The 56911-nt window shown below is 51.5% G+C and overlaps 4 protein-coding genes across 4 annotated transcripts in view; 2 read left to right on the forward strand and 2 right to left on the reverse strand.

The window, feature by feature from the left end:
* Positions 1-6531: 6531 nt before the first annotated feature.
* On the reverse strand, positions 6532-27454 carry LOC119111182 (tRNA pseudouridine(38/39) synthase-like; the record flags this gene model as incomplete). The annotated part of the gene is given in 10 exon segments (XM_037235006.1): positions 6532-6661; positions 15955-16098; positions 16458-16547; positions 16814-17016; positions 22130-22251; positions 22683-22720; positions 22722-22816; positions 24793-24973; positions 26051-26175; positions 27318-27454. Coding segments are annotated over 10 exon segments (1209 nt in total), but the record flags the coding sequence as incomplete, so codon positions are not given.
* A 1076-nt stretch (positions 27455-28530) lies between these two features.
* LOC119113160 (ribosome biogenesis protein BRX1 homolog) lies at positions 28531-36565 on the forward strand. Its single transcript, XM_037237513.1, has 6 exons — positions 28531-28879; positions 32035-32193; positions 32654-32771; positions 33081-33202; positions 34951-35181; positions 36252-36565. The coding sequence occupies exons 1-6, from the start codon at positions 28733-28735 to the stop codon at positions 36507-36509; spliced, it is 1035 nt and encodes a 344-aa protein (XP_037093408.1). The 5' UTR covers positions 28531-28732; the 3' UTR covers positions 36510-36565.
* Positions 36566-42054: 5489 nt separating this feature from the next.
* On the forward strand, positions 42055-45392 carry LOC119112467 (testis-specific serine/threonine-protein kinase 1). Its single transcript, XM_037236668.1, has 5 exons — positions 42055-42216; positions 42602-42991; positions 43315-43522; positions 43791-43981; positions 44553-45392. Exons 1-5 carry the CDS (start codon positions 42164-42166, stop codon positions 44692-44694), a joined length of 984 nt encoding a protein of 327 aa, XP_037092563.1. The 5' UTR covers positions 42055-42163; the 3' UTR covers positions 44695-45392.
* Positions 45393-53432: 8040 nt separating this feature from the next.
* The window catches only part of LOC119111184 (lysine-specific demethylase 7B), a 12974-nt gene continuing 9495 nt past the window's right edge, over positions 53433-56911 (reverse strand). The window contains exons 9-16 of the mRNA XM_037235007.1: positions 56315-56460; positions 55847-56048; positions 55149-55379; positions 54875-54962; positions 54557-54621; positions 54343-54406; positions 53814-53925; positions 53433-53439 (exon numbers count right to left, since the gene is read on the reverse strand). Of these exons, the coding sequence (XP_037090902.1) occupies positions 53433-53439; positions 53814-53925; positions 54343-54406; positions 54557-54621; positions 54875-54962; positions 55149-55379; positions 55847-56048; positions 56315-56460 (915 nt within the window). The remainder of the gene's footprint in view (positions 53440-53813; positions 53926-54342; positions 54407-54556; positions 54622-54874; positions 54963-55148; positions 55380-55846; positions 56049-56314; positions 56461-56911) is intronic.

The following is a 56911-nucleotide window of genomic DNA, read 5'->3' on the forward strand; positions in this document are numbered from 1 at the left end:
CTGTCGTGGAAATACATCCTGACGGTCAGTCAGTGCTTCCTCGTTGCGGATCGACTCGAACCTTTGCGGAATAGCACACACAAATAAAGAACGGGTCTGAAGAAACGCGCTTGGCGAGCTCCCTTCTGACTGATCGTCATCACCCGAAAAGCATCACAAGTCAAGATTGGAGAAATGTGCCGCTATAATTTCCAGCTACTCCTCGACTTCTTGAGGATTGCGTCACTCGCTTCGGGATCCAATGAGTTGCCAGCTGATAAAGGCGTAGGAGCCGTGTGCAATATGACCCATATGGCTTCCCGGGGCGGTACGGGCAGCACCTTTGCGGCATGCCATGGCGCACATCGGTCAAGCGAACGCCGTGAATGCAGATACTCGGTTCACAGCACCTTGCATAAGCCGATTGGCTAAGGGCGGAGAACCCTGATACATCTCCGTCCGGTGTAGATCCGGGAGAATCCCTAACTGCCAGGTCAAGTTTGGCTACCAACTGCATCACGCTTCTCTCGAAGGGCACATGCGCCGTGCGGGTTTTCGCGGAGGGAGGGAACGTGATGTCTCGCGGCTGTACTGGCTACCGTTGACAATTTCATTCGTCGTTGTAAAGCAACTCAACTGCTTCTTTACACCACCGTTACACCAATTATCAGCACTGCAACTTTGTTGCATTGCTGATACATTGTCGCATTTCTCCACAGCAGAGGAGTGAAAGTTTAACATGACTACCCATCACGAATGCTACTGGATGGTACTGTACATACGTGCTATCGTGAGGCCGCGCACAGCAGGTAAAACTGCCCCATGTCCGGGTACCTCCCCTGCGACGTTTCTAACATCGAATGAATCGAATGAAAGGCTGCAAACATCGAATGAAAGAGATAATACACAAAAGGGAAGCTATGTAAGGCGCTCGTGGAGTTCTCAGCACGAGCAACCACACTTACTGCTGATGCCTTCGCTGAAAAGTCCCGTGAGGCGACAAGATAGCACCAAACACTCACTACATACAGGCATTTCGATGGCAGCAGTAGGATAAATCCTACGCTCGATTGTCACACCGGATTGGAAGCGGTATATCTATTGTGGTACCAAAAGATCGGCTATTCAACTCTCTGGAGCTTTTCAAAATTTGGGATCGTTAGGCCGCGCCGTTCTTAACTTGATTTGGAAAATCCCTATGGGGATGTTTCGCATGTGAAGATATTTCCGCGTATTGGAATACTTTTAACTTCAAACAACTGCTCCAGATAACACAATTTCACTATACAGTTAAAATATCGCTCAGTGCGTCATCGTTTGATTTCGTCATGAAACATTTGTGCCGCGACAGAGCCGCTGCTAGACTGGTCACATCGGAATTGCCATTGTAAAGGACCGGCAAACTCAAAGCACTCAGCTCATCGCAAGGTGGCTTGTCAATTTATGCGTGAGTTCAAAGTTCAAACGTTCAAGTTCAAACGGCTACTCTAGATCATTTCAACACGTAGTAAATATGTTGCTCAAAATGTAATTTTATAGTTGCAGTTGCATTCTGGGTTACGACGCTATTCTCAAGTAATTTGATCCACATCCTCATGTTCTTCACAACTAGTAGAACTGCCTGAATGTCTGTAATATGCATCACAAACGCTGTTCGTGGTCAAAACTTGCATTTGACGCGTTCATCTGGTTGAAAGTCAACTGGTGGCCGTTGATGCACAAAACTTGTAGTGGTGTGCTTCAGACACAATAAGTCAATGGTCATGTTTTTCTTGACCTTGGACATAATGTGGCTATTGAAGATGCAAAATTCGTTTGACGTTTCTATGACGTCATACATGTCCGGGCGACTTTAAATTAGGCGGCACGAAATAACCTGCAAGAGTTCGCATCCGTCCAGCTCAGAAACGAGAGGATCTGAAATCTTATGGAAGGCACAGCTGTGAACTGCAGGGATTGATCTTAAAAATGGCTATCTCAGATCGAAAACCTATTTAAAAAATGTGGGGCAGTGCCTTTAGGGTCGTTATATTGACCTCCGCCCGAGCACATGCTAAGACACATCTGCACACATTGGCACCACACCTAATACTCTTCTGACTGAAAACACAGTTTTCGAACACCACAAGGTCTTTAGAAGACCTTCAAAATGCGGTACTGTAATATTTCCTGACGTCAGGAAATCGTCGAAAAACACTTCCTGACGTCAGAAAAAACGGTACAGGGAGTATCCCGCTTTCCGCACCTTTCACTTATTGTTACCATGGACTCACCACGATAAAAGAAACACATTTCATCAGCCCTGCTTTTTCAATATGTGCTCTGCAATGTTTGCAAAACGCGAATAAGTAAAAAAGTTAGTCGAATAAATGCTACGAAAGTTTGAATCAATGTTTAGGCAAAAATATGCAAACACGAAGCCATTATCTCGCGAATTCAATGAAACGTTATACGGCATTTATATGACGATACATGGTAGCATGATATCAATATATATATATATATATATATATATATATATATATATATATATATATATATATATATATATATATATCAAATATTATATATAAAATATATATATATATATATATATATATATATATATATATATATATATATAAATATATCAAATATATATATGGCGTTAACCACAGTGGCTACTTTCGCGTCGCACTTCGGCCTCGTGTTTGAGAGTATCACATGATCAATGTGACTCAGTGGTTCAAACTTCAGACAACAAACTCCCCGGCAAGAGAACGTTGCCCGCTGGGCCAATCACGAACGCTCCTTTATTCGCACCAGAAGCGCGCGGTGATTGTCATGACGAAGGTGGTCACGACTGCAGCATTGCCTAGTAGCACTACGCAATGCTGTAACAGAGCGAGAACAGCGTTATTTGGACTCGGAAAACAACACAAAAAAACGCATTTGTATCGTGTGTTGACGATCTGCAGTGGCAATACTCAGTGTCCATTATCAGGGACGTTAACAGTCCTGAGGTTTCACCAGCGGTATGATTTCGATGTACGCCCCCGCGTATGGGACACTCCTTTAAAGAAACCGGTAGGGCTTGAAACGGGCTACTCAGCGAACTATCGTTCCCTAAGTATTCACTTTCCGACTTATGACGTGGTCTAAAACATTTTCTACAAAGCCTTTGTCCATCCGCTAAAATCTCGGCACTTTTGATTATATTTCGTTTACAATAAAAAACTTCTGACAAAGGAAAAATAGGATATTTCCTCGAAAAAATATCATTAGGTCCTATCACGCCACTTTAACATCTCGCCTCTGTTCTACAACAAGCAGACGAATCTGATTTTACCAAGCTGCTTTCAGCCCCAAGAAGCACTTGACCCACGCCGGTGGGGGGGGGGGGGGCCTGACGACCGGGCGCCCGGCCGCGAGACGATAGTTAACTTCTCACCTGGGAATCTCCAACTCCAAGACGCCGCATGAAAACAAAGACATTGTTTCGAAGGTCTAGTGAAATCATAAATAATTCCCCCAAATTTTCATCTCAGATCAAATGTGTGGTAACAGAGACCACGGGAGGTCGATCGACGACGATCGTCGTGATCATGTCAGTTTAAAAAACATGCGTTAACACGTCAAGACGCTTATTGACGACGAAGAAGTAAGCGTCAGGACTGCGGAAAGTACTAGCCGGCCATTTCTGTTCCCCACAAGGATACGGTCAGATCATGTTACCGTTCAAACTGACCTACCAGGAGCCCGCAAGAACTGTGCTTTCTGACTACGTTGTCATTATAAATTGAAGCGGAGGGTTAGAAGCATTTCAAACACAAAAATTCAAGTTCAGGGCGACTTAGTGGTCATCTGAGGTCAGCTTAGGCAAAAATGTATAAACCTTCCAGATGAAAATTTTTGAAGTGCTAACCGGGTGTATGTGGCCAGTGCAACACTTTCTGGGATCAGAAATAGTGTATTGAACCATATAGGCAATCAAGATCGGATAGCTGTTGTCTCCATTATACGTAGTCCCTTCGACGCTTGTCAATGTATTCGTAACAAATCGAAACAGGTACGTTGGTGCACGGACATATGGAACGTCATAGCTTTACAAACACGTCAGGAGGTGATTTCAAGCGTCGCACTCGTTCATCTAGTCTCTCCGCTACTGGCAACATAGGTCATGACCTTGGATGACCTCATATGGTCTTGTATGAGCTCATTGTGAACTCATCAAGCCTTACAATATATCTAAAAAAATTAAGTATGTATCCGAATTCTGTGCCCAAAATCACTGAATTAAAACTGCCTATTTTGAAATCAGTATGTACCTTGCAGAAGGTACCCATGCAAATGGGTCATGACCTGGGCCCGGTCCTGAGCTCTGTGGTTATATGATGGTTATGTGTTGTGTGTAATTGGTTTTTGTACATATAATTTGATTAATATTTCATCACATATAACACCAAAACACCACACAAAAATATGTACAGACTTGCTTATCACTTATATTATTGCAGCTTTGCATCACAAAAGGCAAAAATTTACCGAATTCCGGCCATGACACCGAATTTTCGGAGACCCTGAACAAACAACTTGCCCGTACTATCATGTTCCTTATGACGCAAGTTTAAACAACGGCAAATAACCTACAGAAAAGTTGTGTGGTCCAAGTTTTTTTGGAAGTCGACCTCTTTGACCCGACCTAGGTCACTGATCTTGGTATATCAAATTTTGATACTCGTTCAATGGATGCCAAATTCACGCGATGACAGGCAATGCAATTTCGTGTCGCTGCGAGTGTTTGTTTCTGACCTTTTGCCCGAAAACAAACGTTGGGGGGGGGGGGACTCAGCCTCAACCTCGGCCATGCGCGGGTTAACATATTGTCGCTCATGTGCTCTATTTTTAGCCGTCAAGTCATGGACTAAAGCATGCTACAGTGAAGACACCAACGGGTGGGATTCGCCCCCAACGACGCTGTGTTAAGGTCAAAACCGCATGAAGGCCAAACACTGCATGATTATTACAGCCTGCGGGGAAAACGTTTCCAAACTGGTTGGAACAAATGTCAAAGTGAGACCAAATGGTGCTATATAATAATGAGCTCGCCCCACCGCGGATGACGTCATTACAACAGTGTAAACCCACGGCGTGCCACCTGGGGAGCCGGAGCGCAAGCATGTGGTCAACGCCGTCTCGAAAGGGTGCCACAAAATGATACCTCTGCCGTGCACGTGGAGAGCGTGTGTGACTAGCAGTATGATTGCGTACATCTAACAAGAAATGAAACATATTTATAAAAATACCCAACGTGCAGCACATGCGCATAGCGTAATGACCTGTATTGTAACAACCTGCTCTCACGAGTGCTTTTTTACGCTCGTCGGACGCGCGGCTGTCTACGTCATACTTTTGCTTGATGTGTCAACTTCTCAAGAGGCAGAAAAGCGCAGGTAAATAGAGCTCCAAAGCGGCACCTCTAGCCCGCCACAGCTAGCGTTCTGGATAATACACAGCTCAAATTCTGCAGTAGTGAGATGTTGGGGACTTGAAGAACTACTTTTGAGGTCCTTTGCGAACCTGCGGATTTAAAAGTAATGTCTCTTATCCACACCAGCCGTCCCATACGATATCCGCCACATATTCCGTAGCCCGTCTGCTAAGTGTGAACGGGCTTTGGATAGCGCAAGTTGTCCAGTACATTTGCGAGGAACATTACGCACATAGATGAGACCATAAGCATAGCCTTATTCCTTGGAGAAAGACCAAGAGAAAGAAGATATAGCCGGATCGCAGCCTATACCTTCATTCACCTGTTTTTTCTCCGACGAATAAGGCTATTACTACTGCCTCATCTGTGAGCTTTAGATAACGGCCAACAGGCCATCCTGGATTCTAAGGTGAGCGCTCTCAGGTATATTACACCCAAAACTTTTTCTTGTCATCTGTTTTTGACACGTGTCCGGCCAGTGTAAAACGCGCCCGTGCGAGCAAACAGACCATGAACTTCACACTCTCGGAAGGCGCACACGCCGCTAGGGCCGAAAACTTCCATGGCAACCAATACCAGTCCGTCTGACCGCCATCCAACACGTGACTGATGAGCGGAGGATGGGGGATGGGAGGGGGGGGGGGGGGCGTACCGCAGGCGGGCCGGCGCAGCAGCGGGTGGTGTAGACTCTGGTCGTGTACGGTCGTCAGGCGGGCGCGTCTGGACGTCAGGCCTGCACGAGCGGGGATTTGGTGGGGATGGGAGAAGGGGGGGGGGGAGGGGAAGGCGTACCCGCAGTGTGGGCCCGGCAGCAAGCAGCGGGGTGTGGACTCTGGCTCGTGTACCGGTCGTCAGCGAGCGGGTCTGGGACCGTCAGGCTGCACGAGGCGGGGGATGGTGGGGATGGAGAATGGGGGGGGGGGGGGGGAGCGTACCGCAGGCGGGCCGGCGCAGCAGCGGGGTGTGTAGACTCTGGCACGTGCACCGGTCGTCAGGCGGCGGGTCTGGACGTCAGGCTGCACGAGCGGGGGATGGTGGGGATGGGAGAAGGGGGGGGGGGGGGGGAGGGGGAGCGTACCGCAGGTGGGCCGGCGCAGCAGCGGGGTGTAGACTTTGGCTCGTACGCCGGTCGTCAGGCAGCGCGTCTGGGCGTCCGGCTGCACGCCGTGCTGAGCCGCCAGGTCATCCAGCATCGTCCGCAGCATGGCCGACCTGCCAAACAAAGGCAGGCCATGACATGTCAGGGCCACACCCGACAGAACCACAGCAGGGCGCGCGACATCGGCCCACAGCTGACATATACGATCTGCTGCGGCTCGCTGCGTCAGCGAGCACCCTGCCCACATGTGAAAGAGGCACGTCCCGCTACCATGGCACAGAGACGTCGCACCAGGGCCCACCCAACATCCGAGCACACCTATGCTGTGTGGCAGCAGTGCATGTGTACTGTCACCTCTCTGAGCCAGAGGCCCCGGCGAGAACGCGCGGCGACGGCGCGGCATGCTCCCCGGCTTCCACCTGGACTGAGACGGGACCGGACGCCGGCGGGCCGAGGTGGGCGCGCCGGCCGCGGGGGCGTCGCGGCCTGGGGGCGGCTGGATGCGGCGGAGGCGGCTGCCGGCGCCGGCACCCAGCGCGCGCGTGGGCGCCCGGCCGGTAATCGGGTCTCTGTCCAATCCCGTCGGCACCATGAAGCGCCATCCCCAGTGAGGGGCGGCCGCGGCTCCCGGCCGTGGCCTTTGACACAGACACAGTCCCGTTGACTGGCTGGGCGATCACGTAGCCCGAGGGCGGACACGGACGCTGGACAACCGATTCGGTCACCGAGAAATGCCGGGTCCTGCTGCAGCAGTCAACTCGCCCGTCAGGACAACGCCTGCCAGCTGCCGTCGGCCATCTCACGTGACACGCAACAGCGCGAGGTCGGCAACGCGAACGAACGCCGGGAACCTCGCATGACAGCGGAAGCCACGAGTGCACGCAAATCACCAATGTGGTTGATGCGCTCTTAAACCCCAGTAGCCACAACGACGCCACGAGTGGCGTTTGACAGAGCGCATCCTGACCAGGGCCGCCGCGCGCCGGGGCTTCACACTCACTGCACCCGCACCGGCCGGCTCCGGTCGACCCGCAGGCTCAGGGGCCGAGGTCACCGGCTGACCTCATGGCTCCATCCCCGTGGGCAGACAATGGCAGCAATCGCACGATACGCGGAATGCGATCACACGGTATACTGGATGCGTAATAAGTGTGCCAGACCCATGACCTGCCTATTTCGGCAAAATTTCCGCGTCCTTACCAACCCGAGCTAGGCAGATTTGCGGAGCTACCAACGAAGACCGTCAGCGGAAATATGACCAAATGAGACATGGCCGGTGCACGCCGCAGACTGAAGACATAGCTATTACGGTCATGTACTGAATCGGAGCGATTCAGGCGCATTATACGCCGTACTGTGGGTGTGACTCCCCCCCCCCCCCCCGAGGCTTTCCCAAAGCAGGGCTGGCGCTGCTAGAGCGGGTAGCAGGGCCGGCAGCGTCTGGTGCAAATGCTCAGCAGCACTGACACTGCCAATAGCTCCTGCCATGTCCAACGCAGTGTAATAATAGAGATAGGATCGCAGCTTTTAAACGCCAGGCTATGGTCAACGCTGACCGTGCTGCGAGAGGCCTGTCATGAATGAGAGGATGTCCCAACAACGTAAGGATTTCATGGAGGGTGAGGTAAGATACAAATGAATCTTCGCCGTGACCTTTGTTTTCGATCAGACCTCTGTCATCCCCTCTGCGAACATGGGGCCGCTTATTCTACCGACGGCATCAACTCCTGTCTAATCAGACAGCTCCTGCATACCTCTTGGCGCAGCTCCCAGAGCCAACACTGCGGTCAAACGATGACGTCACGAGCCCACGTGACTTCGGTCGATGAAATGAAAAACGATTGACTACGGCGGTGAAATCGTCGATGGCTGTACTTAGTATGCATGATCTGGGTTTCAATATACTGTTTAGAGGCTAAACCGTGCTATACCGAAAATAGTTATGGATTGCGAACACGCGGCTCCAATTTGCCTCTGCACTTCTGTTTGTGGAACTGAATTGTTTTCGAACTTTCTCTCCACAACGACCACAGCAAGGCCATACACGCAATCGGAGTGTCCATTTGTTGAGAATTGCCCACCGTAGTTGACCCTGCAAAACGCAGCTCATTTTCGTAGCGGCAAAGTCGTTTTCCACGAAACTTTACCGCCGGTCCGAGCCGGCTAATGCTTGGCTTACAACACAGACCAAGTCACCTAGCACACACAAACGACACTTCACCCCGCTACGACTGTACGGTCTATCCATCAGTGGATTTCTTTCGTGCCCTTGTCGCTGGCATGGCAACACCATGATGGTACCGCACCACGCGAGTTAAGCCCACGTCGAAGTTCTTGGCAAAAGTGGCGCTCTGGGAAAAGGTTCAGCTCGACAATCGACACTCGCTGGTAAGCCTTTAAATGATGGTACACCAAGCACGGGCAATGTCCACACACATAGTGAAGCGGACGCTCCTAGTCTGATGAAAGGTACAAGTGGAAGGTAGTTTACGCACTTGCTCTCCAAAGCAAGATTGTATACCAGGCAGAATCGTCCAGTCCGAAAATGTGGCAACATCGAAGCCTATAGTTTAATGAAACGATCAGCTGTTGAATCTTTTTTGATCACACACAATGTGCCGTGAATGAGAGTAGGTTGAGGTGCAAAAAGAAAGCAAGTAAGAAAATGCTGCACAGCTGGAGTTGTAAGGGCAAACACAGCATGAAGCCATCACACCGCTATCATGCTTCATCTATACAAGAAGTACTGCCCCTATTCATAAAGCTACGTATTTCTGTGGCCCCGGGTCGAGCACTTGGTACCAAATCCTCGCCGAACGAGAAGAAAGGATGACATGCCCATGTGGTATTGTTAAGGCCAATACAAAATTATTCGGCGAGACCAAAATGACGCACGCCTGGCAATACATTACTTGCCCATATTTTTGAAGAAATTTGGTCCGCCTTCATGCTCACTGAGCCATGATGCATTTCTTGAACATCTGCACAATCATGTCAGCTGTTCCTGGTTATCGGCAGGACCTTGTGTCCTAAGGCATGAACTCCGCAGTAGATGATCCCTCAACTGTATCATCTTATGCCAAGCACTTGATACTCAGTGAGGTGCCTGAGGTGCTGTCAGAAAGAAAAGCTCACTTCTATGCAATCGAAATGGCAATAGCACAAGCAAAATGAACATAGCCCACGCTATAATCATCGCAACATAATCAAACCGACACAACCTGTCATGATCCTTCGGTCAATTACTTGTTATTTCACAGCATTCGGTACTCAACAGCACAGACGGTTCGAAAATACTTGAAACAGCTAGAAATTAGCCGTGAAACGTCAAAGCTGCAGGCCTGCCGACCGGTATTGACACTCAGAAGCCAAGATTCGCCTGCACGGCGTCAAGCGAGACACTCACTTTTTCCCTTTTTACACTCAAAATATATCAAGTAAGGAAACATACTAACCAGAAATGGTGTGAAAGAAAACCCACCGGCACTTCCCTTCTCCCAGTGACTTATTAAAGTGGTAAAATCCAGGCATACACCAACATACTTCAACCATAAATTTTCAGGCCATGCACTAAACCACACACAACTCGCCACTGGGTGCCAGGAACTGTGCTGTAGCACTATAAGGAAGGAGACGATCTTCCACAGCCCTACCCGGCTTAAATGTGGGACCAAAACTCCATGGGATTGTAGAACATCTCTGGGCAAAGGTGAAGGTGTACAGTAGTAAGCTCTATTTAGCGTTAGCTCTTAACCCCAAGCCACCCGCACGAATCGCTCAAAATTAATGTTCCAACGAAAATAAATGTAACCGCAATGGCTGCTAGCGTGACAGCCCACGTCGCCCGCTGTCAGACTGGTTCGGTGAAGTACGGGGTCCGCAACTAGACGAAATGTTACATGGCTTTCCACCAGTTGCGTGAAGTGCGGTTTCATGAACTGCCCGAAGTATAGCGACATCGCAACACAAAACCAGCTGGTATCCTCTACGGCCAACAGGTAATGAATGAATTGGCCAGCGCTAAACATCACAACACGAGCCAAAGCCATCACAACACGAGAAACTAGACGAAAATGTTACATGGCTTTCCACCAGTTGCGTGAAGTGCGGTTTCATGAACTGCCCGAAGCATAGCGCATCGCAACACAAAACCAGCTGGTATCCTCTACGGCCAACAGGTAATGAATGAATTGGCCAGCGCTAAACATCACAACACGAGCCAAGCCATCACAACACCGAGAACTAGACGAAATGTTACATGGCTTTCCACCAGCTTGCGTGAAGTGCGGTTTCATGAACTGCCCCGAAGCATAGCGACAATCGCAACAACACAAAACCAGCTGGTATCCTCACGGCCAACAGTTAATGAATGAATTGGCCAGCGCTAAACATCACAGACACGAGCCAGAGCCGCTAGATTTTGCACCCAATAGGCATTTACCAAGCATGAGCTAAGTCGGTAGAACTAGCACATCCATCAGAAATTTCCAAGCACGCTTACCGCAGCTTCCCTCAGTTCGTCCACATACAATGCTTACGACAGCTTCCGGTCCATTCGTCCACAACCATCGCTTACCCACAGCTTCTGGACATTTCGTCCATGATACGCCGCTTACCACAGCCCCAGTCAATTTGGCCACAATACGCCGCTTACCGCAGCTTTCGGGTCATTTCGATCCACAACACGGCGCTTACCACAGCTCCGGTCACTTCATCCACAATACGCCGCTTACCAGCTCCCGGTCATCTCGTCCACAATACGCCGCTTACCACAGCTCCGGTCACTTAATCCAAAATACGCCGCTTACCATGGCTTCCGGTTATTTCGTCCACAACACGCCGCTTACCACAGCTCCGGTCATTTCGTCCACAATACGCCGCTTACCATAGCTCCGGTCATTTCGTCCACAACACGCCGCTCACCACAGCTACTGGTCATTTCGTCCACAATACGCCGCTTACCACAGCTCCGGTCATTTCGTTCACAACACGCCGCTTACCACAGCTCCGGTCATTTCGTGCACAAGCGCGTGGCCGGGCTAGCGACCCGCTTTAAAAGCTTGCTTGACCGGTGTGTATTATTACAGGCACGGCATTGTACCTCATCTGGTCGCCAGAAGGCGGGCGGCCGTCCCGAGCAAACGCCGCCTAGTTTGTCCGCGCATCTGATGCAGGCACGACGCCCTCAGGACGTCTGGCCCAAATGGGCCGATTTCCGCCAGCGCCGGCGCCTGCCTATAAATCTATAATGCCCCTGAACAGGATGCGTTTTCACCGTCGAGTCCACGTCCGCTAACTGGCGCGCTTCCGTTCTCATGGGATGGCGTAGGTGGCGGCCCACGGACCAGCCTCAGCTGCCCGCCGTTTTCTGCACACAGTGCTTCCGCCGGCCACGGGACAGGTTTCAGTGCGGCGATACTTTGGGAGTCGCTGGATGATAGCGGTAGCGGTGAAGTATAACTTGCCACGTCTGTGTTATTGTGCACTGGTACAAACGTTCCTTTTTCTGCGTACTACTTGTGCCAGTATCTGGCGACAATATTCGTGAAAACGGATCAGATCGTCAAACACGGGTGTTAAAAGCTGGACTGCCACGACAAACAGACCATAACATATGAGACGCTGACGTTTTGGGTAACCGCGCACGGAGTCTGGGGTGGACCCACGAACACATCTGCTCCATCGCGAGGAGACATTGTCCTGCCACGAACACATCTGCTCCATCGCGAGGAGACATTGTCCTGCCACGAACACATCTGCTCCATCGCGAGGAGACATTGTCCCCCACGAACACATCTGCTCCATCGCGAGGAGACATTGTCCCCCCACGAACACATCTGCTCCATCGCGAGGAGACATTGTCCTGCCACGAACACATCTGCTCCATCGCGAGGAGACATTGTCCTCCCACGAACACATCTGCTCCATCGCGAGGAGACATTGTCCTGCCACGAACACATCCGCTCCATCGCGAGGAGACATTGTCCCCCCGAACACATCTGCTCCATCGCGAGAGACATTGTCCTCCACGAACACATCTGCTCCATCGCGAGGAGACATTGTCCTCCACGAACACATCTGCTCCATCGCGAGGAGACATTGTCCCCGCACGAACACATCTGCTCCATCGCGAGGAGACATTGTCCTCCCACGAACACATCTGCTCCATCGCGAGGAGACATTGTCCTGCCACGAACACATCTGCTCCATCGCGAGGAGACATTGTCCTCCACGAACACATCTGCTCCATCGCGAGGAGACGTCCTGCACGAAACATCTGCTCCATCGCGAGGAGACGTTGTCCTAACACCAAATATCTCCGAGATCCAAACGTAGGAGTCAGTGAGGCCTCATATCTGGTTCCGACATGGACTATGCTTCGAAAAGACATTTTCCGTCGACATTTCAAACATTGGGTAATCTTTTACACGACCAACGGAAACGGCACATTCCCGGAGTTTGACATTCATCCCAGGTTGTTCCGGTGCTTTACATGCCCATCAGGTTTCTGTTGTATGTCAACCGTAAGCGACTCACTTTGCATCGTGTTTGGACACCGTCGTCCCAACACTAAAGCAGAAAACCAGCTTTCACTCCGGTGGCAGATGCCGTGGGCTCAGGGCAGACGACCGTGTGGGCTTGAATCCCAACAAAGACCTCCGCATCTGCCATTGACGAGGAGAACCTTTGGCACGGGCAGCCCGAGTATGACCTTTATATGACCTTGGGCCCTAAAGATCCCGCAAAGCGGCCGGCCCGCAAGGGCGCGACAGCATTTCCGTTTTCATGTGGGGAAAACACCAGAATACGAGGTCACCGACGAGGGAACACCGGGATTCCCAAAGTTCGGAATCTGACCGCAAAGCCCGTCATCGCCCACCGCTGAACACATCAGGACCTCCTCACATTTTTCGGCTGAAATGCACGTCCGTAATAACTGTACCAAAATATGACCTGATGTGATAGGCGTTTCGCAGCGCCAAATATCTCACAAGTATGTGTTCTCCCGTTCCGTTTGTAGTACACGCTCTGGAATTTAGTTGACGAATCTCAAACATATTTGCCACAATGAAGATGTTCGCACAGAACAAAAGATAACAGCTGTCAATCGACTATTGGTCGAGATCCATCGTCGCAGCGTAAACGCATCCGAAGCTCGCTTAAAAACCTGCTACGACGCCCCTCGACCAACACAATTTTGCGCTACGTGAGAAGCTTTAAGAAGACGGGTAAAATAAAGAGCAAATGGCTAAAGCGTGACGGCCCACCCTCTGCACGTCAAAGACGGTCCTGACACGGCTGGAAGACCACTTCGGAGCACGCATCATCAGAACGAAAGACTGACGGCATATGGACGGCCCACTCGCCGGATCCGACTCCTCTAGATGTTTATCTATGATGGTTCCTGAAATTCCGTGTCCACAAGAAGTCTCAGAGCCTCGGCGACCTGAAGAGGCTTTCAGCCAGGAGATGCCCAAGGCCACCCCTGGTATGTGCAGCAAGGTTATCGATGAAGTGGCAAGGCGCACAGCACTCTGGCTCTGCCTCTTAACTCAGAACTCCCCACAACTCTGCCTCTTACGAAAGGGACTCAACTGGAGCACGTGTTTTAAACGATTGAGGGTGATGTAGTGCTTGCGATGCAAGATATAAATCTTTATGGTTGGGCGAATCTTTTGCATGAATACATTTGCACTACAGCTGGTGATTTGTACGCTATCGGTACGGGAAATCAAGGCATGTTTGTCTTTCCACCCTCAACAAACGCTGGCACGCTTACTTCGCTGCACGCTGGTGCCATATGGGCAGAACGCATGACCAGTGACATTGTTCTCTTGTTGCTCCACCCACACCACGAACCCTCAGTAATCTCGTCACGGCCATGGTTGTTTCCGAAGTGGAATTTTCAACCGTCGTTAGAGATTACAATTAATCCATCTGGCGACCAAAGCATCCACATGGGCCGCCAGCCACGTGGAAAATACTATTCAACGCGTTATACAACATGCTGTATGCGCTGTATCGGTATCAGGCACGTACATGTGCTGTGTGTCGTACAACAGTTCTCTCAGCCTCCCATTCTCGTTATGTTGATAACTGGCTGTACATGAATTTTAAAATACAGGGTCCGTCAGCTGTACCCAAAGTCAACAAACACAAAAGCAAAACAAGAACAACTACCACATTGTCGAACGTCGTCAACGCAGTTGGACCTGAGCTCCTCCTAGTGAGACGGGCTGTTTAACCCTCAGTTATTTCCATGAAGCCTTATAAGGCCTGCCGTTTTCGGATCTGGGGTGTAACTGATGACTCTGACCACATCCACACAGCAACCGTTACTGTGCTCCTCTTTAGGGGACCGGCGGTGAGACAGATTCACGTATGCCCACCTTCCCAAATTGCACCACCACTGCTGGCTTCCTTTAATAGTTGTGCGATGCGGTGTCCAGCCATCCCTTTTTGCGGCACGACACAATGTCATCTGTTCGCCGCATCTCCCAGGATATCTGTATTTACCTACTACCATTACACACACTGATATTTTCCAAGACTTAAGACCTTTCGGGTACGCACATGCGCCTCGAAGATTGCGGCAAGCTCGCTCCGCATAGCAATGTATCACCAGGGAAACCACTCCTGTGTCTCCCCCCCCCCCCCCCCACGCACGATCCTCACATAATTGCCACTGTCACTATCAGCACTGCTCCGATGTTTCTACGCCACGGCACGCCGCACTCACACAAAACGTTATATATATATATATATATATATATATATATATATACATATATAAGATTGCATGCTGTCGCTCAAGACTTCACGGGCTGGACGACCTAATGGGTATCAATTTCCATTGGGTAGCACGCTGCGTTGGGCACAGACTTGGGAGAAATCATGGTGATTTCATCCGATGCAATCCTGTCCTCTGCCTTCTGAACCACCAGACGCTATCCTGTGCGCCCTCCTCTCTGTCCCTGGCGTGATGCTGTCCTCCCTCTGTCGGCTCACCTGCCGTTGCCCCGGCCTCTGTCCGCGTTCTCCTGACCTGCCTGGGTCGGCTCACCTGCCGTCACCCTGTCCTCCGCCCCGCGCCCTCTTGTCCTGCCTGGGTCGGCTCACCTGCCGTCGCCCCGTCCTCTGCCCCGTGTCCTCTTATCCTGCCTGGACCAGCTCACCTGCTGTCGCCCCTGTCCTCTGCCCCGTATCCTTCTGTCCTGCCTGGGCCGGCTCACCTGCCGTCACCTTGCCCTCTGCCCCGCGTCCTCCTGTCCTGCCTGGGTCGGCTCACCTGCCGTCGCCCCGTCCTCTGCCCCGTGTCCTCCTGTCCTGCCTGGGTCGGCTCACCTGCCGTCGCCCTGTCCTCTGCCCCGTGTCCTCCTGTCCTGCCTGGGTCGGCTCGGCTCACCTGACGGCCGTCTCCGTCCAGAGTCGCTGAAGCGTCTCCGTCACCTCCAGCAGCACCGCCCGGTCGTGGTGCCACGCCACGCTGTCGTACTCCACGTCATAAAGGTTCAGCGGCAGCTCCGAGGCCATGCTGTACTGCGGCTTCCTGCGGCGCGGCCGACCGTCAGCGGCGCGCTCCAGCCGTTCTCAAATACATCTCGTGGCATCCGTCATTCGCTGGAGTAGGACTGAGAGCAGACTCCTCATTAAACACAGCCTGTTACGCGGACACTAACTACAGTGAGGCGACAGTGGGTTATTTTCCCTCGGCCTGTTGGCCACGTAGCCTGGGCGATATTCATCGCGTCCTGTGGCCGATATTCCTGTTTGCGTTGTCTGCTCGCGTCATCTATCGCCAGGGACGGTGCACCGGGCCGACGCCGAGTCGTGAGGCGGCATGGCCCGCGTGGGGCCACACACCGAGTGGGGGCCCCCCGCGGGGCAGATTCCAGCTGGCCGACTGACCTCGGGTTGGCCTGCACGTCGAGCAGCTGGTCCACCACCGACGCGTCCTCCAGGTGCTCTCCCACCAGGAAGAGCACCGCCATCATGCACCTGCCGCGCACGGGCCGGTGGTCACACGCTGGTCCTACGTGCCGGTAAAACAGCGCGTACGCACTAACTCAGGCAAGGCAAGGGACTTGAGCGGCTACAGCTAGACACAGCGAAGGCTGGAGGTCAAGGCCACTGCGCACTTCACAAAATGACAGCTTGGAAACCCACAACACTGCATGACCCTGCGTCAGCACCCACTACACCAAACATCGCTCGGCAGCATAGATACCAGCCGGCAGTTGCGGGGGGTGGCAGCAGGCCCGCACCTGATCTGGTGCCAGAGGAAGGCGTTGCCGCGCACCACCAGCTGGCACATCTGGTAGCCGTCATCGGCACCGCCCTCCAGCGGGCGAACGGTGACCTGGCGCAGGTGGCGCCGGTACTCCAGCACGCCGTTGCCCACGTCCATCTTGCAGATGTTGCGGAAGTCGTGGTGGCCGCACAGCCGGTCAGCGGCGGCCTGCATCGCCTGAAGGCAAAACGAGATCCGATGACCAATGTGGTCAGGAGACGGCACGGACTCGGCTGATAGACATGGTCAGGAGACGGCACGGACTCGGCTGACAGACATGGTCAGGAGACGGCACGGACTCGGTTAACAGACATGGTCAGAAGACGGCACGGACTCGGTTAACAGACATGGTCAGAAGACGGCACGGACTCGGCCAGCTGACAGACATGGTCAGGAGACGGCACGGATTCGGCTGACAGACATGGTCAGGAGACGGCACGGGCTCGGCTGACAGATATGGTCAGAAGACAGCACGGACTCGGCTGAAAGACAGGGTCAGGAGACGGCACGGACTCGGCTGACAGACACGGTCAGGAGACAGCACGGACTCGGCTGGCAGACACGGTCAGGAGACGGCACCGACTCGGCCAGCTGACAGACATGGTCAGGAGACGGCACGGACTCGGCTGACAGACATGGTCAGGAGACGGCACGGACTCGGTTAACAGACATGGTCAAGAGACGGCACGGACTCGGTTAACAGACATGGTCAGAAGACGGCACGGACTCGGCCAGCTGACAGACATGGTCAGGAGACGGCACGGACTCGGCCAGCTGACAGACATGGTCAGGAGACGGCACGGACTCGGCTGACAGACATGGTAAGGAGACAGCACGGACTCGGCTGACAGACAGGGTCAGGAGACGGCACGGACTCGGCTGACAGACACGGTCAGGAGACGGCACGGACTCGGCTGCCAGACACGGTCAGGAGACGGCACGGACTCGGCCAGCTGACAGACATGGTCAGAGACGGCACGGACTCGGCTGACAGACATGGTCAGGAGACGGCACGGACTCGGCTGCAGACATGGTCAGGAGACAGCACGGACTCGGCTGACAGACATGGTCAGAGACGGCACGGACTCGGCCGACAGACATGGTCAGGAGACGGCACGGACTCGGCTGACAGACATGGTCAGGAGACGGCACGGACTCGGACAGACATGGTCAGGAGACGGCACGGACTCGGCTACAGACATGGTCAGGAGACAGCACGGACTCGGCTGACAGACGGGTCAGGAGACGGCACGGACTCGGCTGACAGACAGGTCAGAGACGGCACGGACTCGGCTGGCAGACATGGTCAGGAGACGGCACGGACTCGGCCAGCTAACAGACATGGTCAGAGACGGCACGGACTCGGCTGACAGACATGGTCAGGAGACGGCACGGACTCGGCTGGCAGACATGGCCAGGAGACAGCACGGACTCGGCTGACAGACAGGGTCAGGAGACGGCACGGGCTCGGCCGACAGACATGGTCAGGAGACGGCACGGACTCGGCTGACAGACATGGTCAGGAGACGGCACGGACTCGGTTAACATACATGGTCAGGAGACGGCACGGACTCGGTTAACATACATGGTCAGGAGACGGCACGGACCCGGCTGACAGACGTGGTCAGGAGACGGCACGGACTCGGTTAACAGACATGGTCAGAAGACGGCACGGGCTCGGCTGACAGATATGGTCAGGAGACGGCACGGACTCGGCCAGCTGACAGACATGGTCAGGAGACGACACGGGCTCGGCTGACAGACATGGTCAGGAGACGGCACGGACTCGGCCGACAGACATGGTCAGGAGACCGCACGAGCTCGGCTGACAGACATGGTCAAGAGACGGCACGGACCCGGCTGGCAGACACGGTCAGGAGACGGCACGGACTCGGCTGACAGATACGGACATGCAGCATAATTTCTTCCCCCACACTGAAGCAAACAGTTGAACATTGGGATTCCATTCCTTGAGCTTCACATGCAAATGCTGTAAGTTTACAAGGCTGTAATAATCGCAGAGGACTATTCACTGGTGTGTTCTAACACAAGAGCTTGACTTCACGAGAAGCATAGTGGGGAGCCCGCTGGGTCTCATGTACATTCTGGCGGATGAACAGAATGAGTTATTTTACGGCACGCAATCGTGAGACCGATATGGAACCCATGCATGACGAAAATATACAATACCTGTCGAACACCAGACAATCTCAACTTGTTTTACACACCTTCTCGGATACAGCAATGTTCCACCTGCTGTTAACTTAGTACTTTTATTACTAAAAGAACATGCCGTGTGCGGAAAACTTGGGCCTGAGAATTGTGTGTGTCAGCTGAGGAGGCTGTCAGGAGGTTATCAAAAACATGTCATCAAACGAAAGACGCTGATGCCGAGAAAACCGGCGAAGTGGATGGATTTAACATGCAAACGGTGAGCTATGATGAAGACACAAGGCATCTCCAAGACATGTCAAAAGATATCTCCGGGCGTGTAATGTATGCAATAAATCAGAAGCGAACATTAGGCCTGCGGCGGGCTGGCCGAGGCACACATGAATGATGGATAATGGATAGTAAAATGTCTGCATTACGCATTAACCCAAAGATGTTATCAGACCGTTAGTGATTGCTCAGCCGGTGAAAAACGTGCTCTGGATGGATAACACAGGATTAAAATACACATGCGGTGAGCATCATTATCCAAGACTGACCGTGCATGCCCAATTGATAAGTGAAGAAGCCGCACAGTGATGGCCATTTGGGCTTAACGGCGCTCCGACTGCGATGGTCATTTGCTGCCCACTGCCGCAGGGCGTTAAATGCTACACGATTGCGCTGGAAATGTCCTAATACAGTGATATCAGGTAAAACACTTTGGCATTAACATCCCTTTGATAGTGGAAGCAAGAACACGACGATGCGGGGCTTCGGCCGTAGTTGAGCGTTGGTAATTTGCTCGATGTGAGACGTTTGAGACCATTCTCCAGACAAGGCGCGAGCAGCGTGCGTCACTTGCCTGCACATTGAAGCTTAACTCGCTCTTAATAACTTAGCCCCATTCGTATGCCTCGAGGATCCACGACACCAGCAAATGTCCAGATAAATCGCAATCTCAGCAGGCCAGATCATTTATGGCCACGTCATATTGGGCGGCTTTAGAGCAAACTGACCTCTTCTCACGACCGGAAACCCCATAAACTGGGACCACTCCGACATCGACAGCTTTACACGGCGCCAACGGGAGGCGCGCGAGCCGACCCGGCCGACGCGATAAACCAATCAAGCGCTGACAAAACCCACACCCTATCATATGACACCAGATGACGCCCGCATTGGCTGACACGCGCCGTCAGCTGTGCAGGCGCGGTGCCGAGCGGGCGGGCCGGGTCAAAGGTCAGCGACCGCACGGCGGGACCGGCGCGACCTTTACCGCCGGCGGCCAACCCGGATCATCGTCCAGCGCGTCACGCCTGCGTGAGCGTTACCGTGGGTGTGCGCCCACATCCGACCAGCCCAAACGATCACATCCGTGCAAATTACCAGTGCCAATATCAGAGACACAACCATGCGGGTCAGAGCGGATTCAAACTTATTGGGAGTCGATTTGCGGGGCATCCGCTTCCGATGTCTTAACGATGTATGTCATCCACCAGGGACACAACCAGTGAAACAGCGGATGCTTATTTAGATTTGTGCGATATATACCACGAGGCGTCCATTTCTAACGACAAACCCTCTTGTTACGAGCTCTTTACATTTTCTTCCGCATACCGCAATTTCATTGACATCAAGGAAGTATGTACAATCATGTACGGAAGGACGGACAGACCAACGCCCAGCGCTAACTCTACGCAAGGCAGGCATGACATATCCGGGGTTCTCGTTGGTTAGCCCTTGCACGAAGGATCTCAGAGCCCCGCAGTCTTTCTAGAATATCGTCTGTACTACCAAGTGCATGACGCTGTAACTTTCAGTGACTCGCTTCGGCACTTTCTAAACGCTTTGTGAAAAGTCTGAAGATATTTTCTTCCCCAAGCCACGAGTGACCAGCCGGTCATCGATGCCATGTCGTTGGCGGTTCGCGTGAAAACGCCCAGTAACGTAAGCTAGTCGTTACATTAGTCGCTAGATTACGCGTTTCAAGAGCTTTGCGCCATTACTCGCTGCATCTTGCCCGTCGTACTGTATGATGAAATTATCATGTAAATGTAATTGGGTCATTGGGTCATCCAACGCCGACCCGAGTCGAGCGTGACAAAACGGAGTGGGTGGCGCCGGCAGTGTAGTGGCTAACGCGTCTACGTTGACCACTGCGCGCCTGGGAAACCAGAGGTACGGGGTTCGATTTTCCTCGGTGACCGCCCTTCCCGCCAGGGTGAGAGGCAGGCGACGCCATATAGCCTCAGCAGCTGAGTGCGTCGTAAAGCCCCAATGACACGCACGCACGCACGCACGCACGCGCGCGCGCACACACACACACACACACACAACGGAATGTTCGTGGCAACACTTTTTGACATGTCATGATCTGGTATGAAATATTTCAGGCAGCATGACTCAAACTTTGATGCCGTCTGAAGGGCGCTATCGAGCGCAGTCTGTTTCGTCCTCGTGTGATATCCGGCTCTTTCGGTAACGGGATGGGGCCTTTGTAGGAGGCATGACCCGTATTACCTGATTTCACATGCCACAGATTGCGACCACGATATCATATTTTGCCTGCCATGAAGGTCATGGTTCTAAACATAGACGCGGCGATCGTTCGATTCGCAACACAATGTGATTTTGACAACGCATCGAGGACTTTGCGTCACAAAGTTAGGTACTAGGAGTCTATGTTATGCGTAATTTCGAGATGCCGTCGGAAAACATTCAATGACATCCATTGGTTCCCACCCAGGCCGTTACTACTATTGCTTTCAACAATTCGAGATTATAAGCTAGCAACTGCACTCAACTTGTTTAATGTCATTACGCCTATCAAACGGTTCCGTGCACAAAAACAGAGGACGCCTGTTTTTGTTTGGTGGTGCGGCCATTTTGCGTCCAGGAGAAGGGACGCTAGAGGGAGAACGCTCAGAACAGATTGTCCCAGGGGCGGTGCGCCTCCGAAGAAGCCACGACTGGGAAGGCAGCGTCCGTGTCCCTGTGTGGCCGCCCGGCCGGCCCTCTCTCCCGGCCAGGCGCCGTTCGGAGCAGAGGGCGCGCCGGCCCTGCCTCCCTCCATTAGCTCCCCGGCCCGGCGCGCCATCCGAACAGATGGCGCGCGAGTCGCTGGCCACCGGCCCACCTGCAGATCCAGCGGGCCGCGCGGGAAGAAGTACTTGTAAGTACGGCCCCGGCAGTCGAAGCGGGCGCTCATCTCTGGACTGACTGGGCTCCAGGCCAGCACGCGGATTTCAGCAGGCAGCACTGCCGACGTGGAGTGCGAGAGGTGTAAGAGAGGCGTGATGGCGGTGCGAGAGACGTATGGAAAGAGTGAGAGTGGCGTGAGAGGCACGAGAGCGGCAAACAGCGAAATGAAGACAGCGCGGGACACAGCGGGCATATCATTCTCAAACGAATAGCGGCCAGGCAGAAGTAGGACTGAACTAAAACACTGAACAGTTGCCGGCACGAGCAGGATTTTCCCACGAGTAGGTGCCGCCACTTAGACGATTCTTCGCACGGTCCCGATTACCACTTTATGTGCTCGTCTTAAGGTCAACTCAGTGAACGGGCGTTTCCGGAAATTCCACATGATGCGAGCAGCTCGAAAACAGGCGAACCACGCCAGGTGAACACGGCGCCCGCCGCAGGGCACGTGTCCAGCGTGCTTCGGCCGCCGGTCGGCTGCGGCGCACCTTTGTTGAGGATGAAGGCGTAGTTGATCTCCTGTTCGGGCGGCAGGGGTAGCCGGCGCGTCCGGTTCGCCCGGCTCAGCCAGCTGCTGGCTTCGCACGTCCAAGGAGATCACCTGGCTGAATGCCGACACGCCCTGGGGACGGCGGGGCGGTGATGCGTCAGCGACGGCCCGGCTCCCAGCGGGAGCACCGGACCACGGAGTACGCCCGTGGCGGGAGTACCGGAGCCCGCAGTACACCAGTGGCGGGAGCACCGGAGCCCGGAGCTCGTCAGCGGCGGCCTGGCTCCCGGCGGGAGCACCGGATCCCAGAGTGCACCAGTGGCGGGAGCACCGGAGCTCGGAGCTCGTCAGCGGCGGCCTGGCTGCCAGCGGGAGCACCGGATCACGGAGCACACCAGTGGCGGATGCACCGGAGCTCGGAGCTCGTCAGCGGCGGCCCGGCTCCCGATAGGAGCATCGGAGCTCGGAGCAAGTCAGCGGTGGTCCGGTTCCCAATGGAAGCATCGGAGCTCGGAGCTTGTCAACGGCGGCCCGGCTCCCGATAGGAGCATCAGAGCTCGGAGCACGTCAGCGGCGACCCGGCTCCCGTTGGGAGAACCGGAGCTCGGAGCACGTCAAGGCGGCCCACGGCGAGCCGGCAGCGTGTAGACGACCGACAGGGTATCACTGATAACGTGTCAGTGTACAATGCCGGGGAGAAACGGTTGGCACTCGCGCAAGAACGGATTGCAACGGGAACCACGAACTTAGATTTACACTCACATACGCATTTATTACACCTGGCTAAAACGGACCGGACCTGACCGCACGGTCACCAATGACCACACCTGGCACGGCGGAGGCAGGTATGCTATCGCGGAGCATCATGGGCGGCAGTTGGCTGACCGACGGCCGGTAAGAGAGCCGGGGGGTGGTGACGGCCGACCACCGGTAAGAGAGCCGGGGAACGGTGACGGCCGACCACCGGTAAGAGAGCTGGGGGACGGTGACAGCCGACCACCGGTAGGAGAGACGGGGATGGTGAGGGCCGACCGCCAGTGAGGGAGCTGGGGGACGATGACAGCCGACCACCGGTAAGAGAGACGGGGGATGGTGACGGCCGAACGCCGGTAAGAAAGCTGAAGGGCGGTGACGGCCGACCGCCGGAAAGAGAGCTGGAGGATGGTGACGGCCGACCACCGGTAAGAGAGACGGGGGATGGTGACGGCCGAACGCCGGTAAGAGAGACGGGGGGATGGTGACGGCCGACCACCGGTAAGAGAGCTGGGGGACGGTGACAGCCGACCACCGGTAAGAGAGACGGGGGATGGTGACGGCCGACCACCGGTAAGAAAGACGGGAGATGGTGACGGCCGAACACCGGTAAGAGAGCCGGGGGATAGTGACGGCCGACCACCGGTACGAGAGACGGGGGATGGTGACGGCCGAACGCCGGTAAGAGAGCCGGGGGATAGTGACGGCCGACCACCGGTAAAAGAGCCGGGGGATAGTGACGGCCGACCACCGGTAAGAGCCGGGGGATAGTGACGGCCGACCACCGGTAAAGAGCCGGGGGACAGTGACGGCCGACCACCGGTAAGAGAGCCGGGGGATAGTGACGGCCGACCACCGGTAAGAGAGCCGGGGGATAGTGACGGCCGACCACCGGTAAGAGAGCCGGGGGATAGTGACGGCCGACCACCGGTAAGAGAGCCGGGCGACAGTGACGGCCGACCACCGGTAAGAGAGCCGGGGGATAGTGACGGCCGACCACCGGTAAGAGAGCCGGGGGATAGTGACGGCCGACCACCGGTAAGAGAGCCGGGGGATGGTGACGGCCGAACGCCGGTAAGAGAGCCGGGGGATAGTGACGGCCGAACACCGGTAAGAGAGCCGGGGGATAGTGACGGCCGACCACCGGTAAGAGAGCCGGGGGATGGTGACGGCCGAACGCCGGTAAGAGAGCCGGGGGATAGTGACGGCCGAACACCGGTAAGAGAGCTGGGGGACAATGACGGCCGACCACCGGTAAAAGAGCCGGGGGATAGTGACGGCCGATCGCCGGCAAGAGAGCTGGGGGATAGTGACGGCCGACCACCGGTAAGAGAGCCGGGGATGATGACGGCTACCTTGTCTGTGCGGCCGCAGCGGTGGTATTTGGCCGTCTGGCGGTCGCGCACGAGCCGGGTCAGCTCCAGACATCGGAACAGCTCCGCCTCAATGGTGCAGGGCGTGTCCTCCTGGCTGGCGAAGCCCTGGTAGTCCCAGCCCAGGTAGCAGAAGCGCAGCAGAATGTGCCGCCGCCGGTACCTGCCGGCCGTGACCGCAAGCCACGGTCAAGAAACTTGTTTGGGAAGTGGGGTACCGTTGACACACCCCTGTTCTTGCGGCTATGACCGGAAGACTAAAGCTGAAGTCACATGTGAACCTGTGACCCAGGCTTAGCTAGTAGAGGATGTAATCTAAATGATCTATGAGTGATAGAGACCACATTTACGGCAATAAAACTAAGGCATATATTTCGAAAACATGACGCTGCAGCAGCACATGCTACCACGCAGCACCATACCTCGTTTCAAAACATGTCTGTCCTGCGGATTTAACGGTTTTCAAGACAAAAAAAAATTGTGCGCCCCGCAATCAAAGACAAAGTAATGACATATCCATGGTGGGTTGCCACTAGCATTTCTTGACAGTTCTCGACCTTGTCAGTCCTCAACACTTTAAATGTCGCCACCGTTGACCATACCTTTCGGTAGTAATGCTACGAACTAAAACACTGAAACACTGCAAGTACCGTCAGTTGCTTCTCATCCAATCGGTTTCATGTAAAAGTCAAAACTATTACGACGCAGTGAGAAAGCTCATAGCAGACACAACTATATCACCAAATCAGGACAGCAAGTCGCAACTTCTTCGAATTTCGCCCAGAAATGGCGTTATGACAGACCTCTAGCCCGCTGATCCAGTCTGGCGACGTTTTCGGCCATGCCAATTCGGCCGAAATCAAACGTTATCCTCAGCATTTACACTTGAACCCTATCAATAGGCTGACCATTCATCACAGCAGTGCCATACACAGTTACTGAAAGTTGAAAACGCTGTAATGTGCGAGGACAGTTTGCAGCTGTGAGGTAATTATTGCTTTAAGTTTTGCAAGGATGCAAATTTATAGGCCCACTTTGGAAGCAGGAAGTACTTTTGTAAAAGCCAGTACTTAGGAAGCCAGTAAATATAAAGGAAATGCTTCATATGTGCAGACAAAAGGAAACCTAGCACTTTCCTTGAAGAAGTGAGTTACAGAAACCAAATAAAGACCAAAACATGCAATATTTTCAAGCTTGTTATTGGTATCATTTCTGGCCTAAACACAATGAACACACATACTTGCCATAGTTGAATTCTCGCTGTTTTCCTTTTGTGGCCTTTGGTTTGACGCTGCCTGACTTTGCAATGATGTTTCGCAGCTGCTTGATATGCAGCTCCATTGATCGTATCTTGTTGATAAGCTCCTGAAACGAAGAGCTCAGTGTATTAAAATGCAAAAAGTGTCTAAATAAGTATCATAATAGCACAACAACTATCCTGGAAATATGCAATTTTATAAACAAATGTATATGCCTCCAAGACTCTGCACATAGCATTGATCCAAGTGCACTGGGGAGGAGGATCTGTGGATAAAAAATGGTTGATAGGCAAGAGGCATGCATGCTTTTTTGTTTTAATGATACTAATTGTTTGCTTCAGATGTTTCACATGGATGGGACTAAGCTCAGCAGTGTCAGAGTTGAACTGCTCTGTGGAACTACTTACTTCTACCCAGGACCACTCAAAATTCACATCATGAAAAGTAAGTGATACCTACATGGAGGGTACCAACCAGTTTGCATGCAGTCCTTTTGTCAGGGAGGATTGCAGAAGGATCTTTCCAAGGCATTACAAGAGTTTTGGATAGTGCAGGTTACAGTTTCCACAACTGAGTGAGCTTCAAATAGTTATAATGCAGCAGAGGTGTAGAGATCAGGTTACTTGGCTCAGCTCAAATACAAGATTTCTTAGCTCTTTTTTTCAATCTTTACCACATCCCACATAATGTCTTACAAAGGCATCCTGTCTTAAAATGCCCTGATACTGCCAATGCTGACTGGATCTGTGCACAAATCCTGTTTTTGTTGTTCTCACTACAGGATATAATGATAACACTTCTGTTCTCTCTCAAGAACCAAATTGCAGATGCGTGGCTGGTTATAAAAATTGCATTGCATGGCTGGTTATAAAGCCCAATCATTTGCAGTGTTATGATTATTCACACAATATCTGAGCCAAGTCACTGCTCACCTCATTTGTCACTTAAAACTTAACACATGGATTTGTTCATGTCCAGCAGCTGTAGTACCAGGCTGACCTAATGGGAGGTGGTTTTGTGCAGATATTGCAGGTGTTGCAGGTGTTGCATAACCATCTGGGTTATTGGGACAGATTGAACATTTTTAAGACATTTCTTAGAACTGCTCAGCTGCCCCCGATCCAAAGCCTGCAAATGTACGGCAACAGACTGTGCCTGATTCAGTTGTTTTATTCAGTATTGTTTACATTTTTACAGCAGAAGGGCAAACAGCGAAACCTCCAAAAACTAATTCAACAATGGCCTTACTTCTTTGCACATTGATTCCAAGTCCTCTCCTTTCTGTTCAGTTTGTAAAGGAGGAACGGTACTCTCCCTACTATCTCCCATGTCTTAAATTCTGCGATATCGTCCAGACCGACCGGCACCCCACTGTCCCAGCACGTTCCAACAACGTTAAGGCCTTGTGAGGGGTAGGATCATCGAGCGATTTTAGTGTCCCATCCACTCAAGATTAGCATGACGTCACTGGATCCTTCCCTCAGCGGGCGCTGCGCGTGGTTTCGAGTTTTGCGTGATCTCGAACGAAATCATAGCTCGTCTGTTGGTTTCAGCCACGTCAGCTATTGCATGAAAACTTTGCAGCGAGTATCCGTTCGTTTCTGTATTGATTCCGACGCTGTAGACAAATGTTATTTCGTTCAGGTCAGGCCATATCAGTTTCAACGTTTTCGCAGCTTTGCCGTCGCCGGTTTCTGTCATCCACCCGCGGGTACTTACGGCCCTCGAGCCAGGCCACGCTGAAGGTCAAATCGTCCCGCATCCCGGATATGGATGTCCCCGCTAAGCTTGGCCGGACAGCTTGGCATGCACTAGTTGTGAACCGCGGTGATTGGCGCTATATTTCCAAAGCAGACCTCCGGTGCATAGTTGGGAGGCGACTCCCACTTTGATCTCAGCAGCCCCCATACAGAGCCCGGACTAGGCGTTCCAAGGTGGTTCCTGCGGTCCAAGGTGGCAACCTAAGGCGGCCAGTGAGGCCTCGACCGGTCTGGGCTATGACATCAGCAGATTCCACAAACATCCCAGGCCTCGCGTTCAAAGGCGGCCGCTGTGATCTAACGGGACTTCTTACGAAGCTCACCTCATGCGCTCCCAGGTAGTATAGGACTATAGGTCAAACACACAGTCCGGTCCACGCATCTCAAAAAGGCCGTTTACAGCAAATGAATCGCTGCCGGCGAGCCTCGCTAAGCCAGAGGGATGCCAGTTCAAGCCAGCGGGAAGCCCCGTCGGCAGGAAGCACATACGCCAGTCATACCACAGATGTCGTGGCGTATCTCTTTTCCAAGCCATTAGATACACTGACAAAAACGCCGACCTAGCCGGCGACGCGGCGGCGGCGGCGGCAGCGGGGGCTGGTGAACTCCAGTGACGTCATCATTCTGCCGGAATAAATAAGCCTCCAAGTACCACGACCAGGCGTACACACGTGGGCGGCGCGCGTGTGGTGCGGTCCCCAGGCGCATTTCGCGGCGGGGGCAGTGTGAGTGGTGTGCGAGTTGGAGGTGGCTGAAATATTCATATATCAGTGTCTGTGTCTTGATACCAAGTTCAACATTTTTCGCCATATGTGACACATTCTCCCACTGCTCGTGGTTTCCGAGACCCACGTTTCGAGCAGTTAGGTAGTGTTCAAGCTTTTCGAATCTTTGTGGACGGACATGAAGGCTTCAACAAAGGTCAAAGCTAATCACAAGAAGTTGGGGTCTTTGAAGTCCAAGAGGAAGGCCAAAAGGGCATTGCTTTCACAGCCTCAGTTAAATACAGCACCAGATACCACATCAACAACTGAACAGCATTCAGCAAAGGTAGGTTCTGTCTTCTGGCTTGGCTTTGGTATGAGTATTATCTGGCATCTGACTGGGGCCCTGATTTTTTGGGCACATGCATGTACTGTAGTCCATCAGGCAATGCACCAGAGTGCAGCAACTCGAGCACCTTATTCAGAAAGGATGCAGAGCTCAGTTTTCCTTCTTCATGACACAGGTGATTTTAATTTGCCCTAGATTGACTGGGTGAGATAGTCCTGATCTTAAAGAAAGGTAAATGGTTGTCCCAGTGAGCCACTGCCCCATGAACCTCTTCCATCCATGTTTATAGGATGTAGCCACCTTTTTTCTAGAACTTGATTTGTAGTATCATTTGATTTGTATCAATGTGATGTGAAGGAAACATGTGATGCAAAGCAAAGAGGTGCAAGTGGCTCAAAAGATATATGCTCTGCACATTGTGCACTTGAATAATGGCAAAAGGATGTAGCCAAGCAAATGTGTCCATTTGTGTTGGGTTTACAGCGATTATGTGACACCAGCAAAGGACATAGGCTATTTAATATGTCCTTTTGTGGTGTGTTCAATGACAGCATTGCTTGCTCCAAAGCATGTATCATAAAGTGAGAACACATTACTCACTCACAACACATGCTCTAAACTTCCAGAAACAGTATGAGTTGTCTAGCATAGTTGTGCATGTATTTTGCCAGCCATTACTGAAGCCTACTCCAAACTTGGCATGTGAATGTTTCAACAAATGCATATTGACTATCAACAATGCATTTTTTCAAGATTGTGCTGTTTGAAGATCTTGCATATGATGCCAAAATATATGGTATCACCTTACAGTTGGATACCCATAATGTATTTGGTGAGAATGCCTGCTTGAATGTTTTGGTTGTTTGAGACCATATGGTTGTCCTGCATGGAGAACTTCATTCCTTTTTGTGCTGTGACATTTATACTACATATGGCAAGGGTGATGCTCACCTCAGATTTTTGACATGACAATGTGGCTCTATCGAGGATAGCTGTGAAGAAACAAGCACGCAGCACTAGCGCAAATACGGGGTCGCCTCAGAGCAGGCTCCCTAGAAAGAGCTGTGACTGGGCTGGAGAGCACTGGGAGGAAAGCCTTGGATCTGGATGACAACGCAGGACCATGGCCACCTCGGACCTAAACCTCTATACCCCGTCGCGGGCAGTTACGCCGTCTCCTATATGGGCATCGGCACAACCGCAGTACCTCAACGGAGTCATCTGCACATACACCGGGCTGCCATAAAGTTGGCCAATGACGAACACGACGGGATAAACTTTGAGTACGGACGTGGCGCTACCTCTGCAGCGACCTGGCATGACTTCTATGCACGGGGGTTACGTCGGCGATGTCAACCCAACCATGATGAGAATCGAGTAGCCTTCTGCGCTGACATTCTTGTGCTCCAAAAACAAATACTGGATAGCGTAACAGCTCCCACGCAAGCTGATCACCACGATCACTTGGCAGCGGAACCCATCACTGGCAAATAAGTGACTAAGATACACACATGTAAGAGCGCCGATGTGCATCATCAAGTGATCAGCAGATATCTGAAGAAACGGAAAAAGGTACGTTTCTGGTGGGAAGTGTCGGTATCCGCATCAAGAAGATGAAGCATGATGACTTCCTGTACGGCAGTGATGTGATTAAGGACGGCATAAACAAGAAGCTTCTGTGCCAGGTAAAGCAACACTGAAAACCAGCACCAAAACAAGAGACACCGAGCTTACCTTCGTCAACTAAAAGTGGTGTAAGTCCGCAGAGGGGACATTGCACGTTGTACTAAGACCGATTTCAACTAAACAACATGACACTCACGTAGCATGACAAAGGAGACGTTTGATTTTATGACAGACTCTGAACGGAAAAGTGGACCTCGAGGAATTGACGAAGGAACGGGCACCGACTGCACCCCGCCTGTTTCCACTCATGCCCTTCACAAGAGGCAAGGGGCAGCACTCTCTTAAGAGGCAGCTTTGGATGTGTATGGAGATTTGTTAGTCGAAGTTGAAGGACTTGGTGACGGCCTGAGCGCAGCGTGGCCGGGGATGTACCCCTGAAATGGGCAGCTCTCACAGTCTTAGCACTGGTGATATATCAGGAGAGAACGTTGACACCAACCGCTCTGCGTGTTTAGCCAAGGTGATCGTGATTTCAAGACGCTTGTCTGCAGGTTGTGTCATTGAAGCGGATGAACTGTGTAAAGTCCATGCCTTTTTGACGATCAGCTGGTTCGCGCTTCACCGCAATTCTAATGTCATGTATGTGGGTTGAACACCACCCGGCGCGGTCATGTTTTGTATTATGGGGGATAAGGTGGATGTCAACCAATTTTCGGTGCAAAACCCCATACAAATGCAGTACACTCCCTGAAGTGATTCTTTTATAAGAAGATCAGGGCCGATAAGGTCATGTTTTGAACATAACCCCATGGTGACACTAAGTTTTACATTTTTCGATCTGAAAACTGGATTCTGCCTTGCCAAGGGACTTCCTTCCATCCTCTGTGTCGGGACAGGTGGAAAGTACCGTAGTCTCGGCTGCGTTAAAGTGGGGGCGTATAGGTAATCATACTTGTGTGACAGTACACGCTGAATTTATGAATTAAACATGATTACAGAGGACGTGTCAGGCGGAAGCTCCTTTGCAAAATAAATGAAGGCACTCATTTTTAAGATATCATTGGCATGAAGCAATATGCATGCCATTTGTTGTACGTTTGTTATATCACTCGTTAGCTCTCACATGTGCGCTCATGTTTATCGTTGTTGCAGAGCCCGCGGGTTTGTGCTCAGTTTTTGCAGTTGTTCACATTTCTGGCGGTGTCCTGCACAGTTGTGCAGAAGCCCACCGGCCTGTGCACCGCTCACGGGCAACTTTCATGTCCGATGTGAAGGCTCTCGTCTTCCTCGGACCGGGTTACCTGGAACTGAACGCCTGTTTGCAGCCACCGACAGCACGTCAGCGCCACGGGCTCCGTGCCCTGTCCTTGGTGGTTATTTGCAACATATTGCATAATTTGGCGACCAAATTACGTTGTTTTCAGATATTGCCATGTTCTTGGCGCGTTCATTTGGCTATGCGATGCTATGTATCGACCCTTTAGGTATTTGTGTGGTTTACCATTCGTTCGTTGCGTGTGTTTCAGGCAAAGAAATGGATCAACAAACAGCGCGTGCTGGTTTTCTCATCACGCGGCATATCGCATCGCTACCGACATCTCATGACTGACGTGAAGGACATGCTGCCCCATGCCAAATCTGAGTCCAAAATGGATAAGAAGGACGAGAAACGGGTCATTAACGAGGTACGCATATTCGTTTTTATGGGTTGTGTGTTCACGGCTCGTAGTCTGCAAAATATATTGATTTTCAGTGCAGAACATTTGCTTTTTAGCGCTTTCATTCAAGTTGCTTCGGCCTTGTAAAAGCGTACTGGGATGGTGTGCCGTGTGTTGTGTGCGGACGTGGCGGGTGTGTAGACGTGCGCCTGTGCGTCTGGGAAGTACGGTTAATATCGTGTCAGCAATCTCTGTTCGGTATTAGCTGCTTCCTCAGAGTTTCCCACTTCAGAAATTCGGCCATCTTTTCAGAAATGCCCGATGAGTCAACACTGTTACATCATGTGTCGCTCAGCATTTTCAGGTGTTTGCTGTAGCCTTGTCAAATGTTGATGCGCCTCCGCTAGCTTTCTAAAGGGAAACACTCCAGTGTCATTCACGTTTTTCAAGTCTGGCCTCTTGAAAAACTGTTGTACCAATATTTCAGATATGCGAGATGAAGAATTGCAACAAGTGCCTGTTTTTCGAACCCCGTAAGGAACATCTCTACCTATGGATGACGAACGTACCCGATGGCCCCACGGGCTACTTCCTAGTGGAAAGCGGTCAGTTTGTTTCGCTCTTCCAAACCTTTCGCCCCGCCAACCAGACGGGCTGCCACAACTGTTAAGAAACGAGATTTTGCAGCATTGCTCAGCCTTGAAATCATAAGATTTGGTGAATTGGAGAATTGTGGTGGACATGGGTGTCATTTACATTGAATTATCTCCCATGTCGCGTCACTCAAGTGTATGGCAATACAGCCTGTCTCTGTGTGAACAAGTTTGTTTTGGGGCTGTTGGACAGTGTTTTTACCGTCATTATCCACGCTTTCTTGCTGATGTGTTATGTGCGGTATTGGTCCTTTGTTGCAGTGCACACGATGCAGGAGTTGAAAATGACCGGCAACTCGCTGAAGGGTTCTCGCCCGCTGCTGTCTTTCGACGCGAACTTCACTTTGCCCCACCAACAAGTATTCAAGGAGCTTCTGACACAGGTGATACTCAAACGATGGAACTCCTTTGCAAATTGATAAGATTGTAGTTAACTTAAAATGCAGATGTGAGCCCTTTCTTGTTGTATTCTATCATCCGTTGTATTTTTCCTTTTCTTTTGCTGCTGACGTGCATTTAAGGCAAGTGGTGATTCGTCACGCAGTGTTTTTGTTTTGCTCTAAGCTGTTTGGTGATTATCGGGGTACCAATATCAGTATCAGTGCATTGGAAACCATCCACATGGTAGCTATTACGGTTTGAGGTCAAGGCCATGTTTCAAATTATGTGCAGGTGCAGTATAAAAAGGTACACATAGAGTATACAATAAGACGATACGGGCATTGATACAGTGTGATGATATGAGCAATGGTCAGAGTTAAAACAGATCTGTCTTTGCGCTATGGGCTGCGTCAGATCAGTGGCCAATAGTCGAAATTACATCGCGTGTGGCGGTTTGAAATGCGCCCAGTGTTGCGGTATCACACACGTGCGATGACAGGCTGTCCCGGGCGGCTGCGGCGCGATGCAGAAACGCCACCGGCGTGGCGGTCTGCCGGTGTCTGCGTAGGTGTAGGCTGCCTCGGTACGAGGCGCGCGTTTCATGGGTCGAAACAGCGGGGCGGAGACAAAAAGCGGCAGCGATTCAAGGCCTCAGAGCAATGATAAAAAAATTGGGAAATTTGTCGTAAAAAAACCGGAGTCGTAGTGAGGAGCGCTTGAATATGAGTAATGAAAACTAAGCTGCCTTAAAGAGATTGTCCCACCTTTGGGGTATATATAGAAAACATGTACTGGTGAAAGCTCACGTCTAGTTCCATTTTACAATAGCACTGGGTAGTGTCACTGAAGTGCTATCAAGGTTTTTTAAAGATATATATTTCAATCATTTTCTGGTCCAAATTACACTGTCAACGCTTTGTAACAGCCCTACCCGTTCTACCTTGGTAGCTTCAGCTGTCGTGACCGCCGTCGTCATGATGACGGCGGTATGAATGAATGTTTGTGGTCTGCACAGCGGCATGCAAGTGCACTTGCATTCTCAAAGCAAACGTGCGCCTCGAAAAGAGTCGCTCTCAACGGGTAGAAGTCAAAGTCATAGCGTTACGTTTTGTTGGATTCGCGGGAGAATATTCTCGTTTCGGCGTGCCTTTTTTTCTAATAAGTGTTCCAAATTTTCGTGGCATTTATTGCACAAGCATTTTGACAAATTAGTGTGTTGCAAACAACAGAACGCATCCGTTGGAAAAGGCAAGGTAAATGAAACGCATTACTTTCATAGTGGCGAGCGGGAAATAAAGTGAGATTTGTGCCGCAGGAGCGGCTACTTCAAATTGAAATAATGGGCTTTTCGGGAGGATTTCGAGAAAACTGGTATTATCGAGCAAAGCGGACGCGTCTGGTCTAGCAGTGAGTTGGAAATACAAAAAGGGTGGCACGCTGCCTTTAAACTTTAGCGTGTTTTGGCATTCATATGTCTGTGTGTCACGGGGGTCTGTTATCCTGACAATACTGTAGCATTTACTAGACGCTATGGAAAACCACACCCTCACATACATGCAGAAGTTGCCATCCACTCCAGTTCTCTTGGTTCCATAACTGGAAGTAAAAAATTTAACTTTCTGTCATTCAGGTCTCGTCGGATTGTCGCCAAAGGACAATTGTAAGGGGATGAATGTGTGGTTGATTTACCTTGCACCGCTGTTGTTGAGATGGTTAGCTGTTTGCAGTTCTGATCGTTTTCATCCCGCAGGTGTTCGGCACGCCCAAGCTGCACCCCAAGTCGCAGCCATTCATCGACCACGTGATGACGTTCTGTTGGCTAGACCAGCGCATCTGGTTCCGCAACTACCAGATCGTGCAGGAGACGGGCGCGCTGGCCGAAATTGGCCCCCGCTTCGTGCTGAACCCCATCAAGCTGTTCGCGGGCAGCTTCCAGGGAGAGAAAATCTGGGAGAACCCTCACTTTATCTCGCCCGCATCGGTAGGTCCATGCGCTGTGGTCCCCTCCCCGTTTACGTGCGCTGTCACGGGGGCGCGCGTGATGTATAGTGTTCGGGCTGAGTCACGGAGCTTGTTGAAAGGTGTGCACTATCCTGTTTTGGCTATGTGTTATGGTGTATTGGGAGGAAATCAGGGGAATTGGGGAGAAGTATTGGGGGGGATGTCTGGTGTATTGGGAGGAAGTCCGGTGTTTGAGCTTTACGTCCCGCAGTGAAGAAGTGTGCCGACAGTGTAGTGGTTAACGTGTATGTGTTAACCACCGCGTGTCTGGGGAACCGGTGGTACGGGTGTGATTCCCCGCGGTACCCGCCTTCTTGCTGGGGCGAGAGGCAGACAACGCCATATAGCCTCAGCAACTGAGTGCGTCTTAAGGTCCAATCGCACGCAGGCGCGTACGCTTACACCCACGCGCGCACGCACGCACACCCATAGTGGAGTAGGTATGGTCGGCATCTGCCTGGCTGCAGCACTGTCACAAGTATGATTGGTGCTGTAGTTATTCAATCACATGGTTCTTCAGCATTGTCTCGTACCAGATCCTTGTGTTTTCAATATTCATTGCGGCCTCATCAGCGTCGCTTGTTCAACACGTCGCTTGGTGCACGTCTGCAGGGAATCTGGAAGTCCTGCCTGGGTTTGGTCCTGCCCTGCGCCATGGCTCATGAGGCATGTCGGTTCCGGTCAGGCGGATACGCAGCTCAGGTTGTAATCGCCGACTGCTGCACTCGGGTTCTGCTGCTGTGCTTCCGTCAGAACACGCCTGTGACGTGAATGGCGGGCTTAGGCCCCGGTGACTTCTGTAGCGCTGCCAGCTGCGCGGTGGGAGCCGGTGTCACAGCTGCTGATGTCCCGCGTCCGTGTGACGTGTTGGGAGGTGTGAAGCGCCGGCGGCTTCTGGCGCACTGCCTGCTGCGCGGTGGGAGCCGGTGTGACAGGTGACGAGAGTCCGTGTTACGTGTCGATGTGAAGCGCCGGCGGCTTCTGTCGCGCTGCCTGCTGCGCGGTGGGAGCCGGTGTGACAGGTGACGAGAGCCCGTGTCCGTCCCACAGCGGCGGCGCATGCTGAAACTCTCCCTGGCGCACAAGTACGTGCACCGCAAGGACCAGCAGCAGGCACACAAGGCTCGCCGGCCCGGCAAGGACGCCACCGTCCGCGTCGACGTCACCGATGACGTGTTGGTGACGTCACGCGACGACGAGGACGGGAGTGGGGAGGAGGAGGCGGTGGCGCCTCCGGCAGTCGCCGTCCGACGCGGCAAAATGAAGCGGAAAAAACGCCGGGGCGGAGCAAGCGGTGGTGCTGCGTAAAGTCGAGCTCAACATCCGAATGTCACGAGTGCAAATGAATACAAAGTGGAAGGGAGGATTGCGTTATTTGCGCTGGCTGCCTCCCGGTTTAAGGCGAATGCGTCATTCACTTACTTTGGTTGAGAATGCCTTGAAATGGTGTCAAGTCTGTCAGCAGATGGCCTGGAATGAGTGGATAAAAGTCGTCAGAACAACCGTCATTGCGGCGAGTCTGTCACACGACCATCATCAGCCCTCGTCACACGAACACCTGAAGCATTGTCAACCGGCCAGCGCCGTCGCCAACGCGCACGCCCGTCGATGCGAGGCAAATACCACAGCCAACGGCTTTGATGCACGGACGTTATTCGCTGTCACACATGTTGCTGTCATGTCGCTATGTTGTCAATGTCGTGTGTGGGTGTCATTCATGGTGGGTGGTCTTAGCAACCTTTCAAGGAAGGGCAGTCCCAATCTTGGAAACAATGAATAGCAGAACGAAGTGCGAATTTTGCTCTATGAGGTAGAACAGACACACCATCATTGAGCAGACTGTCCGTATGAACACCACGTAAACGAATAAAAACGCTTGGTCCCGTGGTCCCGTAACCGGTACGGCCCGTTATTGACCCGGGCCCAACCAATGCGAAGCTCGATGCCCGGCCTCGGTCGTGTTTCCCCGCTTGGGAAATGGGCCCTAGGTCACAGGCCTGACTGGAGTAATCTGGTGGCGAATCCGTCGCGTGTCACTGGGGTGTAGCTTTGCAGAAAAGGACCTGAGGAACGAGTGGGGAAAACCGAACCTTAACACGCGCTCTAGTGAGGAGTCAATTTGATCTCCCCGAAGGTTTTTCCGGAACGGTTTCCGAACAAAATGGTCACGCCAGAATTTGACTGGACAATTGATTAGCGGATCGTTTGGTATCAAAATCAGGTACACCTTGTAAGGTTGCTGACCTACAGCAGGTCAGTCAGGCCATGGATTCAGCGAAGTGAATTTCTAGGGAATCGTTCAATCTGATGCAAGAACGGAGTGTTAGACGAAGTGATACATCTCAGAGATGCTCCCAGGCGACACGACAATTGAATGAACAAATTCCATTGACCTAGGGTTGGATGTAAAGAATAGACCAAGGTCCAAACCAACCTGTTTAATCGCTCGAGGGCCTGTTGTATCGGATAGCTTCTGGTGTGCATTTCGAATTCATTGCAAACAGTACTCGCATTACGCATCTTCCATGGGCTTCTGAAAGATAAGAATACGTCAGTGGCCAAAAATGAACCAGGTTAACATTTGGCTTGAATGTACAGCCTAGCGTAATCTTTGTCACTTATTCAAATGCAAAGCTCAGCAGTCTTGCATGATTTTGGTCACAATGACCTTCGAAATGCCAAATAAGATCACTGACCTTAAATAAGCAAGTGCCCTTTTGCTTAGCTCAGGCATCTAGGTTCTGGGAGCACTTTGGAGACCAACCTGGAGTTTGACTATTTGACCTTATTTGACCCGAAGGTCATAACCTAGGAATCTCAGACTTTTACCTAAATGAGTTCACGTACAAGCCAACACTCCCCGTAAATTTGGTGTCTCTAGCTCTCTTAGTTCCTGAGATTTCAGCGGGGTCAAATTGACCCATCCCCACCCACCCGCCACCCGAGCGGAGGGTATCCAACCGGACACCTGGGTGCGTGTAAAACGCACTAAAAAAGCATCCCAAAATGAACAGGAAAAATGAACCAAATGAATTCTCATGAACCAAATGAATAGGAAAAAGGTCCTGCTCTTATGGGTTTAATTGCTCTGTCTCGGCGAAAGACATAGTCAATGGGCATCATTATCACATTACTAGGCGTCGATCGTCAAAACCAGTTTCGGATAATCTAGCTCCAGATGTTGGACGTGGCATAAAAAGTGCAAGTTGTGGGTGGCCATCGAAGGTTGCCACGCCTACCCCGACTGTTAGCAGCAAGGCCAGGTGCAGACTACAACGTAGCACTCGCGTTAGGCGTGTTCACCACGGCAAGTGTTGGTTTGTTGGGCGTTGTCGGACGATTGCCTATCGGTTTAGTCGGCTGGTGTCCATCGTTAGGTTTCCGTAACTGTTCCACAGAACTGTCTTGTCGAAGTTAAGGTCGGAGCAGTTCAAGGGGCATTCGGAACGTAGACGGCCAGTAACTTGATCGCGTTTTGGGTGCTAATGTTCGATTGCTTTGCTTCCATTTTCCGATAAGACGTGAGAAAACAACGCAATTCGCTGGCGCCTGAAACTTGATACGTCGCTGAATAATGCCAAAACACTCGGGCACTAGCACAAGGCTATACCGGAGTCAAGAAGACAACCAGAGTCAACAGTGTATTTAAAAGCGTACAGCATGCAAGAAAAAAAACTCGGAAAATGATCGAGTAAGCATGATATGAGCGTGGAGCTGTAAAAACGTGGGTAGTTCAGTCAGCTACACCCAACTGAACGCAACATCGCAGCTCTGATTTTCCTTGTTGCTTTCACCTGTGAAACAATTTGGAGGAACCTCCGTAAAAATGAACATAATTTCGAGCTTATACTTTTAATATCCTGCTTGTCCGAAGGCTCCAGAAGGTTTGGGTACCAAACTCACCGTTGGGGGGCCGAACTGGACATTTGGGGGAGGAACAGGAGACCACCCAAAAGGATACAAATGGACACCAATGCCGATGAGTCTCAAAAAGCTAATCCTGGCTCTTCCTGGTCCATTTCTGAGTTGAATATCGGCCGAACAGTGTCTGGTTCTCTCATTGTTTCGCATACGATATATTTACTTGCATGCTGAAGTTAGTTTTACGTCTTCGTTTTGATGAACGAGCGTTTGTACGTTTAGGAGATCTTCGTGAAGCAGATGATCGTAAGTGTAAATGTTCGCACCGCAATTGTTCGTCGACTCTTTACGACTAAAACACGTGTCACTATCGTTCGAACTGTTAACATTTGTAAAGTCTAATGTTCCTATAGCGGATGGTCAAAGCCACCATGACCAGATACGACGATTTTGCGCTTACGACATCTGCTATTGCCAACATGTGCGGTTGCGAACATCTGCAATACGAACACTTGCGAATATGTACATTAGCGGTCGCGAACACCTACGTTAGGAACATCTGCAATTGCAAACATCAGTGCAAAGGACTCACCAGTCAAAGGACAAAGAGTGTTTACAAACATCTGCGATGCCAACATTTACAATACGGGCATTTGCGTATGTGTGTATTAGCGTTTGCGAACATCTGCGTTATGACCACTTGCGATCACTAACATCTGCGTTACGGGCATTTGCGATTACGAACATCTGCCTGTGACCTTTTGCGTACGTGCAGTTGTGATACGTGCGGCTGTTATACGCGCAGTTGTGATATGCGCAGTCGTGATACGCGCATTTGTTTTAAAAAACAATTTGCCATGCAATCCTCCATTTTCTACGCCTGCCGATGTGACTTACGTCCTTAACGGGGGTGTTCCACATTTAAATGGGGTTTTGAACTGAAACGGCCATGTTGAAGACCCTTCGATGTAGCTCACGACCATGCCCCCTTTAAGACCTAAAGCCCCTGGTTCCTGAGCTTAACACGCGCTCGGGTGGGGGTCAATTTGCCCCCTCCCCAAGGTTTTCCGAAATAGTTTACGAGCAGCGCGGCGTAGCCGCGGGAAATTTTGTATATCTATAGACAATTAAACAGCGGGTCGTGCAGTATCAAAACTTTAAACGTACCTTGTCAGGTCGCTGACCTACGGCAGGTCAGTCAGGCCATGGATTCAGCGAAGTCAGTTTCGAAGGAATCGTTCAATCTGATGCAACAACGGAGTGTCAGACGAAGTCATACATCTCTGAGGTACTTTCTTAGGCAACATAGCAATTGAATGAACAAATTTAATTGACCTAGGCTCATGTATGAAGGTCAGACCAAGGTCAAAACCAACCTGCATTTCAAATTACTCTAAGGTTTGCTGTGCTGGGTAGTTTCTGGTGCTCATTCCGATTTTATTGACAACGTAATCCGCATTATACATCTTCTAAGGGCTTTTCAAAGGTCAGAACATGTTACTGACCTAAAATGACCCAGGTCAACATTTTGGTTTGAAGAACATATTGCGTAGCGTCATCATATTCAGATACAAGACTTAAAGCGGTCTTGTGCAATTTTGGCAACCATGACCTTCCAAAGGCCTAACAAGGTCACTGACCTTAAATGAGCATGTAGCCTTTTGCTTAGAACAGGAACAGGTTCTGGGGGCACATTAGAGACAAACCTTGGAGTTCGGGCTTACTTGACCTTGTTTGGCCCAAAAGTCATGACCTACGAGCCTCCAATTTATAACTGAGTTCATGTACAGGCCAATGCACCGTGTGGATTTGGTGTCTCTAGCTCTCTTTGTTTCTGACAGCTCAGCGGATCAAATTTACCCCCATCCGAGCGAAGGATATCCAACCGGCCGCCCGGGCGTATGATAAAGTCCGCAAATATGTGGGAGAGTATATCAAAGTTACCTTGGCCTTCATAACGCCATAAAAATGTCATTCAAATCCTGCCGTTCTATATAAGCCGTGCGATGACGAAGACCAAAACAAACTCATGGTTGAGTCGTTCATATCTGGCGTTCATGTGTACGATTTCCAAATATAACGGCCGTCAATTGGCTCTCAATCAAAGGCATGCAAGGCTCGACATTGATAGTAGAGAGAGCAGTAGACCTACGCAGTGCACGATAACGCAATCAAACAACGACGCATCGAGGAGCAAATTTACTAAGCAGCAAAATTATGTTGTCCAGAACAATTTTTCTACTTAAAAGTATTCCAGAAGTTATAAGTGAGCTTGTTCCATCATATATGATGCTTGCTTCAATATCCCTAGCTATAAAACATTTCCTTTAAGAGCACCTCAGGGCCAGAGGGCCCATGACTAACACTTGAGTGCGTGTAACGGGCTATACATCGAACCACACTTTTGCCTGTACAACTGTCCGTTCTTTCCTTTGTCAAACAGTCTTGGCTTCCCGTCGTCGCGTCCTCGAGTTATTCGTGTTACTGGGACTTAGTTTTAACTGCATTCTTGAGGTTTTTTTGCCGTTTGGAAACCGATACCTATCGAATTGCGAGAAGAAAAACGGTAGTGATATAGTAGATTTAACCACTCATTGTTTATCACACCATTGGACCACTACAAGCCAATTGAATACATACACCTCCGAAGATCGCAGCACAAATTTAAAGACACTGTAGGACAGGTTGAAAGTAGCTTTATTTCGGAGCGATCGTTGCAAATATATACGCCCTTCAAACGTGAGGTTGGCTGTGCTGGTCGCGCCGCTCAAGCCACACAGTTTACAGAAGGTTGATAAAACAGGCTCTGCCTGTGGCGCCTTGCGTGATGATGATCTATTGCGCTTCGGTATGGAACAAAATTTCAGGACCCGCTTTGTTTTCAAACATCCGATATACCGAGCTGTAACGTTTTCATCGAGAGGTGCCCTGATCCCAGCAAGTATCTCGAGCTCTGAAATGATTTTTTAAAGCATGGTAGAAAGATGTTAAATTCCGTAGTGACACCGTTGGGCTCCTTGCTGTTTTATTTTCTTTTTAAATCACTGAGTATCAATACAACGATCATAGCTTTTAGTTAAAAGAAAATTGTACGTTTTCTTATGGCACAGCATGCCTCCTCAGCTCGAAGTTCGTCTCGGCAAGACCGACACAGGTGGGACAGAAATTGTCCGTTATCTCATATTAATCTTGAATTTGAAGGGGTGAATCACCATGGTTTTGGTACAAATTTGGCGAGGAACTAACCTTCACGTTCATATCCATCGATAACTGCCTGACATTAGTTAACAACCTCCGGCATGATACCATTTACGACAGAAATTTCGCTTGATGCCGTTTTAGATAGGGTTTGTGGCAACACGATGCAAGATGATTATTACTCGGTGCGTGTAATTTCATGTGCTGTGAAACTTGTGGCTGGGCAATACTATCCAAAGTGACCACGGCTTTGGACTTGAATTTGGCGTTGCTGAGATCTCTGTATCTTCATTCAGCCATAAATAACGACACGTCCCCTGTGCTGATTTCTTTGTTTTCAGCTCCATCAGCATACTCCATGGTGTTTTCGGCGATGCCGCCGCACAAATTCTCAGCAAGAAGGGCTACAAATTGGGAAAAGTCATAGGAGAGGGCTCGTACTGTAAAGTACGACTCTCAAGCAAGTTACTGGACGGTGGAGAGCATGTCAAAATTGCGTGCAAGATTATAAATAGAAAGAAGGCATCTCATGATTTTGTCACGAAATTTTTGCCGCGAGAACTCGACATCATACGCCACATCGATCATCCGAACATAGTCAAGTTCTACGACATCATTGACATCAATGACTGCGTGTACATATTCATGGAATATTGTGATAGAGGAGACCTGCTGGAACACATCAGAAGCAAGGGTGCGCTAAAAGAACCCAAAGGTCGGCACTATTTTCGGTAAGGCAGCCAGCTGCTTTTTGCCATACTTACATTTAAGCATATACATGACATGAAATGAACTTGCCCCCTGAGTTAGGATGCCAGCATATATATATATATATATATATATATATATATATATATATATATATATATATATATATATATATATATATATATATATATATATATATATATATACATATCCGTGTCACCTGATGGGTTCAGTCAATCTGCATAGCAGACTTCGTCGTCAATTGTTGTAGATTCATGACTGCAAGTAACTTTCGTGTGTGCTATGTAATGACGTAGTAACGTCCTGTATCTGTTTTGTCGCCTAGTCAGCTGGTGTCGGCGGTGAAATACCTGCATGCCTTGGACATCACCCATCGCGACCTCAAGTGTGAGAACGTGCTCTTGGTCTCCGATCGATCTGTGAAGCTGACCGATTTTGGATTCTGCCGACGATGCCGCGATGATGGCGGGAAACGTGTTCTTAGCAGAACGTTCTGTGGCAGTGCCGCATACGCAGCCCCCGAGATTCTGCAGGTAGGATTAGAAGAGAAAATATCCCGATCGATTCGTAAGTGAAGATTATCTGGAATATTTCAAATAAGGTGTGAAAGACATCACAAAGTGAAAGCAAGCAAGTTACTATTTTTGTTGCAGAACAGTGTACGCAGCTTATGTTTGTTGGTAAAAATAAGCTATGTGAAGCGCCCCTTCACATTAACATAAGGCATCTTCTGATGGTCTACTGTATGTTAAAATGTCAATGCTAACGATATGACCTGGCATCATTCTAACGCCATTGCAGGGTCAGCCATACAACCCGAAAATGTACGACGTCTGGTCACTTGGCTGCATTTTATACATCATGGTGACGGCCACCATGCCCTTCGATGACTCCAACATAAAGAAGATGTTGAGATATCAGCAAGAACGCAGACTGGGCTTCAACGGAAAGAATTCAGAGCCACTGACCGCAGGGGTAAAACGGTTGATCAGGTAAGGGTACGGGCCTCGTTAAACGAGCCACCGAGTCGGGTCGAGACCCTACAAAAAAACGTCTCCTTATGCTGCGTACGGGCTATGCATAGTGTTTGAATGAATGGAGGAATGCGCTCATCCCAGCGAATAGCACCGCCACAACGTCTGCTTATGCTGATATGCCCTTTTGGAAGGGTCCGCAGCTTCTAATTGCAGTTTACAGCAACTTTGGAGCGAAGAAAAGACACGATCAGGTAACATCTGATTACTTACGTGAAGCATGCTGGTTCAAAATCGTGACCGTGGTCCGTGTCTGCAGCGGTAAGGCAGCTGTGTGTACGTTACAGGTATGATAACGAACGACAGTTTGACGACCAGTGTATGAAATGCATTACAAGTATTTGTAACACGAAAGAGACATGTGCATAGCCAGAAACCCGTCCAGATGGTGACGTAATGCCATCTTGTTCGTCGTAGTAGCATAGCTTACCGAAATAAGGTAGCTTGTAAGCTTTTCCGCGCGCTTTATGTTGATGGCCGATGTCTTCCGATGGAATGAAGGTCACAAAGCCACGGTTGCCACCGACAGACACATGCTGGAGCCAGACATCACGCGGAGGGCCACCATGGACCAGGTGGCGGCGGACCCGTGGATCTACGAGAACGACCTGCACGCCTTCTCGGGGTCGCACTTGTCGTCACTGTCCAGCCTGCAAGCCGCCGACCAGTAAACGGGCACACGGCCACGGCCTTGGCGGTCAGCCCCGTCTGGTCAAAAGCTGTCGACAGTGAAGGGTCACCAGAACACGCAGCGGGATCCACAACTATGCACGCCATCAGTGGACAGTGCGGGACCCGTATAAATGGAAGGTCACCGGTAAGAAGAACAGGGCCCACAAACAGAAGTCCGGGGTCACTAGTCAAGGGAACATGTAACCTTAATGTTCCCACTGAGAGCCACCGTGGGTCTATAGCTGCCAGTACAGAGGTACCAGTGAAGAGTGCGGAGCACTGCAGTTACTTTTTGTTAATGTATGACGGAAAACTGCCAGACCCATCATCAAGCAATGTCACCAGCAGACGAAACTGCCCGCTGCCAAGACCCGTTGGCGTTGGTCCCACCACAACCAAGGCGCTGGAGAACTTGATGCAGCCATGCGGTCTAGGCCCGGGTCGCTCAGGCCCGTGTTGGGCTGGTCAGTGCAGAGCCACAACGGATCGACTAAGCGACCACCTCTGGCCCGACAGCGGTCAGAGGCAAGCGGCCCGTCGTGGGTACCGAGATCATTCAAATGCGCGCTGGCAATCCACACAATTCCCGGCACTTAAGGCGGCGAGCTAAATCTGTCGCACTGAATCGTTCAGACTGCTCAAATATTTCATTTTTATTTAACATCTTCCAGTCAAATATAGAAGCTTTATGCACGGCGAGAGTATTCTTCCAGCGTCGTTCAAATCAGCAGAGCGAATCGGTATGACTGCTAGATTGAGGAAGCCACCGTTTGGCATTTGGCTTTTGTACGCCCTGCACCGACGTCAGTATTCCCATGAACTTATCATGCACTTTCCATTACATTGTTTACTAAAGAAATCGAGTATGGTAGGCATGTGCGGCGGCTCATCTATAATTGCCGGCCTTAAAGGAATGTTCCACATTCAAAGATATAACAGCAATCATCAGATATGATGAAATAACCCCACTTAAAACTATTGGTATACTTCGAAGCGGAAAAACTGCTCTAGACGGCAACATTTCGCTATTTGGTGAATATCGTCCTCAATACGCCATTGTTCGATTGCGTTATAGAACGTCTGTATGAAGTTGAGGTGCGACCAAACTAGCAGGTTTGAAGTCGCCGCTGGGCTAAATATGGTAAGGTGCTCGTGTTTCGGCCTTTCTTGAGGTGGCCTGGTATATCTATCCGTAAGCTTTAGATGTTTGCTTGTATTCAAATACCCCGTTTTGGAGCAATTATTAAGTTCATTTGGAATTGTACATCAAAGTGGTTGGAGAGGCATAAATAGTGCTTAAATCATTGTAGCTAGGACAGCGAGCATACTAACCATGGTGCGACGTCGATCTCGACCCAGAAACCAGAAACAGGCGCTGGGGCGAAGTAACGCAGACAGAGCGGCATATACGGTATACTGCAATGCGGCATAAGGACTTCTTTATGAATTCGGAAGCATCAGATGGACTCAAGACTACATCCCGGAGAACCAGTTTATTCTGCGCATCACAACTGCCGCCCTTTGGATGAACTTACCCTTAGAGAATCCATCGAACTTCTAGGCCCCTGTTTTCATTTAGGTAGGATTCCGGTTGGACAGATTACCCGAAAAATGGTGAGATATCGGCGTAGTCTTGCGCGGCTTACCAAAGTCAGTGTGCGCGTATTACTCACCTTCCTGGCTGAGCAATAGCTGAGGATCGGTCGGGCATAACATCGCGAAAAGCTAAGGTGCCCCAAGCTCCTCGGCCGAGGCCCCGACCCGCCCTTGCCAGGCACATCCGCGCTGCTCCATTTAACGAGAACAGCTAAGTCAATGCGCACTGGGGCCTTGCCGTTTACCAAAGCTGGGCCATGACAGCTGCTAGTTTCGTGATACAAAGAGTACCCGCTGCTTTGCTCCACCCTTGCGCAGCAAATACCGGATGAGGCTTACTCAAGCCCAAACCAAACGCAGTCAGCAAGCGCACCACAAGCCATGTTCATAAACTTTCGGCTATCCATATGCGATGCAGCGGATCAATTAACAATAACATTCCCCGTTTAACAAAAGGATTAAGTCAAGCGGCTGTCGACCGTGCAATGCTATCTCGCAATCGCAGTATCCGGAGATGCACTCCAGCGGGTCCATCATATCCATCGTCGGCTTCAGCAACCGGATTTCCGTATGAGTGATGCCGGCATCGGGCTGGAAGCTACGCCGACACCTCGTTAGCGTTCTGTTGGAAGGCAGGGGATGCTCCTGACGTGCTGGACAAGTAGGTAGGTCTTCCGGCCGATGGAGCGCATTGACGACACCTTCTAGCCCCTCCATCGATCCTGGACCAGTCGATGATGGCTGAGTTGCTTGGCTAGTCTGGCTGGAGATGTCATCGGTCTGGGCGTGCTGCAGTTCCTGAATATTGTGCAGGGGTGTTCGGGCACACTTGGCACAGCAGGCGAGCGATTTCCGACGACCCCCCCCCCCCCTCAGCTTGGGGCAATATTGAGCATTAGTTCTATGACGGTGCATGGAGAGCGACAAGGTACAAATTACGCTCCCCCCCCCCCCCCCGCCCTCCCCGGCCCATCCACAAATGTTCCACTGCTATTGCTTCTTTCCGAGACAAATATCCCACTAAACCTGCAATACATTGTATAGCACCTGACAGCCTTTGCCACGAAAGAACGATCAGACATTCGAAATAACAATACCTCGATGTTTTCAGCAGCAAATGCCATTAACACTCACTATTCATTCCTCAATCATCCTTGCGTCGGCCACACACATCGCGAACCCGACGCCCATGGCAACCGATGGAATTGTCGGCAAAAACTTCCTAAAATGCTGCAAACCGTCATGACGATTCATTAATTCATTACCAAGACAAGTTAAGAAATCGAAGTCCCACCATAAAACAAAACACCAAAGTTGAAATACTAAATCCAAAATGTACATGATAACCCAGACAGCTTAACTTTTATCGAAAAAGAGGCTCTTAAGAGACCATTACGAACTGCGACACCTTCATATCTTTCATTTCCAAAGATCAAGTGGCGGCGCGTTCGCCTCTGTTCGCGTTCGCCTGGTTGGTGATGCGGGTCGCAGAAATCACCCCCCCCCCCCTCCCCCCGCTGTTATACTACAGCGGGGGGTGTTTGGCAGTGAAGACTACCAACGTGGGTGCCTACGCTCTCCATGAGGAACGCTTCGCCTCGCGCATGGTGTGCTTCGCAAGTGCTCTGGTCCATTTGAATGCGGTACGATTTACTGTCGTGGCTGGATGGATAAAATGTTAAACGCTCGTTTTCAGCCTAGGGTGTCTTCCTGACATGCATCCGACAACCAATGGACTGAAATTCTGCGCGTCTTAGATAACGGGCCTCGCAATTCGGTTAAATCGACATCAGGAAAACAACGATTCCGAGCTAGTGACATTTTAAGTACGTTTTGTGCGGTGCATGATTCTTATTTTAGGGATGACAGCCATTATCGACAATGACATGATGATGATGACAACCATTCTTGATTTTACGAATGACAACCATTGCCTACGCATCTCCGTACCTTGTCACTCGCGTCTTTTGAAGGGAATGTTTCATATTTGGAAATATTGGAGCAAGCATCACATATGATAAAAAGTTCATTTATAACTATTGGTATACTTTTCTGTGGAAATATCTGCTCTAGATAGCACAATTTCTCTGTTTAGTAAATATCTTCCTCAATCGTCATTGTTTGATTACGTCATCACACCCTGCACATGATAGATTGAGGGCCAGTTGACGGTCTTTACATCTAGAAATCGTGCTCAGGAACGTCATATAAGAACAACCTGACAGTTTTGTTTTTTCTTCGCCTTGATCACCGCACGGGTAATAGAATGGCATGCTTCTGTGACGTTAATATGCCGTCATGGATGTCCGGGGTGGCCTTGAAATAGTCTCCCCGAAATACTCTGCACTCTTCGCTGGCGTGTAGCCCAGAAACAAGAGAGGTTTAGGTCTTCAGAAGTGTAGGGCTGTGAACTGCACCGAATGATCTTGAATATGTCCATTTCAGCTCAAAACGCCACACAAATGTAGAAATATATCTTAAGGATATCAAATCCTGGCAGAGTCGTGTGCCACTCATAGCGCATTGTTTTGCAGCGACGAGTTTCTGGACGGGCTCTATAGTATATCCGATAGTACATCTCTGTGTATGTATTAGTCTTTTATGGTGCGTGCGTCGTGCATATAACACATAGTCAAATAACCATGGTTTATAACACATTCAGCTACTGCGAGTCGTACCCTTACTCTGAATGCAAGAAGACAACAAAAGGTCATGCCGATGGATAGAGGTGATCGTGATGGGTCATGACCCAGTTTGAATGTTTCACTTTCGATCTGACCTTGGCTTCCACCCCATGCATCAGGAGTAACTGTAGAAATGGTTACCTTGCCATCAAATATTCCCATAAGGCGGTATCACACAACCCTCCAAGCTGTCAAGATATAACTTTGAAACTTGACTTATACTCAGATGGCGGCGGCGGTCATCTTGAATTCTAAGGAATGTGCACAGTTGCGTCAGTAGTAGCCGGGCTAATTCGGACCTCATGGCTATATAAAACTATTTAAATGGGAAATTTATGTCAAAGGTTCGTGATTCTTGTCATTGCAACGCCTCATGTAAAAAGCATAAGGATGGCAACTCGACTGTGCGTACCCAGCCAAGTGAAAGGCGTATTCTATAGGCGTCATGTATGTAGCACATGTTTATATAATCATGGTATATAACATGCGCTTTCTGTAAGTGGTGCCATCACAATAAGCACGAAGCAACAATGATCGGCATATATCGATCAACATAGGTAATTTTTGTTAGTTGTGGTCATTTTTGACCTTTGACCCTAAATTTGCCCCTGCATTTGACACCGTATGTGAAAAATAACTGGAGAAATGGGCCCCCCTCCATAGAAGACGCATCGTGAATGGTGTCTGGTTGCAAATAAAGCCACGTGGTTAACTCACCGGGACAACAATTATTGCCGTACATCGCTATCGATCGGGCCGTGTTAACCCGCGTCAGATTTAAGGTCGGCGCAATGAATATGTGCTATGCAGCTGGTTCACGTCTGCCCAAGATCTGGCATCAGTAGTCTTAAAAACGTCCAAAAACCGATGGGACACTGGTTTGGATGGATGGTCACAGGCTGCTGATGTGGTCTAAGAATGCCGCTACATCTTTATGGTATTGCCAGAGGACGAATGTGTCGTCGAAGTGGCTTTAGCTGCAGCCACACTCCGCGTGTCACTTTCTAAGATCGGTTGTAGGCTGAGCCAATAACGTTGACCATATCTGCCCCCAAAAACCTAGGTTCTCTGATTTCGGCCGCCCGGATTTCCCGAAAAAACGGATTACGTTCACTTCTATTTGCGTCCATGATATCAAAATCTAATTTGAAAAAAAATACTTGCTTGTTACCGAATGTTTTGATGCTGATGAATGGTCTCCCATTTGAAGGCAGGGTGATCGTGACAATGATGATATAGATAGTGATGCGTTTAGGCACCTAGTGTACCAGCAGTTCAGGCACTTGTTTCATTCCAATAACCTCCATTTTTTTGCCCATGTACACTAGAGGAGAGAGCGGGGGCTCAGGTCCACCCGGAAATATAGAAAGTGGTACATTTGGCCACACTGACCACCACATGAGAAGGCAACGCTAAATCAAGCACTGCAGCACTGAAGGGTTCAAATTTCCGTGCGCTTGACTACGGCAGCCGCCGAGCTGTGACGCTCCTCTTTTAGATACGTTGCGTCCACACGCAACACCTCGCGTTGAAAGTGTGCAGAGATGTGTTGGCAGCGAGTGAGTGACTTTTGATGCGCCAGTGACATCCCTGCGCCTTCTATTCACTGCCCCCGCGCCGCTGTTCTTACCTGTTGATGTCAGTGATTGCTCCATGACGGGTTCAAGCGCGGTGAACCGGCATTCTACTGGTTCTGTGATGGTCGTGATAGTCATGCTCGTGGGCGGGGGCCCAACTGATTTTGGAGATCGTGTCATCAACGTGCTGATGAAAGTGCCAGTCAGCAGATATCGTCAGGCCAAGGCGTTTGCGACTTGTAACTGAAGGGATTCGTTGGCCATCAATGGGCAGCTGCGATGGGTTGTTTCTGTTGGTGAATGCTGAAGCCAGTTTATACCGAGCTCTTGTTTGTTGCATGTGTCGTGTTGGAGTGAGGCTTGAATGACCTCCGGGTCGCGTGAGTGCTGTGTATAGTGTGATATCGTCGGCAAAGAACAATACGCTGTCAGTACTGTCGGCTAGGTTGTTACATATATATATCCCTCAAGAAGAGGTCACAGGACCGTCCCCTCCGGGCATCCAGCATGCTTTATCCCAGGGGTGTTTAAAACTGTTGTACTATATTGCCTGCTTGCAGTCTGAAGGATATGATCCCAGGCAATTTAAAAAAGTTCCTGACAAGCCACAGTAGTTCTTGCACTTGAGTAGAAGACCCTTATGCTATTATCTGCCTAAGTGTTGGCTGGTATTTAGAGAGGGTTTTCCACACTTGCATGGGGTTTTGAAATGAAATAATCCCCTTGAAGATCATTCAGTGCAGTTCACAGCCCTGTCCTTAAAACCCACGCGCTTTTAGTTTCTGAGAAACACATCCGCGACGATGTTCCGACCATTTCGGGGAGACTATTTCAAGGTCACCTAGGCATCGATGACGTCATAATAGCGTCATTCAATCCCTGCCATTCCGTCGGCCGTGCGGCAATCAGGGCCAAGAAACATAATTGTCTGATCGGTCATATCTGGTGTCCGTGAACATGATTTCCAGATAAAGCGACCGTCAATTGGCTCTCAATGTTGTGTAAGGTGCGATCAGGTAATCAAACAATGACATATTGGGGAGCATATGTACTAACAGAGAAGTTGTGTACTCTAGAGCAGCCTTTCGACTTAATACTACACACCAACAGTTAAAAGTGCTCATTTCATCAGATCTGATGCTTCCTTCAATATCTTCGAATGCAGAACGTTCCCCTTAGTATTCGACCCCCGGTCACGCGTGGTCCCGTCTGGAGCCACCCAGTTCGGTCCAGTCCGACCCACCTGTCTCGACGCAGCCGCAGCATGAACTACCACACACCAGACCCCAAATCCTGTTGACTTCCGTTTAAATCAGCTCGACTTATGTTGTCTTTAGATATCCGAATTCATCTTTACACATGTTGGTGTTCTGTCTTTCGACGTATTTCTTCTCTTATCCCTGTCGGCTTTTCTTTTCACTTTCTCCTACTCAAATTGATCCTATTCCTCTTTCCAGCGTATTTCTGAGTAAGTTGTCACTATTCACTGGCCAGCACCCGCTCCTCCTCCCGCCTACCCCAACCCATCTTGTGAATTTTCGCCCCTGGTTTGGTACCCGTGTGCCCCGCCCAGCGACTAACATCAAAATGTGCTGAAACATCACGAATGGTAACTGTAGATAGGCGGCCTTAAATAGTGGTCGGATCCAAGCAGCACCACACCCAGTGCATAGCATCATGTATTACTAAAAGCCAGCACAGCTAGAGAAAGCCCAGGTCACGATGGCGCTAACGTGCACAAATCTGCGCACGTCGCAGATGTGGATATCGCGGTATCGAAATTGTTCTTCCGATGTTTTTCTACTATACCGTGATGCTATGAGTACAAATTCAGATCCGAAAAAAACAACATAAATTTCCACGGCATTGCGGGAAACAAGCGAACTTTATGTTTTTGTAATGGAGCGCTTCATACATCTCTTGGAAAAGGGAGCAATCTCTGAGAAGGCAATTACATCAATATATACCTCACTATGCAAAATGCATTGCATTTGGACAGACACCTTTCGCACTAAGGGCACCGGACGTGGAACAATGGGTGTCATCCACATCCACTTCATTTCAATGCCCTGCATATTTGAGTCAAGTGACAACTCGCACAATCAGAAGTGCCGCCGCGTACACTAATATCACACTTTTGAGGTGGACCCCGGACGGCCAGATGGAGATGAAGCACGGTGGCTACAAGCACGCCAACACGAAATGAGCGCGATCATATACCGGCAAAATGCCTACACAAATCTGCACAGGAAGCCTAACTGTTATAAACACATCAGTTTTTTACCACATACTCCAGCACATCAGATGGCAGCGCTCTACTTTCAAAACTTCATTTTGTTCAGTTTCAGAATTTTCCCAAGGCGTTGCTTTACAGTTGCCATGCCCTTCTTGGGTTTCGGCCCTGCAAAGCGGACGACGCGGTCACACATTGCCACTTCACAGCACGACGACGCTCTGGATACGGCATGATCCACTCACCGTCGCGCCTACAGCATCGCGCCCGTCGCTCCAGAGCAGCAGCTCGCGTACCGCTGTGGCGTGCATCTGCTACAAAAATCCCACTACAAGCATATCACGACACTGTTTTATAATGCGTATGTTGACCGGTCACATGAAATGGGCAATAAGTCCGATATTAAAGCAGGGAATAGCAATCGAAGGGCATCCAGATCCCAGCAAGACTCTACGCGGACTTCCCATGACGCCGCCTCCACAGGGCCAGAGATGGACCAAGTCGGCCGCCGCCACGCCGTGGCCCCGCACGGCTGCCGTGGCCAGTGTACTCACGTTTGGCAGCTTCGCTGGCCGCCGCCGGGGCGAGCGTGGCGCTGGAGGTGCTCGGCTGCGGCTCGGGCAGACGCCGGCGCGGCTGAGACTTCTTCAGCGCCTGCCGGCCACACGGGTCCGCGTGAGCTGCTCGGCCGCCACACGTCAGCGAGGTCGCCCCGGGGAGCCCAGTTCGCCCCCTCACAGCGACGCACCATCCACACTCGACATCACGTCCAGATACGCATCCGCACATCCAGGTTCTGTACTCTAGAGTCATATCATTCAAGCTCTCATAGTAGTTCCGCAACACTGGCGCACCACGACAACCCCTCACCCCCAAGCACGAGTGACACCGCACACGGCCGGCTCACTACCAGCAGACGTACCGCGAGGGTGCGCGCGGGCGCCAGCACGCCGCGCGCGCCCGTCTGCGCCAGCGCCCGGTCCAGCGGCTGTCGGCGCACGCCCTGGCGGGAAGGCCGCGCGCCGCGCGCCGAGCCCACCGGCACGCGCGCCTTCGGGTTCCAGGCCTCGTCGGCGCCGCGGCGCCGGCCGCGCGGCTTGAACACGTGCTCGTCATCTGAAGTGTCGAGGGAGGGGTACACTGCCGGGCAGAGGGAGCAGCCCGGTCAGGCGACGGCCCCATCGCTCGGGCACAGAACAGACAGCTGTGAGGTGTGCGGCAGCAAATACAGTCAAAACGACAAGTACCTCAGACCAGGATGAATGAGGGGAGTAATCTTGGTGCATGACAATCATTTTTTCACTCGGCCTACAACTTCACAATATGACAGCGTGTGCGTCTTAATAACGCAAAATGTCACCTGCAGCTAATTCAGTGCAATAAAAGAGACCTTTTTAAAAGTCAAGAACCCATGACTACGGCTTCCGGTTACTATAGAACAGTATGATACAACAGACTTGAGGGCACCAGCCCGTTGGGAACTTCGCCACCGAGGCATGCATCATGCACTCCAGTGCGGATAACGCCTGCCCACACCCGCTGCCGTTCGCTACGCACCAAACTCGTCGTCCTGCGCTGTGCCGTACGCCTCGTCGTCAGAGGAGTAGGAGCGCGCGCGGCGCTTGGACGCGGCCGGCCGCGCGCCACCACTGGCGGTGACGGGCGGCGGCGCCACCACGGCGCGACTCATGGACAGCATGCCGACGATGGCGTCGCGCGTGGCCGGCGACGCCTGGCCGGCCGGCAGCGCCTGCTCCGAGCCGTCGGCCACGCTCGAGGCGCGCAGCAGCTCATCGATGCCGTTCGCCACCGGCGCCGGGTCCGGCCGGCCGTCGACTGCAATGGCGACGGCCGGAGTGAGCGGCGAGTTCGGAGATTTTTCACAGCTAATCTGCACCCACTGCCGCGGCAAACCAACAGTGAGACCCTCAGCACACGACCACGCGCGTATTACGGCTCCCGCCTACAGCTCCCACCTACGGCTCCCGCATACGGCCCCCGCCTACAGCGCCAGCGGGGTGGCACACGTGATATGGGGGGGGGGGGGGTGGTATACGGAAGAGACATGAAGAACGGCACGTCTACTCACTGGAGAGGCGCAGCTTGAGCGGGTTGTCCATGGAGACGGAGCGGATGCGGCCGTAGCGGCGCGCCGAGTCGTCGATCGTCAGCGGCCGCTCGTCGGCGTCGTCGTCGGCCGGCGGCGCCAACGGTTGCACGCGCGGCCCCAGCCGGATCTTGAGACCGGCGGGCGCGGCCCGGGCGGCGGCCGACCGGTCGGGCGCCGGCGCCGGCGTCGGCGCGGGCCGCGGCACGGTCAGCCGCAGCGCCGGCTCGGCGCGCCGCTCCGGCTCGGCCGCGGCCGCCTCCTGCAGCAGCGTCTCGAACTCGGAGCGCTCTGAGATGTCGATGAAGTCGTCGTCGAGCGGCCGCTTCTTGACCTGGCGGCGCGACTGGCGCTCGGGCCGCGGCGGCGCCGGCTGCGGCGTCTGCGCGCTGTACTTCTCGGCGTGGCGCAGCTCCTTGTTCAGCTGCTTGATCAGCTTGCTGGCGTTGATGGTGACCGGAACGGGCTCGACACCGCGCCGCGCCGACTGCCGGCCACACAGTCGCTGTCAGTGGTGAACAGGGCTGCTGCTCGCACTTCCCACCCGCAATGCAGTAGCGCACGCATCGAGAAACGGCGACAATGCTGCTTATTGCTTAGCTCGTGCAACGTACCATTTGAAGCAATTGCAGCATTTTTCGTACCATTTTGCACTAAGACTAGCACACTTCCCCGCCGTTCCGCCTAGGTGAAGTGCTTAACGGGCTACCATGAGGCAAGCTGTCATCATTCAACCAACGGCGAGCAGTGGTGGTAACCTGGCCCAAACGCATGAAGCCAAGCGCTATTCCAGTGTCGACACACTCCCGATATCCGTCTCAGCGCCAATCCAACTCACAACCAGGACCTCAATTATCCCAAGCGCTGCACAATTCACCGCACGGCCCGGCGACCCGCGGCCGCCGGCGACCGCGACCCTTCCTGAGTCAGTGCCAGCTCCAGCTGTCTGCTCACCGAGGCGTCGTGCGCCCACGAGCGCAGGGCGGAGGCGAGCGCGCGCGCCGCCTGCACCAGGTGGGCCGGGCAGCGCTGGTTAGCGTCGCCGTAGTCGCGCATCTCCTCAACCAGTCGCCGGCTGCCCAGCCAGTGGCACGTCTCGAACGACGGGAAGCGGAACTTGAGCGGTGTGCGCGACTTCTTCTCCAGCTCGTACACCCTGCCGCCGGCGCCGTCCAGACGTGAGCGCGGCGACGGCCGAGCAGGTGTGGACACATCAAATGGCCTATCGGAGAGTGCTCCACGCAGGGAGGACGACGAGAGCGTGGTTACAATACACGTGTCCGAGGAGCCATCAGACGTGTCGGAGTGTCGCACAGACGTGCCTCATGCTGGCGTCGATCGACTATGGAGCGTTAGCACTGCACAGAGGCGCCACCTGACGGGCTGTGCTTGGAGCTAGACTCAGACCGCCCCTGCACGCACCTGATCTGTAGCGGAACGTTCAGGCTGCAGAGAAAGTTGCCGCCGAACACGAGCGAGTCCTGCGGCGTGTACACGGCGTGGATCCAGCCGGACGGGATGAGCAGCGTCTGGCCGGACCTCAGTGACAGCCGGTGACAGGCGTCCACCTGGCCAGCACACACAGGTCAGCTGATATCACCACAGCCCCATGGCCCGACCCGTGTCCGAGGCCACAGTGACAGCCAGTGGCAGGCGTCCACCTGGCCAGTGCACACAGGTCAGCTGACATCACTGCAGCTTCACGAGCGGACACATGCCCGGGTTTGGGCGCTCAACACACCCGCCCACACACACGCACAGGTAGGAGGGACGGACCACAGTTCACGTACAGCTTCATCAGACCGCGCGTCCCTCTCGGACTGCGCGCCTTCTGCCGCGGAGGACCTGGATGCCACTGGCACGGGCGGGGCCGCAGTGGTGGTGCCATGATCCCCCAACAGGGATATCATCACGTTGACTGTCTCCTCTGTCCATGTCTATAAAGGCGTGCACGCCATTCAGTGCCAAAGCCTCTCCGCTACCAACGCTCAACACAGGCTGCTGGTTCCGCTGCACCAC

Source organism: Pollicipes pollicipes, unplaced genomic scaffold, assembly GCF_011947565.3.
Source record: "Pollicipes pollicipes isolate AB1234 unplaced genomic scaffold, Ppol_2.1 Scaffold_7261;HRSCAF=8764_pilon_pilon_pilon, whole genome shotgun sequence".
NCBI classification, from domain to species: Eukaryota; Metazoa; Arthropoda; class Thecostraca; order Pollicipedomorpha; family Pollicipedidae; genus Pollicipes; species Pollicipes pollicipes.

Coding starts and splice junctions, on each gene's coding strand:
- LOC119113160 (XM_037237513.1), top strand. CDS start 28,733: ATGAAGGCTTCAACAAAGGTCAAAGCTAATCACAAGAAGTTGGGGTCT. Junction 32,194..32,653: donor AGAAACGGGTCATTAACGAG/GTACGCATATTC, acceptor CCAATATTTCAG/ATATGCGAGATGAAGAATTG. Junction 35,182..36,251: donor ACTTTATCTCGCCCGCATCG/GTAGGTCCATGC, acceptor TCCGTCCCACAG/CGGCGGCGCATGCTGAAACT.
- LOC119112467 (XM_037236668.1), top strand. CDS start 42,164: ATGGCACAGCATGCCTCCTCAGCTCGAAGTTCGTCTCGGCAAGACCGA. Junction 43,523..43,790: donor CAGCCCCCGAGATTCTGCAG/GTAGGATTAGAA, acceptor ACGCCATTGCAG/GGTCAGCCATACAACCCGAA. Junction 43,982..44,552: donor GGGGTAAAACGGTTGATCAG/GTAAGGGTACGG, acceptor TGCCACCGACAG/ACACATGCTGGAGCCAGACA.